The following is a 61,649-nucleotide window of genomic DNA, read 5'->3' as shown; positions in this document are numbered from 1 at the left end:
TAAATCGAAAATAAACTGACAATGTCATGGCTAAAAAAGGAAAAAAACAAACAGACAAACAATAGTTCACGAGACACAACATAGAAAACTAAAGACTAAGCAACACGAACCACACCAAAAAATGGGGGTAAACTCAGGTGCTCCGGAAGGGTAAGCAGATCCTGATACACCTGTGGCACCTGTCTTGTTGCTCATGTTATTACAAACCCGGTATTAAAACAGTTTAAATCGGTAGGTCACATTCGTGAAAAGGGAACGGGATAGTAGTTACGACTATAGGAACATATCGGATATCATTTGTGAAACGGGTATTCCATAACGATCAAACGACTCGTGATGGCGTACGTAAAATTTACGAAAGAATGATTCCAACATCAACGCATGTGTATATAGCTTCCTTGTGAGCAGCAACCCTTTAACAAGAAAATCATGATAGGAAAAAAGAAAGATACCAAAGGGACGATCAAACTCCGATATAAAAAATATACCTACAACGCTACGGTTAAAAAAAGAAAAAGACAAACAGACAAACAATAGTACACAAAACACAACATAGAAAACTGAAGACTGAGCAACACGTACCTCACCAAAAACAGGGGGCGGTGAGTATCAGGTAATTCGATTCGGCAATGTGTGGCAACCGTCGCATTGCTTCTGTTATATAATACCGGTAATAAGTCTCATTCAGTAGGTCATATTTTGGGAAAAGGGGACGGGATTATTGTTACGACATTTGGAACATATCTGCATCCATATGTGAAACAGATATTTTGTTACGATCAACTAACTAAAATTTACAAAGGGATGGTTTTAATTTCACCACTTGGAACCATTGGCTTACAAGCAATGGTCCAACTATATTTGCAGTATTAAATGATTGAAGGATGTTAAAGTCTCGATTGATTTATTAATTGTGGGTGTTGAACACCGTTTTAAGCACTTTTGGCTAAATCATGGCTACATTTTATTATGAATTGCTGAAGCAGATCAGTGGTTGTATACGGAGCTAGAGCTTCCTCCACCAATAAAAACCGACCAGAAAGCCAATTGTGCTGAAAGAGGGACGAAAGGTACCAAAGGGACAATGAAACTCATAAATCGAAAATAAACCGACAACTCCTGGCTAAAAATGAAAAAGACACATTAGAACACAAGACAAAACATAGAAAACTTAAGAATAAATAAAGGCAACAGTAGTATACCGATGTTAAAAACTCATAAATCGATAGAAAAAACAAATCCGGGTCACAAACCAAAACCGAGGGAAACGCATAAAATACAAGAGGAGAATGACGACACAACATTAAAATATAACACACACAGAAACGAACTAAGCATTAGACAAAATTCGATGAGAATAACAAATATAACATCAAAACTAAATACATAAATTTGGGATAGAAAAGTGACACGTGATGTGAATTCACACTCAAATATAAGAGGAAACAAACGACGCAAAAGAAACACAACGTTAAAATGTAACACACACAGAAACGAACTATAGTATAACAATGACCATAGTCCTGACTTGGTACAGGACATTAAAAAAAAAAAAAAGAAGAAAAAAATGGTGGGTTGAACCTGGTTTTGTGGCATGCCAAACCTCCAGCTTTAATGGTCATGTTAAATATAACATTAAAATGACAACACAACATTACAGGACTACAATACAAATAAATAGGAGAACATATTTGACAAAGAAACACACGAATAATAGTTAACAAAAGGCACCAGGTTTAAAATTTAATACGCCAGATGTGCGTTTCGTCCACAAAAGACTTACTAGTGACGTCCAGATACAAAAGTTTGAAAGCCAAAACAAGAAAAAAGTTGAACAGCATCGAGAACCAAAAGTTTAAAAAAGTTATGCCAAAAAAACGGCTAGAGTTTTTTGTTTTTCTGTTTTCTATAGAATAATTTATACTATTGCAAACAGTGAATTTTTATAAAATAACTATATAAAAGATATACATGATAAAACTGAAGTAAAAACTAATTACAGAAGACAACCGGATACATTACATAAACCGACAAAATCCAACACAAAAAATAGACACACCAGAATTAGTCAAGGCCTCAACGCAACGTGACGTCACATTTGAAATTGTAAAAAAGGATAAAAAATGACGTCACATATGAATTTGTAAAACAGCACACAAAATGACGTCACATTTAAATGAATAAAAATATCTATCAAAAATAACATAGAATTAGGATTGATTAGATTATATTTGTACTAAATACTGATAATTATTATATATACATTATATATATAATATAATTAGACATTTAACTATATTCCATGTCCGGTTAATTTTGAATCAAACTTCAAACGAAATACATCGTACAAATTACGTTGAACTAAATCAAATCTTAACAAGAATGTGTCCTCAGTACACGAATGCCCCACTCGCACTATCATTTTCCATGTTCAGTGGACCGTGAAATTGGGATAAAAACTCTAATTTGGCATTAAAATTAGAAAGATCATATCATAGGGGACATGTGTACTAAACGGAATATAATTGAATTAAATTGGATTAAAAAATTTACCCTCTCGGTCTAAATGATAATATCATGGGAATTGGTAATATATCTAGAACCAATTCCGTTAACATTTTGGATATAGTTTCTAAAACTGTTCGTAAAAAACGTTCTCACGGTCGTAGAACAAATCGCAATCAAAGAAGATTTCGGGCCAATCATACCAATATTTCGGACCTAATTTCTATTTCAAAAAACAACGGCAGACATTATCTGTTAACAAAACTCTGTTCGTTACCGGTTAATAAGTTAAATAAAATTTTGGAGGATTGCAACACAATTTCATATAGCAGTCCTAAGTATGAAATTGTTCAAATTATTATGGCATATTGTTATTCTAAATTATTTCCCAAAATTGATCGCCCTGAAGATCATAAAAAACATTTTATTAAAATTAAGTATGTCAATAAAGGCTTTGATTTTGTAAATATTGCCGGTATATTTAACGACCATTCTGTTAAAGAACAAATTCCTGGATATTTTGACAATACTGAGCTACCTCTTATTTGTTATATTTACAAGAAATCTACCCGGAAATTTGTGTTTAATTATAGTCAATTGTGTAAAGATGTTAATATCAGTGAAAATACACCTACTTCATGTAATTGCAGTAATTCCGAATATATTTATGGCCCCATTTCCCATGTTATAACAGGAGATCTTAACATCGTTCAAGACCGAGAGTTAAAATCATTCCTCAGTAAAGGACCTAAATATCGTCCCCCGTCAATTATTAATTGGAATGAGTGTCGTAATATCATCCACGACTCACTCCATACTTACTGTATGAAATGGATAAAACGGGAAAAAGCTGACAAAAAATCTTTGGACTCTTTTTTTAATTCAGTAATGAAGATAGTTGATATACGTATTCAACATTTTAAAGAACATTTTACTATAAACAATAACAACAATAAACCTATTTCTCGTATCAAACATAAACTAAAAGAACTAGCCAAGGAATTTGTTTTTGTCCCGGCAGATAAAGCTGCTAATAATATTATTATTGTTTGACGTAAATTTTACATTGAGGTTCTGAAAAAGGAAATCACCAATTCACCAACATTCCAACTGACTCCATTTTCAGAAAACGAAATCTGTAACAAACATAAACTTTTAGGCACCGCTTTACAAGCAGAGCCAAATACAATGAAAGTCCCAACTATGTATTGGCTTCCGAAGCTACACAAAACCCCTTACAAATATAGATTTATTTCGTCTTCAAGCCATTGTTCAACTACTAAATTGTCTATTCTTCTTACCAGCACACTTGGTACAATTAAAAACCTGATAATAAATTGTTCAAATAAGGCCTTCGAAAATAGTGGAATAAATTACTTTTGGAGTGTCAAGAACTCGTTGGAAGTACTTGATAAATTGCATGCTTATATTGGTGATTTTGAATCTGTTCAAAGTTTTGATTTTTCTACCCTGTATACCACATTGCCTCACATTCTCATTAAGAAAAAATTCACACACCTAATTAAATGGGCATTCAAAAAATCAGAATGTGAATATATATGTTCAAACTCTTTTAGGTCATTTTTTAGTAGCAATAAACAAAAAAACTATGTTAATTGGACATGCTTTGATACTATATATGCCCTTGAATTTTTACTAGATAACATTTTTGTTCGCTTTGGGGATTCCGTATATCGTCAGATTATCGGAATTCCAATGGGGACTAACTGTGCACCACTTATTGCGGACCTGTTTTTGTATTGTTATGAGTTACAATTTATGACAAAAATAAGCAAAGACCCATCGAAACAACATCTGATAAACAAATTTAATAATACTTTTAGATATTTGGATGATATTTTGGCTCTCAATAATGACGACTTCAGTATGTATATTAATGAAATTTATCCTGTTGAACTTACTTTAAATAAAGCTAATACTAACAATGACCACTGCCCTTTTCTCGATCTTGATATCTATATCACTAATGGAAAGCTGAATACTAAAATTTATGATAAAAGGGATGATTTTTCATTTCCTATCGTTAATTATCCGTTTTTAGATGGTGACGTTCCCTTGTCACCATCTTACGGTGTTTATATATCTCAACTTGTACGATTCGCTTGTGTATGTAACAATGTTTTAGATTTTAACGAGAGAAATTTATGTATTACTGAAAAATTATTACACCAGGGTTTTCGATATCACAAACTAGTCAAAACATTTACTAAATTTTATCATCGGTATAAAGACATTATTCGTAAATATAGCTCAACATGCAGACTTTTAATACGTTCAGGTATTTCACATCCAATTTTTTATGGTAATATTCTTTATAAAGCACAAAGGTGTCAGTATTCACCTCAGAAACTTACAAAACCTTTGAATAGACTTATTATGATGGTATGATACTAAACCCCTAACGGGAAGGATTGTGCCTGATGTTCATATGATGAAATCATAATCTTTCAGTCAGTTTAATTGAAGTCTGGAGCTGGCATGTCAGTTAACTGCTAGTAGTCTGTTGTTATTTATGTATTATTGTCATTTTGTTTATTTTCTTTGGTTACATCTTCTGACATCAGACTCGGATTTCTCTTGAACTGAATTTTAATGTGCGTATTGTTATGCGTTTACTTTACTACATTGGTTAGAGGTATAGGGGGAGGGTTGAGATCTCACAAACATGTTTAACCCCGCCGCATTTTTGCGCCTGTCCCAAGTCAGGAGCCTCCGGCCTTTGTTAGTCTTGTATTATTTTAATTTTAGTTTCTTGTGTACAATTTGGAAATTAGTATGGCGTTCATTATCACTGGACTAGTATATATTTATTTAGGGGCCAGCTGAAGGACGCCTCCGGGTGCGGGAATTTCTCGCTACATTGAAGACCTGTTGGTGACCCTCTGCTGTTGTTTTTTATTTGGGCGGGTTGTTGTCTCTTTGACACATTCCCCATTTCCATTCTCAATTTTATAAGTTTGAAGTCGATTGGACTTAAACTTCATCAAAAACTACCTTGACCAAAAACTTTAACCTGAAGCGGGACAGACGAACGGACGGACGAACGGACGGACCAGAAAACATAATGCCCCTCTACTACCGTAGGTGGGGCATAAAAATGAAGGCGGTGATTAATTTTCTTTACCATAACACATGAATATAACTGGAAAGATGTCAAGACATTTGACAAAATCCGATGAGAATTACAAATATAACATCAAAACTAAATACATGAATTTGGGATAAAAAAAAAAGTACCATAACACGTCTTATAGCAATGCGAATTCAAACTCGGCAAAACAGTTACAATCGAGAACAAGCCGAGTCATGTTCGGTCAATTTTAATCTGTCCTCCTCATAACTTTGTTGGAGCAGTTTCTGCGTAAGGAGCACACTCCTGTATATGAAGTCCGTATAGTGTAAACAAGCACGAGAATAACGTATCAATTGAGATATGTAAACACCATACGAATGTGCAGAGGGTATGTTACTGCTGAGAAATGGGAAATTGATAATTGGGAAGTTGAAATCGTCCCGTTTATCATAGATTTTCGTGTGGAGTCGTCCATCTGCATCAATATTGAGGAAAAGATCAAGGTATGAAGCAGTCCTTCTAGTATCAGTAGTATCCTTAATTTCAAGTTCAATGGGATATATGAGATGTGAGTATGGGCTGAAATATGGGTTATTCAATGATAGAACTTCATCAATATATCGAAAAGTAAAATTAAAGAATTTCGCAAGGTGCTTTTTCTTTTTGTCTTTTAGAAGGTTCTAATAAGAATAAGCAACACGAACCCCATCAAAAACTAGGGGTGATCTCAGGTGCTCCGGAAGGGAAAGCAGATCCTGCTCCACATGTGGCACCTGTCGCGTTGCTTATGTGATAACAAATCCGGTAAAAAGTATAATTCGGTAGGTCACATTCATGAAAGGGAAGGGATTGTAGTTACGACGTAAGGAACATATCCGATATCATTTGTGAAACGGTTATTCCATAACGGTCAACTAACTCTCGATGGCGTCCGTAAAATTTACGAAGGGATGATTTCAACTTCACCATTTGGAACTGAAAGTGGTGTTTAACACATAAATCAATATATGTCTTCAAAATAAAGGCAATCATGATCAGTAAAGTAGGCAAGACATTTCAGTGTACAAGGAAAACATATCCACCTGACATCTAAAAGAGGAACGAAAGATACCACAGCGACAGTTAAACTCATAGATTGAAAATAATCTGACAACGCCATGGCTAAAAATAAAAAGACAAACAGACAAAAAATAGTACAGAAGACCTAGATCCCATTTTCAGGATTCATGTGTCGCCCTAAACATGTTAAAGTACCGCTCTAAATGAACTATTTGTCACTGCCCTGTGAACTAACTATCAAGTTTACCAGTACTTTGGTATTTGTATGATTTAAATGAAACGTTTTGCTTTTTATTTGTAAGCTATTGTGTTAACATGGTTAAAACATGAAAGATTGCAAATAGAGAGTAAGGGAAACTAATAACACCATGGACAAAAACACCAAACAAAACATTTAATGAGGCAACAGTCTTCAAGACACATCCTGGTAAACTTATTGCTCCTTTAAATAAACTTATTATAAAAAGGTAACCATTTTAACACTGTATTAAAATAATTGAATATTGTTTAGATTGGTATAAATATTGATTTTGTTATCAGTAAATTAAAAACAAACTAAATATTACAAGTATGTTGTATACATATACACATTCATTGATCTACAATCTGTCGATACCTGTATCTTGGCATTGCACAAGGTCATGTTTTTCTCCAACTGTTTATGAAGTCTTTACACTAAATCCATTGGATGTTGGATTTGTACGGATTGATATTTAGTCTAAGATACTTGATTTTTTTATTAGTTAGTGGCTTTGAACTAGCTGTCAGTTAACTGCAAGTACTCGCAGATCTGTACCTAGTGTTTTTTGTTGTTGTTGGGATGTACAAGTTCCCGGCCACGTCCACTTGTATTTTTGTCCATCTGATGAGTTAAGCCTTTTTCAACTGATTTGTATAGTTCGTTCTTATGTACTGTTATACCACTGTCACAGGTTAGGGGAGGGTTGGGATCATGCTAACATGTTTAACCCTGCAACATTATGTATGTGCCTCTCCCAAGTCAGGAGCCTGTAATTCAGTGGTTATCGTTTGTTTATGTGTTACCTTTTTGTTTTTTGTTCTTTTTTTGTACATAAATAAGGCTGTTAGTTTTCTCGTTTTAATTGTTTTACATTGTCATTAAGGGCCTTTTACAGCTGAATATGCGGTATGGGCTTTGCTCATTGTTGAAGGCCGTACAGTGACATATAATTGTTAAAGTGTTTGTCATTTTGGTCTCTTGTGGAGACTTGTCTCATTTGCAATCATGCCACATCTTCTTTTTTACATTATAGCAAACTGGAGAATGAGCCAAAAGAATGACACTGACTACTGTGTGTTATCTCACACATACTGGAAGGGACAGCAGATCCTCCTCTGCATGTGGCACCTTAAGTGCTGAATAGAATGCTAATTCAGTGTTAAGTCATTTACTGATGTCACAATTGCGGAAAAGAGAACTGGACCTTTGATGCGACAATCAGTCATGATGGCATCCATAAAACTTTATGAGGTATGATTTCAACTTTCTCTAAAATTGAAATAATTGCATCAGTGTTGAAAAATTCTCCATCTTGTTGCCATGTTTATTGATTAAGTGCACAAATTCTTTTATACATTAAACAAATAAAATTGTTATACGGACTGCTAAAAATAAGAACACTTTTTATAAGATATGGTATTATTGCAAACAGTGTCCAAAACTAAAATGAAACCCACTATAGGTCAGGGTACAGCCTTCAACAATGAGAACAACTCATCTTGTTTAATCAGTTGTAAAAGTCAAATTATCACAACATTAGACACAACTAAACTAGAGGCTCTCAAGAGCCTGTATCGCTCACCAGATTCTACTTGGAATTTTGAAATCATATAAAAAGATAAAATTTGGCTACAAAGTAACAACACTTGGCCAGCACCTCATTAAGTAAGGAACCTTTATGCTAAGTTTGCTTTCATTCAATTCAGTGGTTCTCTAAAAGAAGTCATGTGTATGCATTTCCCGTAGTGTCCTATGTTAAACTAAGTCCCCCTCTGGCGGTCATCTTGGATGATGGATCAGCTACAAAGTAACAACACTTGGTCAGCACCTTCTAAGCAACATTCATGCCATGTTTGGTTATATTCCATTCAGTGGTTCTCTATAAGAAGTCATTTGTATGCATTTTCCATAGGGTCCTATGTTAAACTAAGTCCCCCGCTGGCGGCATCTTGAATGATGGATCGGCTACAAAGTAACAACACTTGGTCAGCACCTCATAAGGAACATTCATGCCATGTTTGGTTTTATTCCATTAAGTGGTTCTCTAGAAGAAGTTCAAAATGTAAAAAGTTAACGACGATGTCGACGTCGGACAACAGATGACGCCGGACGACGCCGGACAACGGACGCCGAGTGATGAGAAAAGCTCACTCGGCCCTTCGGGCCAGGTGAGCTAAAAATGTGTAAAGGTTCTATGGAACCCAGTATCATACCTACTTTATGAATCTAATAAATGCTTTAAAAACATTAACTGCAGACTGTATGTAATGTTAACTGGTACTAAAACTAAGTCCATATAAAAGTAACATACGGAAAAACTGGACATATATTTTTACATTTCCTTCTTGATAATAGATTTTGATTTTGGTAGAATCTAGGATAGTTTATGAAAGTTATTAAAATTTTAAAAACTTTAACCACAGAGTGAATGTAATGTTAACTGGCAGAAAAACTAAGTCCATTAAGAAGTAATATACGGAAAAAACAGATTTTTATTTTACAAAATTTATATCTGGATACTATCTTATGATCATAAACAAGCTTCTGTCTTAGTTTGGAAGAAATCAAGGATATTTTAAGAAAGTTATTAAAACTTCAAGAACTTTAACCACAGAGTGAATAATTGTGGACCTTGATGCTGTCTCTAACAGAATGTAGGATCGCTATGTCTCGCTTTTTCCACAAAAGTCGAAGGCTCGACAAAAATCAACAATCTGATCTTTTAAAATTCAATAAACGAAATAGTAATATGAAAGCCAACCAATAAATTACATACTCCTAATTTTGGACAGACACATTAAGCATGCAGCAGCTTATAAAGATGTGTATATGAGTGTTCAACCCTTCTTGTAGCATGGAACTGCATTGTTACACCAGTCTCAATTTGCAAATTAGATTTTTTTTTCTGGTTGTAGCCGGAGATTAAGTTATCTTTGTTCCACTCTATGCCAGATGTTTTTGCAAGTTTAATTTGCAGTCTCAGATTAAAATGATAAAGTTTACACCTAAATGCATTAAGTATCACTTGTTTTACTTCCAGGCTGTTTTGGCAAGTTTTATTTGCAGTCTCATAATAAAAGTTCTCATCTAAATATGATTAATTATCCTGGTATTTACTTTCTAGCTGTTTTTGCGAGCTTAATTTGCAGTCTCAGATTAAGTTCTCATCTAAATATGATTAATTATCCTGGTATTTACTTTCTAGCTGTTTTTGCCAGTTTAATTTGCAGTCTTAGGTTAAGTTCACATCTAAAAGTATTTAGTAATCCTTGTTTTGCTTCTTGTGATATATTCCTGATGTTTACGCCTTCTTTACCAAGTAACAAACGCTGAAAAATAAATAAATATTTCATTATGAGCCTTCTTCCTATTCTGTGGATTCCTTATTATTCATGTTATTTGTGGGGTTCTATATTTTGGGGAATTAATAGGAAAAGGTTATCCACACAAGAAAATTTGCTGACATGTCGAATAACTAAATACTCCAAAGTTAAGCAATCACAAATATACATTTTTCTTTATTCATTAAATATGTTTACCTTAGTTAAATCAATAAATATACAAACTCAAATCTTTTTTCAAGAAGTTTTTCAAGACCTTAAGCATAAATTGAGAATATTACCAAGGCATGACCTAAACAAATCAACAAAAGACAGTCTCCAAGGGATAAATTACAAAGCAATGTGTAAATTTATAACGTTGGTTTCCCCATTTGAATAGTTTCACACTAGTAATTTTTGGGGTGCATTATAGTTTGCTGTTCATTGTGGGTCTAGGCTCTGTGTTGAAGACCGTTCCTTGACCTATAATAGCTTACTTTTATAAATTGTGACTTGGATGGAGAGTTGTCTCATTGGCACTCATACCACATCTTCCTATATTTATCAAAACTTACAACTTCAGCCACCTTGGGAGTTTCTATGTCCATTATTATAGACAGTGTACCAGTTTCATCAACTTCCCATAATACTATTTCCTGTTAAAATAAAATCATAGATTCCTTTAGGGCTGTTCCAGAAAATACTATGTCCCCCCTCCCCCGGGTAAGGCAATTTTTAAAATTTTATTTTGGTGGTTGTTTTTAAAAAAAACAAAATGCAAAACGAGTGTTGTTCTAATTTATCTTATTTCTGAGGTTGTTGGGTGTTAAAAAATGTGCAGTCCTTGTGAATGTTGGGGGGGCATAGTATTTTTTAGAACAGTCCTCATTGTAATTGTATTGACAGGAAAAATATAGGTCTTCAGGGTCTCATCAGCACTCATACCACATCTTCCTATATCTCTTCAGGGCCGACCATGCAAATCATCCCATAAGACATTTTCAACATTTACACATGTTAATCCTAATCAACATCATGAACATATTAAACATGTTTAAGTAAACAAATTTTGCTTGTCCATTTAACTATGTATATATTTATTCATAAACTTTCTACAGAAAATTTTCAATTCTATGTGTTTCCATATAAATGTAATTGTGTAAATCAAGAAATTTTTAATGTGTATTTCATAATTGCAATTTTTGAAGAAGTGTGACATGTGTGACATTGATTTACAATGTATACTGCAAACCTAAAAAAAAATAATTATACAATTAATATTAAAGCTTGAAGAATTTTAACATTTTTACTTTTGCGAACAGTATACTGTCACAATTTTGTGCAATAATAAAATAAACCACTGTGCCATGAGCCCACTTTTTCAAAAAAATTAAGTTCCTGAACTCCTCAATATCATATCTTAAATTTATAAAAAAAAACTAAAGGGAGCTCACCTCAATAGATATAAGCAATTCATTAAAGTTTCATGCAAATTGGTTAAAGCATTTTTGAGTTAGTGAACGAATGTTGGTTGTTTTTTAAAGTCTTTATGTCCCTCCAAACTCCCATATCCATTTTATAGGTAATTTATAGTTCCATATTGAAACACTCAAATTAATAAATTGTGGGTGGCAGCAATATATACATGTATTTAGAATTTTGTAAGATTTATAAGATAAGGTATGAAGTGAAAAATTTATATTTTCCTGGTTGGGGTCTTAAAAAAGTGCTCACCCCACACCAAGCCCCATAAAATTCAAATATTGAACAGCCCCTACACAGATGCTGTTTCCTCTGCTAGGGTGTGTTATGTTTAAAATCTGGTTATCACTTACAGGGTGTAATTGATAAGGCATATTTTTTGGTAAATACTCCAACAATTTTTCCCATACAATCTGTTTTGCAATATCAAATGGATTCTGGTCCACCAGTACACTGCTGTGGTACATCCAATCACCAGTTTTTGCTTGTTTTACCAGATAATCCTAAAATATAATTAAACTGTATTATCTCTTTGGTAAAAGTGAGGTAAAAAAGTATATTTCATAAACCATGTAAACTAATTGCATTTTTCATTCCTCATTCATATGCTAACAAAACCTTTGAATAGACTTATTAAGAAGGGATATAGTTACTAGACTGTTGTCAGGTCATTAAAGATTGCATATTTTGGCGTTAATATTCTTATAGGGTCTTTGCATCGCAACTAAACACATTTATTCAAAAACCAGTTGTTGGCATGACACGGGTTATGTTCTTCTCATATATGTTATGATGGTATGATACTAAACCCCTAACGGGAAGGACTGTGCCTGATGTTCATATGCGTTTACTTTTCTACATTGGCTAGAGGTATAGGGGAGGGTTGAGATCTAACAAACATGTTTAACCCCGCCGCATTTTTGCGCCTGTCCCAAGTCAGGAGCCTCTGGCCTTTGTAAGTCTTGTATTATTTTAATTTTAGTTTCTTGTGTACAATTTGGAAATTAGTATGGCGTTCATTATCACTGAACTAGTATATATTTGTTTAGGGGCCAGTTGAAGGACGCCTCCGGGTGCGGGAATTTCTCGCTACATTGAAGACCTGTTGGTGACCTTCTGCTGTTGTTTTTTTCTATGGTCGGGTTGTTGTCTCTTTGGCACATTCCCCATTTCCATTCTCAATTTTATATATAAGAAAACTATAAGGAAATACATGAAAACTATATACATTGTACATGATATATGGAAATACATATTTCAAACTTTACCTTTAAACTGAAAAGGGGCTTGTCTTTTATTATATATGTAGCACCAATTTTAAGAATAATATATACAACTTATGGGAAAACATTAGGTACAATTTTGTTCTGTGTGAATATGAAATGTTTTCTAAAAATGTGTGTGTTATCTTTAACTAATATATAAAAGGCCTTTAAACAAAATCAAAAGGTCATAAATAATTTATGAACAAAACACTTGTAACTAAAGCTGCATAATAATAATATCTAAAATTCTGAACCAGTATTTTTAAACATCACATATTTCTACTAGGATTGGCTAAACAGAGTTGGAATTTAAAGGATAAAGCTTGTAGAGAGTATAGTTTTTTTTTTTAAATCTATCATTAAATAATGCATGAACCACTATGTAAAAACACTGCAAACCAATAATAGATTATAAAAATGTATCCTTTTGCTTAGATTTTACAACATTGGAATGCAGCAATTGTCAAATCTCATACTAAAACTATTTCATTAAGAGAAGTGTGTATCTTTAATTTTACCTTTAACTCTTCCACCCCATCATTCTCCAATGCTGAAATCATAAACACTCTACTGAAATATGGCCAGCCCTCAACATCCCTTACTTCTTTAGCAACACTTTCAATTCTCTTTATATATTCTGTATACAGACGCTGATTTTTGTCTTTATTTTTTTCAGGTTTTGATTTAGTATTGTCTGAAACTATCTCTTTAACTTCATTATTTTGAATAGTGACAACTTTTGTATTATCAGTGTCTTGATTTAATTGAGGCATGTCAGATGTTGGATTACTGTCTAAAGAACTTTGAATGTTTTCAGAAGCGTCTTTTTGGTTTTCAGCTATAACTGTTTGGTTTTTAGATGCCTCCTTCTTTCTCTGTTGGAGTGAAATAACTGGTGTTTTATAACCAGAACTTTCCCATGGAAAAGCTTCCTCTTCCTTTTCAACAACTTTCTTTTTATCTTCAAGATAAGCAGAAATGTCAAGGTTTCCATCAGATGCCACAACTTTGTCTTGTATTTTTTGGAAAAAGTTTTTAGCATCAAATTCTTGTTGCCTTTCCCTTTTAAGTTGTGATCCTGTTATTTGAATATTTGTTCCACCTACTACTCCTCGTGTTAACTGTCTTGTTATTGGAATCAACATAACTTTCTTTTTCATTGCGTCTACCTATCGATACAAAAAAATAATAATGATAAAACAACCGTGACTCTATAGCCGCCGTCACTTAAGATTGGCACAATGATTTATGTAAAAAAAATTTGATTATCAGTCGCTTTTACTCAAGATGATGTTTTTCAATTAGCGGAAAAAAATCCTTTCTAATTCAACTATCCACTACTGTCCTACCTTTTATTGTGTTTGCACTGTATAATCCTGACCTTCTAATTTTTCCAGATTATTTACATTGTAAAACCGCCATCTTGGTTTCAATGAGGATCTCTTATTTCATAATATAATCGTCTCTCTCCGGTAATATCGTTGTCATTGATGATACATTTTCCCATGCTTTTTTGCGTAAAGATTTTTGGAATGGAATTTTTCTTCTGCTATTTGAAAAACATCATCTCTAGTGAATGTGACTGATATTAAAAGAAAATTCAACTAAACTCATAGTGTCAATTTTACATGACGGCGACTATAATGTACTTTTTACTTGTTTGTCTGCCATCGACAGATAAAAACGTTTCTTTTTTTTATTAGCTCTACAAGAGAAATCAATAGGTGAAACATTGAGGTCAGCCATAGAAGTCCTGGTTAGTATAGAGTATAGAGGTGAAGTGAAATGTTAATCAATATAAATGTATAATTGTTATCGAAGGTACCAGGATTGTAATTTAGTACGCCAGACGCGCGTTTTATCTACATAAGACTCATCAGTGACACTCATATCAAAATAGTTATAAAGAAAAACAAGTACAAAGTCCTGGTTTAGAGTGAATGACTGAAAATTGATTGAACCATTATTTGCCATAAACAGCAATATGCAATATTCAATGATTTCAATCAACTGTGAATAGATCATCCAGTCTTACATGACAGTGGTGGTAAAGCATCTACCTCTATTCTTCTGCCTATTTTTTTCTTATTTGGTGGCAAGTAACTGATACTCAAACTTATTGTCTTCGCCTTGGCCCATATCACCATGTTCGGTCCCTTGTAATTCTCATATCACAGCTTTAGGGAAGTGGGGCTTATTAGCTTTGTCACAATGGCTGAGAAGTTATTACTGTCCAAGAGAGTGGTCCAAGACAAGAAATAACAGAGTATCAGATTTTCTAAACAAATATATTGCAAAATACTATCTACTCAACACAACATGAAGCTTTTGGCTTGATTAATGGTCTCATTCACCGGCTTGATTAATGGTCTCATTCACCAAAAATTTAATTTATTAATGGACAATTATCATAACGTTTTGTAAGTGTTAAAAGAGGTCTTTCTTTTAAAACTTTCCTATTCAATTCTCTGTGTTGTGTCTGTAATTACAAAACAATAGCAAATATATCATTTATAGAATAAATTGCCAAAAAAACTTTTTATTTTTTCTATTTTAACTTCATCAGCAGGAATATCAAATTGCCCTAGCAGACTCACATGATAACCATGTTGATTAAGCCAATATCAAAAACAAATCATTAAGTTTTATCATAATTTTAGAAAATCGAAAATACACTCATCAAATCTTCTAGATAATTGAAATACAGTCACAATTTACAACCCAACCCCTCATTTACAGTCTCAATTTTACTATACTCTTACAATACCGGGAATCTAGTGCAGTATTAATAATACTTACTTTATTCAAAACAAGTATTGATGGTGTATTTTTGTGTAACTGTAAAACTTTTAAGACTTTCTGATCTAATGCATCTCTGGTCCATTTGTCAGCTGAATCAACAATAACTGCAACTATAGTAAATATTTACATCATCAGATTACTGTCAGAGTAGCAATGGACAACACATGATCATAAAATTAATGCTAAGCACACACTGGAATAAGGTACTGTAACTTCAGAAACTTTTGTGTGTATTTAGTATTGCGAATTTTAATTATTTTTTTCGATACAAGGAAAATCTGCATACAGACATATGTATCTTCAGACATCAGAATGCGAGTTCTTATTATTGGGATATTCACCCAGTCACATTATTTGCATTAATAAAAAAACTCACAATAATTTTAATTCACAGTAACATAATTAAATTTTTTATCCTATATCTTTGGAAAGTTATATCATGAAATGTATTATTTTCATAGCACATTTAAATGGATAATTCAAGAAAGTGGCAAATGAAATACCAAGTGCTTTTTCAAAGAGTCAATTTGGCATATGTCATCACTTCATCAAATTTTAACAAAATGCTTTTGAAATAGCTCTTCTATTTTCATCATATAATATATTGATTTGTAAATATAGTAAGCTTTTAACTGAAACTTTCAAACCTCTGTGAATCACAGCACATTGCATTTTTTTGATACAATATATACAAGCTTCAAGAATCAACTGGTAAATTATGTTGTATAGAGTTGACAGAGACAAAAACATGTTAATGAGCCTATCCTACACCAGGAGTTATCAATATCCAGATATTAAGATTGATTGATTCATGTTTAATACCATCACTTTAAGCACTATGATGATATTGGTGGCAGTCATTTTTAGTTCTCAGAGTAAGGTGTAGTGGCTTGTGGTAACTGTCCACCTTAAGTACTTAAGAAAACTGACAATGCTAGTCAATAAAGATAGTTTGACCACAGAGACCATTGACCAGCAAGGCCCCACTAGAAATTAAGAAGTGGGTGAAAACATTGAGCTTCAGTTGGCTCCTCATCAATGATGTATCCTAGTTCAACAAAAATGCATTTCAACCTTAACTCTGAAACATCATTAACTAAGAATTATGAACAAATAAAAATTAAAAAAAACGTCCAAGAATTACAAAGGCCAGAGGTTCCAAATGTGGTGGGGTTAAACACGTTTTGTGAGATCTTAACACTTGCTGTATGAGTATATTTTTTATAATAGTGATGTGTGAATGCAACCATACACACATCAATCATTATTCAAAAAAGGAGGATGTAAAAAAAAAACTTGTATTGTCTGAATCTTACTCAAATCAGCTGATTGTACTCCAAGTTCAGGTCCATACACCATCTCTTTCTCTGTGTTGTGTCTGTAGTTACAAAAGAATAGCAACTTAATTTAAGAAAACAAACTCACTTTATCAAATTCTAAAACATGTGTACTATGCAATAGTATGTTTCCATCAGGTCACATATTTTCAATGAAAAACTCAATCTTTGAGATACAAGAATGTTATAACTTTGACTTTTGATCTAGCAATAAGTATGTAAGTACATTGGCTAGAGGTATAGGGGGAGGGTTGAGATCTCACAAACTTTACTACATTGGCTAGAGGTATAGGGGGAGGGTTGAGATCTCACAAACATGTTTAACCCTGCCGCATTTTTGCGCCTGTCCCAAGTCAGGAGCCTCTTGCCTTTGTTAGTCTTGTATTATTTTAATTTTAGTTTCTTGTGTACAATTTGGAAATTAGTATGGCGTTCATTATCACTGAACTAGTATATATTTGTTTAGGGGCCAGTTGAAGGACGCCTCCGGGTGTGGGAATTTCTCGCTACATTGAAGACCTGTTGGTGACCTTCTGCTGTTGTTTTTTTCTATGGTCGGGTTGTTGTCTCTTTGGAACATTCCCCATTTCCATTCTCAATTTTATTAAGTACAGTATTTGGTAATCAGGAAGTTGATGAGAATCAGAAAATACATGCCACAGCAAAATATGTTCACACAAAGCCTGATAATAATTTAAGAAAGCTCTTATGCGTAGTTCCACAAACAGACAGAGATAAAACAGTATACCCAACCTCCTTCAGATTGGAAGGAAATAAAATTGACATAAAAGAATAAAAAATCTAAACATAAAGATAATGATACATTTGAGAAAAAGAGATTGAAGTTTAGTAAAGTAATTTATACATGCTTTTGTTTTCAAACACTGTAGAAGACAATCCATTATACATTATTATTTCATGTTCACTTTTACGTCTTTCTTAGTTTTCTGAATTGCCTTTAATTTTAACAAAAAACCTTTTCTATTATTGCTGTACCTACTTTTTCATTTTTGATGCTGTCATTAAACCAGGTGTGTCTACAAAGATCTGTAAAATGAATGTAAACAATTGTTAGTATATTTTAAGATGTTTGGTAATGCTTTCTTCCCTCACATTTCATGGTATCTGTGGTCAGTTTAGCATCAGATGGGTAATTATAAGTCATGCTAACCCCGCCACATTCTGTATCACTATGTGCCTGTCCCCAGTCAAGAACCTGCAATTAAGTAATTGTCATTTTTTCACTGTGTAACATGATTTTATTCATTTTTGTACACAAATCAGGCCATTATTTTTCTCGTTTGACATGTTTTACCTTATTAATTTAGGGGCTTTTAAAACTGACTCAGCAGTATTTTTTTTTACTCTATGCATGTTGAAGGCCTTTTGTAGCCTACTATGTGGAATGGGTGCTTTGCTAATTGTTGAAGGGCCTATGGTGATCTATAGTTGTTAATTTCTGTGTCATATGGTATCTTGTGGAGAGTTGTCTCATTGCCAATCATAACACATCTTCTTGTTTTTATATTAACATGTCATTGTACGTTTTTTATGTAAAGTGAGGATTTATTTGCATCCTTTTAAATTGGTAGTTTGCACCTTTAGCTATGTTAGCCATTAGTCTGATGCCTTAGACTAGTAAAATGTTATTCAGAATAGTAATTTTATGCAACACTTTGTTTACACACATAAGGAATATAATTGAATATTCAGTTTGTCTTCAGACTAGTAGATGGAAAGGATTTGGTGCAGATTGCCACTAAACAATATATAGAATTAAAATGTTAACCTGCAATTTTTGAATCATAAAGAGAAGAAGATATTGTTTTGTAAAACTTTGAAAAAGTAATCCTTAATGCAGTATGAAATCATCAAACAGAATTAATTAAATGTACAACATACTATCTGTGTATTGTCTTCTGTTAAAACTGCATTAGTGTTTTTCCTTGTGGTGTGAACTTTACTGGACACAGATGATACCTGAAAAACAATACAGAAATCATATTAGCTAAAATATATAGATATAAACTGTTGACACAGAGATATGTCTTGCCTGTCAGCATAAAATACAGAAAACCATGTCAGCTAAAATATACCGTATACATGGTATACAGGGTTATTTCCGCGTCTCTCATTGAATAATGTATACAAAATATTTTGGCAGTTATTATTTTGGGCAGATTCAAAACTTTTATCAATACCTTTGCATGAGCCTTTTAAATTGGCGTAATTTATTTGGGCCATTTTGTTTAATCTGTGAAAAATAAGCGAAAATTTGCACCCCACGAAAATAACCTGCTATACGGTATATAGAGATCAAAAACAAGATCTTTTAAGAGGAAACACACACTGATATCTTTATAAAAATTTAGACTTACACCTTAGTATGTCAATCAAGAGTAATATACTTATATGATCATTTTTATTAACTTCAAGATTCAAGTAGTAATTACTTGTTCAAGTAAATTGTAAGAAGTCTATTTTATTTTCCCTGATTAAATTATCTCCCCTTAATCTTCTCCAAAAATTACCTCTGGTTTGCTAATCAACTTTTGATTCCAGTTAAACCTTTTATCTCATTAACTAAGCAAAGAAACCCATTGCACAAAGTTTTTAAGTAACTGCACAAGGCCTTACAAATGTGTTCCCTGGAGGCCTGTAAATGAGCAGCATTTTGAAATAACAGGCAAATGAGATTTACATTTTCATTTTCATTGAAATTACACTTTTATGAATAGTAAATACAACCATAATAAGTGGCGGACAATTAAATACTTTATAAGAGTAATTATATATATTGTAGTCAAGAGAAATCTAAAAGTAGAAGAAAAAAATACTTTTTTACTTGTGTAAGTAAAAAAAATGTAAATATCTAAGGGACATAACTCTACTTCTAAAATTATTTACCTGTACACGTACCAGTATATAAAATAAACTTGTATAAGTATAACCCCTGACTGGATGTTATACTGGTAATTTAAATAGGAGAATTTAAATCAGTGATTATGAATTTGACAGATAATGCCTCTTTATGTATCAATGTGTTATAATATTGTGAATTCTTACTTTCCATCCCATAAGCCTGTTGACAAGGGTAGATTTCCCTGCATTAGGTATACCAATAACAGCAAGTTTCAGAACTCTGGCATCTAAAGGCTGATCAGGATTTCTTCTCAAGTTTTCATAGTGTGCCTCTGTAAAAAATATAAAATTCATATTGTTCGTGTCCACACAGAGTAAACCATTCTTCTTTAAAAAACATATTATCATGTTTATGTGTATGTCAGGGTAATACTTATACAATATATATAATGCCCTTTCAAGTACTAGTAGGAATTTCATTTTCTTGATTTACAAAAAAAATGTACTAACCTTAATGATGTTTTTTACAGGAGAGATAAATCTTGTATGATAAATTTGTAATGATTTCTATTGGCTTTTGTGAAAGTTATTGGAAAAAACATCGATAAAAAAATTAGCTTGTTTAAAAATTGAAATAGTACAACCCATCATGTGTTTGTTTTACTTTTTGTTAGTATATATTTTCAATGTTTAAAGTTTACATTATACTAGCTAAATACATACAATTTCTATTTGTAATCACATGATGGTAAATAGAAATATTATAACAATGCTACCTCTTTAATCATACCCCTGTTCTTTTTTTTATACTTTGTGTATAATGTTCATGCGATGATGTACATAATTCATACTTGGTGTTTTTTCAATAGTCTTTTCATCCATGATGTCATCAAAGCTATCTCCATCACTGTTAGCTACACTGTTTGACTGGTCTGGTGCTGCTAATGATATCTGACATTTCTGTATGAAGTATGAAATCCTACACCAAGTTGGTGCTACAATGTAAAGAAAGTATTCTATGAATATGCCAGGGGATCAAATATACACACATATACACACATGGAAAAATTCTCCTATATTTTTAGTGGTACAAGGGTAACTTTTTCATGCCCTGCTGGTTAGAACAGGGTAACTTTTTCATGCCCTGCTGGTTAGAACAGGGTAACTTTTTCATGCCCTGCTGGTTAGAACAGGGTAACTTTTTCATGCCCTGCTGGTTAGAACAGGGTCAATATTTTCATGCCCTGCTGATTAGAACAGGGTCAATATTTTATGCCCTGCTTGTGAGAACAGGGTCAATATTTTATGCCCTGCTGGTTAGAACAGGGTCAATATTTTCATGCCCTGCTGGATAGAACAGGGTCAATATTTTCATGCCCTGCTGATTAGAACAGGGTCAATATTTTATGCCCTGCTTGTGAGAACAGGGTCTTTTTTTAAACACAGTATAGTCAAGTCACATGTTTTCCTATGTCATATGTTTTTGTTTCAACCACATTTTGTCGAATTCAACTGTACATGTACACACGTACAAATGTACATTGTGGCGTCTTTTTCAGTTTCTATAGTTGGAACAACAACAGCGCTACAAGGTGACAAATGCAAGACATATTCAAAGTCGCTTTTAACAGTCAGGGGACTTACTTAAATGAGTGATTTTCTAAATTTATTAAAAAATAAATATGATATACAGCAACAATCACCACATTAGTGGGTCCTCACTATGGACAGGTACATACAGAATGTGGCAGCTTAAACATCGTAACTGGCACAAAAACTCTCCCCTAACATAGGACAGTGTATGTGTATAATCTCAGACATTGAATCTTTCTAAATATAAATTGGAAATAACTTTTGAAAGTGGTATGATTGCATAACATAAACATTACTGTACAAGCATTATTCATGTTATTTGTTATTAGAAATAGCTGAGAACAATGCCTGAGATAAATATTTTGACTAATTTTTTACACTATATTCATCTGAACTTGGCCAAGTATGCCTTTCGGTTTTTGAGTTTTTGATTACTGCATATAGCACCCTTTGGTGCTTTGATTTTTCATGTAACCTCTCAGAATTTTTCTCAATAACTATTCTAGTGATTTGTATTTTTAACATTAAATTAGAATGGCTGAACAAGTAAGTTTAATTTAATTTGTTCTTACGTCTTTAAACAGTCAGGGGACTTACTGAAATAAGTGATTTTTAAATCACTTATTTGAGTAGCAAAATTGAAGTTTTGTCACAAATTGTGATTTTGTAGTTTTACCAAAATTTTAAACACACAGGTTTAAAAAATATCTTTTCATTAATAAAATTGGAAAAAATTAACTTTTTGCTTCTTTTATGTAGCAAGGTTTATGCCTTTGATGCTATCATTTATCTGCAAATTCTATTTTAGTTGAAAAAAAAATGCTATAATAATGGCTTTACATAATAAACTCATACTTTCTTAACAGATTTTTCCCAGCAGTGGGAGTATTTTTCCTGTAAAGTTCAAGGTTTCATCTTTCAGATTATGTAATGAAATTCTACTGTTCGCGATAAAAATTTCACTGTTCGGGGGTGTTGAAATTAGTGGGGGTTATTAAAATAATGATACTTAAAGAAGTGATTTTTAGGAAGGAAATTGAGGTATGATACTTAAAGAAGTGATTTTTATGTCATTACTGTGGATTCATTTATTTTCGTGGGTACCAATTTTCGTGGATTCAGGAAAACTTACATGTTCGTGGATATTTGATTTCGTGGTTTTGTCGAAGTCTACAAACAAGCCATAAGAAAAGGAGTAGGTTCAGTAAGACCCCTTTTTGGCCCCAAAATATAGCAGTTTTACAAAATTGTTAAAATGTAAACCTTTAGTTATTTATTGGACAGTAGAATGCTTCTGCTACATAAATATGGGCTGTTTTTGACAATACAATGCACATATATCCGGTACTAGCACCATTAAGTCATGCTAAATTACTGAAATCCTCATAAGTCTAGCATTTTAGTTAAATTTTAGACGGTTTTCGTGTAAAACGAAAGTGGCCGCATTCGTGTTCATCCTTAATATTGAAATGTAAGTTGTATTTTATGATAATACATAACATATATATAAAGGTTGAGGATGAACACGGATGCGGCCACTTTCATTTTTACCAAAAACTATCTGAAAAGTGACATTTTTCGGCATATTAGGTAGATTTTTCATATTTGAGTTTGAATCGGATCGTTTTTAATGACTAAATCTGTTAAAATCTTTCACATAAACTAATTAATTCAAATAAAATAGACATTAAGTTTTTAAAAAGTGGTCAAAATCTTTCGTCAGATGAACCTGAAATTTGAGGCCAAAATCGGTCCTTACCGGACCTACTCCTTTGTCATTCGTTGAACATTTAATTTCGTGGTTCAACTGTTCCCACGAAATCCACGAAAATTGGTATCCAACAAATAATAATGAATCCACAGTATCCTAGATTTAGTACAAGGTAATCACCCGAAATGACCTGGTCATCCTAGACAACACAGATGTTGGTTCTGATAAGTTTAGAAACATAATTAGTCCCTGGATCATTAGTATTCTATATTTAAAGCTACAGTAAAATTAAATCACTTCTTCTAGTGATTACTTTGTACTACTTAAATAGGTGATTATTAAAGAAAGACAACTCTTACTTTCAACCTTTATGGAAATAATGTTACTTAAATCAGTGATTTAGAAAATCACTCATTTAAGTAAGTCCCCTGACTAATGAATAAATGTTACCTGATGATCACGTTTCTTTGTTTAAATTGAACATGACGTCATAACTTAAACAACATCACAAGTAAAATCCCTAACAACAGAACCAATATCGGAAACATTACGGTATAATATTTTTGTTTCTTTTTTAACAGATTTTGAAGAACTTTACAAAATAAAATAATTCATGCAGACTTCGTCCCCTTTCACAGGTAATGCCTGCCTCATATTATGCAGTCTGCAACCTGGGTCTAGAACAGCATCTATTATATACGGTCTAGAACAGGATAATTCCTGGCGCATATTTTCTGAGAATGTCTAAAACAGGGTAAGTTTTTCAAGGTTTTCTGGCTTAAAAAAGAATAGTATGATTTGGCAAATGCTGTCGGCAGATTTTTACCTAAAAGGATAGTCAGTAACCCACACAGGGTATAACACACAATTGATTATGATTTATATGTTTACCTAATGAATAATTAGAACTTTTATATGACAACTGAACGCCAAATCGTCTCCACATGGGCGCAGACATCTTGGAAATAGATGTAGTTTCGGCCCTAATATCTTTTCGCCACCATAACAGTTTCTTCACTTTATCTGATTGCCGAATAAGAAACAAGTAAGTTTTAAACTTTTAGTATATATTTATTTGGTCTTGAATGTATGTCAGCTGAGCCATTATAAAAGTTGGAAACACTGAGCCTATATATGTTTTGCAATGAATAAATGTGAAGAATGATTATAATCAAGTTCAATGTATGTAATAACAAATTGATTATAATCAAGTTTAATGTATTGTAACGTTTTTCGTTTATTACATGCATCATTGGGTTTTATTATCATGGTATAATTAGATTACTTATTCTCATTAACCGTTATAAAGTAATTCCTTACAATCTATGTGTTTCGCCTTCAATCAGATTTTAATGGGCTGGTGCCCTGTTGCTTTGTTTATACAGGTGCCTCGGTTGACCTCAGTTTCCCTTTGTTGACCTTAGCTCCGGGCTCCGGGCTCCGGGCTCCGGGCTCCTGTATTATAGCTCCTGTAGAATATTTCTTTGTTCAGAGACATTTAACCATATTGTAATCAGGTTACTAGAGTAGTATAAAAGAGAGAAATAGATAGTGCGAAGGGGGACGAGATACGATATACGAGAGGATAGACGATTTTGTGTACGAGAGGAGTGTACGTAGGAGATTTAGGATTATGTCACCGTATTGTTGAGCCTGCAGTTAAGATGTTGTAAACTTGTATTACTGTTACATGTACTTTGGATGTTGAATAATACAGTATTGAACTTGTAATCGACTTTGTGTTTATGTTAACTTGCAAGACATCGTTCCGACTACACCAGGATCCATTTATTTATTTATGTGACCAGGATTCCCTTAATCACGCTACCAGAGACTTTAGGGTTACCCTGTTAAAGAGTATACTTGGCATTTGTCGTCCGTGAACGTGTGAAACGTAGACACCAAACAACAAAGCACATACACAAGAATATGAGTTCAAGTTGCATCACGGCAAACTATATATAACCAACCAAACACTTTTTCGTCACAGTATGTAATAACAATGATAATTGTAATGATTTTATGGTTCTGATCCTGCCTGGAACTAAATGTATTTGATTGTTATAGAATGAAGATAATAACACCTGTCTGAACTTCTTTTTTTTTTAATGTTTCATGCATTTTATTATATAAAAATGTTTTTCTGTTACAAATCATGATGTATTGTTCTATGTGTACATGTTATGCTGCCCATCAAGGGCCCTTGATTGGAATAATAAAAAAAGTTCATCAATTTCTCTTCTTCTTCTTTAGTTACGGAATACCATCAAATTTTTTAGGATTACTGTCCGGCGCATGCCTGTATGAGGTCGTTTTAAGTTCATTTTTTTAAAAACTTTTATTTATTTATGAAATTTACAATTTTTTAAATTTCAATTTTTACATTTTTTATATAAGTTTTTATAACTATAAGATAAAAACAATAAGCACATTCAGTTTAGATGAGAGTATGTTTTAAGGAGCCCCCCATGAGTGAGTGCATCCTTAAAGTTGCCTGTAGAGGTTTGGTTTGAGATATCGGGTGGTAATTTGTAAGTTAATAGTATCAAATTCCCTCCCCCCAAAAAAAACATTAAAAAAAACAAACCGGCAGTGACTATTTTGCTGGCTCCAACAAAATAGAAAGTATGCTAATCTAATTTGCTGTCTATGATTAAAATGTCTTTATTTAAACCAGGAAATTGGCATATTTCTATAGCAATATAAAAAAGAAGATGTGGTATCATTGCCGCAATGAGACAACTCTCCACCCACAAAAGACCCAAAATGACACAGAAATTAACAATTATAGGTCACCATACGGCCTTCAACAATGAGCAAAACCTATACCGCATATATATAGATATAGTCATCTATAAAAGGCCCCGAAAGGACAATGTAAAACAATTCAAACGAGAAAACTAACGGCCTAATTTATGTACAAAAAAATAAACGAATAACAAATATGCAACACATTTAAACAAACGACAATTCCACTGAATACAGGCTCCTGACTTGGGACAGGCACATATATAGAGAATGTGGTGGGGTTAAACAAGTTAGCGGGATCCCCTCAAACATGGGACGGTGGTGTAACAGTACAACATAAGAACGAACTATAAAATTAACTTATTAGATGGATAAAAATACAAATAATACAAATACAAGTGGACGTGGTTATTTTGAATGATGGCAGATCTTTAAGGGTTTGTTCACATTTGTATTTAATATATCTTAACTATTTCTAGCTAGCAGGTCGAACAACAGGTGACTGTTATGGCGATTGCCAAATAAACGGATCACCAGATGTAACAAAATGAATCTTAATAATTAATTTAATACAAAACACAATAAACTTACCGATAAGAGATGGTATACCGCAAATATTAGGTGCAAAAATTGGAACACATGCATATCCGGATTTCTACAATAAATGTATCTTCAGGGATGTTAGGAATCGAAACGGTATTTGGAAGGCCATGTAATTTACCTAAATTTAAAATAGACTCTTGAATTTTGAAAGATTCAAATAGAATGAATGATCATATTAACCCAAATTCAAATACAATACAAGCCCAATAAAAAAAACACCCGAAGAAGTCTAAATTGAAAACAACTTTCAAACCTTAATTTAGTTTGTTCTTAAAATGTCCGCGACGATCAGAGAGTTCAAAAATCCGTTACACAAAATAACCTAATATATGTACATGTAGATATTATACTTCGGTCTCTAGAGATGACAAGACTAACACTATGCCTATATTTGGAACTATCACGTACAAACACACGGCATTGGATATCAGATATTTACAAATGAAAAATAGTAGGCTGCATTGATTAATTACATATTTACGTTGAAACAGACTTGTAGATGGCTAGGCTGGTCAGAAAAGCGACTGGGTGTTGAATGGAGTGCTGTTGCCCCAAAGAGGTCAAGGACCGCGAAATTGTAAGAGACATGGGACACTGTTACAAAACTAAAAATCAGTACATGTATATTTGTTCCGCCTAACAGAAGTTCCACTGGAAACTTTGTTATAAACATTGTCATAATATCTGTTCCTGTTGGAACAAACATTCTGTACTATTTATTCTGTTAGGAACATATACTGTAATATTTATTCCTGTGGAAATAATATTCCAGAATATTTTTTCCTTTTGGAACTTATATTATGAAGGAAATCATATTCCGTAACATTCTTTCTTTTTTATTTCATCTTAGTGGAATAAGCTAGTGTCTATTCCTTTTTTTCTTCGTGTATTTCTAAATTAGCTGATCTAGATGGTAAAAAGAAAAAAATATATCACTGTGACAGCAGATTGAATTCAAACAGTAAAACAAGATAAAATGTGTGTCAATATAAGATTCTCATATGAAGACGTGCTTCTTTCGCTTTGTGAATAAACCCATGCTCTAAATCCAATAACATTAGTTTGCACATGCGTATATTGACTACTGCAGAATAATGAATTTATCAAATTGGCTTGCATTTGATATATTTCATTAACTTAAAACACTTCCGAACTCCTAAATGAGGCTCATGGTGTTACTACAAAATTTAATGCATTTATTGTGACTGTATAAATGTGTTGCAACTCGAAATTGACATATATTTGACCTAGATCACTAGTAGTACTGGCTATCGCTCGGGCAAAAATAATCACGAATATAATGCCTACCCATGTTAAAACTAAAATAAAGTATAGCTTGCATCAATTATTTTTTAAACATATTATCTTTAATGCCACTTGATTAGTCTAGAATACAAACGATGTTTGAATGTATCGCTATATATATATAGATCAACAAACGATCTTCCTCAATTAAGGTCTTGATAGGGGTCTCTCATTTCTGTATTCTATCTTTTCTAGTCATTTTCTTTCTATTCTATACATTTTGTGCCCATTATTCTATATTCTTGATATTTAAGAACCTTACCCAATCCGCCAGAATTCATATGAGATCTCAGGGCTGAGTTTTATTAAGAAAATAATACAATGATGAAACACATAAATTAAAGAATAGATCACAAAATACCAGTATGCCATCTGTTTATAAATGCAAATGTATGTTTACATGGTTAAGCAAACAACAGGAAATCTATCAAAAATTAACCTAGACCACAAATGCCACTGAAAAGTCGAGATTGAGTAAGCAAAAATTTCCGTCAGTCTAGTTTAAATCTACCGCATTATTCCCTAGATTAATGAATTTTATACAATTATTGACTTTGATGAGGTTGATGCTACGATTTATAAACCCCAAAGATATAATATTCTGTGTAATTTTTCTCTTCCACTTGTTTTTTTTTTGTGTATTTGTTTTTTGTAAACTTTATTGAAAATTTCGACTTTATATGAAAATTAGCAACTGCAAAAGCACATGGTTATAATAAGTATTAAAACAGTATCTTGAGCAAAAAAATAGAAAGTCATATAATAAAGCAATTGTTGACTTCTGATTTCAGTTGATATAATGATTTTTCAACCCAGAAATATGAATTCGTTGGTGTCGGTGAATATCACATCTCTTGGGTTTATAAATAACTGCATCGACCTTATCAAAAGTCAATAACTGTATATTATCAAAAACGATTTCCTATGCTTTTAGCACAGGCACTTGTCTCAGAATTTTCCCCCTATATATTAAGGTATATAGGGGGGGGGGGGGAATTCCGAGACAAGCGCCTGGGTTTTTAGCAAATGAAAAAAAAAAAAACAAAAAAAAAAAAACCAGAAAATGTATAGTCGTATATAACGTGTTATAGATGTTGAAATCTCAAAAAATCATAGCAGAACATAAAAATCAAGACAAACAACAAATTACAGCCCAGGGAATTGGATGAATTAATATAGTCTAAGAATATGGTCATCGATATGGAAACATGTGTTAGTGACTTAAGATCTTCTGTACATTATTCAACATACTGTAACTGGTTTAGTATCATTCCATTTAAAGACATTACTAGTATTTGACCTGCTATGACTGGTATTAGTAACTACAAATGTAGTATCATTCCATTTAAAGACATTACTAGTATTTGACCTGCTATAACTAGTATTAGTAACTAGTAGCATTCCATTTAAAGACATTACTAGTATTTGACCTGCTATAACTAGTATCATTCCATTTAAAGACATTATACTAGTATTTGAACTGCTATGACTGGTATTAGTAACTAGTATCATTTCATTTAAAGACATTACTAGTATTGACCTGCTATATGACTGGTATTAGTAACTAGTATCATTCCATTTAAAGACATTACTGGTATTGACCTGCTATGACTGGTATTAGTAACTAGTATCATTCCATTTAAAGACATTACTGGTATTGACCTGCTATGACTGGTATTAGTAACTAGTATCATTCCATTTAAAGACATTACTGGTATTGACCTGCTATGACTGGTATTAGTAACTAGTATCATTCCATTTAAAGACATTACTGGTATTGACCTGCTATGACTGGTATTAGTAACTAGTATCATTCCATTTAAAGACATTACTGGTATTTGACCTGCTATGACTGGTATTAGTAACTAGTATCATGATCGTATCATTTAACCCCATCCAAACCCTCATTCCATTTAAAAACAAACGACCTTTATTTTACACTTAGGTTGTCTGCTATATCATCATGAACTCCGCTCCTTGGAATTAACTTAGATTTAATCAAGATAAGTCACTGGGACAACATATATATATATGTGACACGACAGATCTAAAGATCACAGAGATTAATTGGCGATCATGGCAAGTGTTTACATAACGTCTGCAGTTATTTTGTGTAAGTAGATTTTACGTTAGCATGTTAAAATGGAGATCGACTGCGATTCACTGATGTTTGAATGAGGAACCAAGCATTTGATACCATGAAGCTTCTTATTCCTTCCTCGTGTTTGAAATGAATATTTAGAGAGCAAACAAATCATTTGAACAGAGAAAAAAAACCAACAAAAAACAACAAAAAATCTTAGAGACAAACATGTCTGTCTATTTTCGACAGTTCACACTTTTAATTTTTGAAAATGATGTAGATAGTTTATAACTCCCATAAAACCACGCAAGTACAAAGGTTACAGAGAAGTTAAAAAAATAATATACATAAAGATAAAAAAGGCATTAAAAATGCATAAAATTCAAAATTACGGATGAGATAACATATAAGAGAATATATATATAGACTAATATAGTCAAATGTCAAAGCTAAAATTGTATAAAGAAATACTTTCTATAAGTATGGTAAATAAATTATGGTTGTTAAGATATGTATATGCTGTTCGTTGTGACCCAAGGGTCCGTTTTGAAGTGTCAAAGTGACCTTTTATATTTTGTGAATTGGATGGAGAGTTGTCTCATTGGCACTCAAACTACTTCTTTTTATATCTGAGACAATATCTGAAAAAGTCGAATGTCCATGTCCCGCACTTCACCAGCAATTATTTTTTTATCCAACCATCTTTTTTGAAACTTTTAAGTTTCAGTATAAACTAAATTATATAATGCACCAACTCCTTCTAATTAAACACTCATTCTTATATTTCTTCCAATAAAATATTGTAATTTAAATGTTCAACCCCCCTAAAATCATGTTGTCCCCTGTGTTTTTTTTAGAACTAAATCATTCAAATGTATCCAAATTAATTAAACAGGCGCCCGATTCTCACATATTTGATATATTATATAATAAACATGCCCCTAATTTTACTTTTTATATTATAACTATAGCATGTAATAAAATTTTGCAAATTTTAAGAGAAAAAAAAATTGTCCCCAGGGGTGATTTCCTTCCTGTTACCACTGGATTTTTTTCCTGTGGAAACGTTTACAAGACCAAGAGTTATTTTCCCATTACGTATTGTGAATAGCATCATTTCCTGAATGCATTAGTACAAAGAAATAGTTGGAAAGGCGGCTAGATTCAAGCCCATCCAAGGTAGGAATTTATAGAAAAAATACTTATTGGTGTTCTATCCTGTTACAGCCTTTTCTTACACTTTCTAAGAATATTTTTAAGTGTGCACCACAACTTTAAGTGTGTTTTTTTTATCATCTTTTAAAAAGTTATATGTCACAGGAAATACACTTACATTTAATGTGATAAAAAGGACAAAAACTATCTCGTAATTCCTTTCTGTTACGTTCTGTCATGTTACCTGATAAAAAGTAACAGCATAACCATCATCAGTAACAGGAATGATGTTCAAGACAATTTCACTGAAGAATCGAAAAGTTAATCTACTATATGCCAGCCATTTCATTTAATATAAGTTATCACCACCATATCAAATAAATTTAAAAATAATATACAGTATTTTGAATGAAAAATAGGTTTTTTTGCTTTTGATAACAGCAGAGAACATTGTGCAATTCTAGTACTGTAGATAGTAACAGAAAGGAATTTATTTTAGAATTTTTCATTACCTAGGCAGATTTGTCATCTTGCAAATACAGTTTCAAAGGATAAATGACATTGTTTGCTGTTATCTTCCAATTGTGACCAATCTAAAAGGATGTATTTTTCTTAAACTTTAAAATAAAACAGAAAAATCCTTTCTGTTACCAACTCTGTCCTGTTACCGTTGTCCTGTTACTCAAGATTCTTTCATGTTACCGACGTATTTGACTATATTTAAGTATATTTCTAAACCTTTCGTATTGCAAATGCTAAAATCAATAATTTGCATTTGATAAACTATTGCAGGATATACTAGTAAACCACAAAATTAATAGTGTCTTAAACTTATTTCTTATTCCCATTAGAAACTTTTTAAAATTGATTCACTTTGGTAACAGGAAAGAACTGGATTTCTTTTTTGTACCATTTTTAAAATTGCCATTGTTTCCTTATTAAACAATTGTTTGAATTACAGACAACAGTTCCTAGATCCCAAATGTGTGTTCTTCGATTTGTGCTATTAAAATACCGGGTTTAAAGAATTTTTTTTTTGTTGTTTTTTTTCTTATTGCCAAAAATTTGACTTTTTCAGATATTGTCTCATCTATTATATATGGTCATGGTGACAGATACGAAATCATACATTGCAATTGTATCAAAATATCAAATATGAATACTGCGCACCACGTGCACGCAATGTTCATTTCAATAAAACACTATGCTCAGTGGGTTAACTAACTGTATGTGTTTATCTATTTTGTTATTTTAGCACTGGTAGGAGTTGTAATAAGTACATGTCCTTCTGGTGACTTGAGTTTTGGAGGAAAATGTTACTTTTTTGGAAGAGATATTGAGAATGAGAGAAGAGGACATGTAAGATATCTGACGCAGAATTTATAACACTAAACATTATGGAGGCTAATGTAAATGAGGGTGGAGGGGTGTCTTTCATTTCTCTATTCTTTATATATAGGTCATTTTTCTCTATCCCTTATATTTTGTGTACATTATTCCATATTCTTTAAATTTTAGCAACCCATAATTCTCTATTCATGCAACTCAAATTTATATAGAATGCCTTACATTTTTTATGTAACACAGTTATGATTACATACCGTATAGGTGTATAAATCCATGTAGTCCTAACAAAATATAATATGTTCAATATTCAATTTCATATCGTCACAGTTAGAAAACATATATAGTTTTATTTACCTAAACAGTTTATGTAAGAATATTAAAGTATAACTGGTATTATCATTCTTTCTTGCAATGTTTACCAGTTTTATGACATTTTCGTCACATCATTACCCTATCATATTGCTCCGAATGATCTGCCCCAATTGACTGGATTCTAGATCGACCGTTTTGTCACATAACCCTGTTTTGTTTGACAAAAAACAGAACTGTTGGCCAATATGGCTAAAACAACAAGTAATTTCCAAAATCCGTATACGGCGCTATGTTGATTCTTTCTTAAAAGAAGGACGAAAGATACCAAATTGACTGGATTCTAGATCGACAGTTTTGTCGTATAACCCTGTTTTGTTTGACCAAAATACTGTTGACCAGCATGGCCAAAGCAACAAGTATTTTACAAAATCCGTCTACGACGCAATGTTCCTTCTTAAAATGTCGCTATCAAAGAGATACATTTTGATAATAATAATAACAACAGTCAACCCGGTGATTACAAAAGCACTGCAAGTAAAATAGCAGAAGTTTATAATACACCAAATTCTGCCCATACACCTACTCATACACCCAGAAAACAACGTTTGTCCGAGTCCGATGAGACAGCAAGTGAAAATAAGAAAATGAAAATTCAGAGCACCCCCAGTAGCCTTATCTGACACTGTCACGTTCAGCGCTCTTGCAAACATGGTAACAAATTTGACCGAAAGGATGAATAATCTTGTTAGTCGACTAGAGAAAAGAATCAGTGAAATAGAAGGAAATGTAGAAAAACGTCTGACAGTCAAATTTAATACAGCTATAAATGATAGAGTGAAAGGCGAAGTTGCCAAATTGAAATAGGAAATAACGAGTGAAGTAAGTGAATATAAAGAGAAAGTTGAAACCCTTGAAAAGGCATATGCTGAGATAGTTACATCAAAGTGTGATAAAACAGATCAAAAACAGAATCTAAATATTATTGTTAAAAATCTTTCTGTAGAACAACGTGAAAATACAGATAAAACCTTCTTGAAATCAAAAGTTGCAGCTTTAATAAAAGATGGTTTGAAGCTTGCTAATGTTTCTGTTAAGGATGTTGTCAGAAAAAAAACTTATTCAGGCAGTAATAAACCAGGTATCGTAGTCATTGGAATTGAAAGCCTTGAGTTACAAAAGAAATTGGTTTTAAAATCAAAAAAGGTGTTGATGAATTCTGGTAAGTATTCTAGAGTGTACATTGAAAACGATATCCCTTATGAGCAAAGAATCAATAACATTAACAACCGTACAATTTTGAGAGCCCTGGGCGAAGATAATGATTTTGTTGTAAATTGGGTCGTATTGTTAAAAAACAGTTTAATAACACGTCAATCAACGATGTAAACATTCCACAACGGACAGATGATCAAACGAAAGCCCGTAAGCAGAATAGAAACGATAAGGATTCATACTCGAAAAACGGCAAAGCCTACGAAAATTCTTCTGATGGATGACAAAGATACTCCGGAAGTAATAGGCGTGGTAGAGACAGAGGAGATGCCGGCAAACCACGTAACGGATAGGTCAAATGTCGGTTTTGGAACATAAACGGCTGGAGTAAAAATCCGAATAGTGACAAAAATAGTTTACTAGCTTCGTGCTTAACGAATCGAGGTCTGCATATAATTGGTCTTGCGGAAACCCATCTTGTGGGGGAAAATACTATAAATATTGATGGTTATAAATGGTACGGAAATAACCAAAAACTTATCCATGTACGTGCTCGAGCTGGATCTGGTGGTGTAGGACTATTAGTGAAAAACGATATTCATTCACAGTTTAGTGTAGTGAAAGTGGACCAATTAACAGACGGAATTTTATGGGTACAATTTTCTGAAATTAACAACCAAGATAATTGCTTTTTTGTGTGTGTGGTATATCTACCGACAGAACACTCCGCACGTTCGGTCAACATCCATGATTTCTTTGATACGCTTATGTCTAAAATATATACAATTCCAAATAGTAATCCGTTTTATTTATGCGGTGATTGGAATAGTCGAGTCTCCGACATTGAAGATTATATACAAGGAATTGACTTTTTACCAGAACGTAATGTCGTAGATTTTACACCTAATAGTTACGGCGACTTGTTTTGTGAATTTCTGAACAATATAAATTGTTGTATTTTAAATGGCCAAAATTTTATTAACAATGACTTTACGTTTGTGTCGACCAGAGGATCACCAGTCGTTGACTATTGCGTAGTACCTTATGAGAAACTGTCATTTTTTCAAAACTTTGAAGTCATTCGAGCAAGAACATTAATTGAAGAAAATGCAGCTGTATAGTAGGCTCTTATGACCCGAAACATATACCGGATCATTCTTTGTTATGCTGGACATTTGTCACACCTGGTTATGATGTTCAACAATCCGTGTCCAATCAATTAACAGATAACGGTAATGTAAAATCAGTTAAATACGACACACGGAGTATTCCGAACGATTGGATGTCCGACAGTGAAACAATTTCCAAACTTAACACATTTATCACTGAATTAGAAGAATCAGAAATAAACCAGTTAAATTTAGACAATAAATATGAAGATTTTGTTAAAATTGTACATACAGAAATGGATTTAAAGCTAATTAAACGTAAAACTAATATATATGATGGTAAAAGTAACAAAAGGAGACGTATGAAAAAATCGTGGTGGAACGACAACTTAACACTACTTTGGAACGATGTATATAAAGCCGAGTGTGCGTGGCACAAGTGTCATAGCGGATGCAAGAAGGATTTACGCCATATATTTGTGGAAAAACGGAAATTGTTCGACAAAAGCAGTCAGAAAGCTAAACGTCAGTTTTGGTACCACAGTCAGGAACAACTTTTAGATGACCAAAGATGGGATCCTCGAGAGTTCTAGAAGAAGATTGGTAAAGTTGAAGTTAAGAATGAACGACAGAAATCTATACCGATGGAAGTCACACTAGACGATGGGACAACTAGTTCAGATACAAACACTGTCTTAAATAAATGGAAAAACTGTTTTGATAAATTGTTAAATTGTAATAATCAGACTATTGACACAAATGTTAATATTAATATTCCAGATGATTTTTTAGATAGGGAAATATTGTATGAAGAGGTAGTAAATGCTATTATTAAAAGTAAAAATGGCAAGTTACCAGGTATTGATCAGTTGTCAGTAGAATTATTTAGAAATAATGCATTAATGTTAATTTTGCATAAGTTATTTATATATGTTTCAAGTATGGAAAAATTCCTTCTGTATGGGGTAAAAGTATTATAACCCCAATTCCTAAGTCTTCAACTTCAGATCCACGAGATCCTTTAGCATACAGGGGCATAACCTTAGCACTATGTGCATATAAATTATATTGCAGAATATTGAATGATAGATTAGTGTATTGGTTAGAAGAAATAGATATTATTCATGACGAGCAAAATGGCTTCCGTAAAGGTAGAAGTACCATTGACCATCTAAGTACATTAACTTCAATTATTGAAACTAGAAAACTGAAAAAGTTATCAACATTCGCAGCTTTCATAGATTTAAAAAAAAGCGTATGATACTGTTAGTAGAAAATTATTATTTACTAAATTGGATGATGTAGGAATTAGTACACATTTTTTATGTACATTGAAAGCTATATATTCACATGTAGAATGTTGTATCAAACTTAATGGCAATATGACAGATTGGTTAAGCGTTAATTCAGGTTTAAAACAAGGATGTGTATTATCGCCTGTTATGTTCAATATTTTTATTAATAGTTTAATTGATGTAATAAAAACACTAGATATTGGTGTAGACATTGATGGTGAAAATATTCGTATACTATTATATGCTGATGACATTGTATTTATTGCTGAAAATGAAAATAATTTACAAACTCTATTAGATGTATTAAGTAATTGGTGTGTTACCAACTGTATGAATGTGAACTTAGATAAAACTAAAGTTGTTCATTTTAGGAACCCTTCGGTTCAACAAACATCTAAATCGTTTTTGTTATCTAATAATACAGTACAAATAGTATCTGGTTACCAAGATCTTGGTCTACTGCTGACAGAATATCTCGATTATAATGAAATGGCTAAAGCTGTAGCATGTGTAGCAAGGTCTGCAAGTCGAGCTCTAAGTTTATTTATTGTAAAATGTAAAGCACATGGTGGTTTCCAGCACAGTACCTTTACAACATTATTTGATACTGTGGTCTGATCAGTAATAAGCTACGGTGCATCCATTTGGGGTACTCGTTCTTTTTCTTGTATCAACGCTGTCCAGAACAGAGCTATCAGGTTTTTTATGGGTGTGGGCAAGTATACGCCAAATGATGCAATTAACGGGGACATGGGCTGGAGACCACCTAGTGTGTAGCAATGGACATGTGTCTTCAGGCACTGGGCAAGATGTAGTGTCATGACCAATGACAGAATAAATTATAAAGTGTTCAAATGGTCACATAAAAATGCTGTAAACAATAAGAAAAACTGGTGTTATAGAGCCATGAAAAAACTTAAAGATTGTAATTTTGATTTGTATACTAATATTGATTGTGTGCTGCACAAGAATATTGTTCGAGAAATTGAAAATGTTTTATTTAATGAATATATTGTAGAATGGCAAACAAAAATATTGTCACAGAGTAATGGTAACAAGCTTCGTACTTATAAGCTATATAAATCTCAATATTGTACAGAGTTATATTTAAAACAAAATATGTCTAATAAATTTAGAAGTGCTTATGCAAAATTTAGATGTGGTGTTGCTCCACTTAAAATAGAAACAGGTCGTTATGAGAACAAACCAATATATGAAAGATGTTGTTTTATGTGCAAAAATGAAATTGAAGACGAAAAACATGTATTTACTTTATGTCCTTTATATGCAGACCTTCGAAATATATTGTATAGTGAAGCAGTAAAACATAACGATCAATTTTTTAACTTGTCTATTGACGAAAAGTTTATATTTTTATTCAGAAACGAATAACTATGTCAGGTAGTTGCTAAAACCTGCTATAATATTTTATGTAGAAGAACACATTTTTTATTTGTATATAGCTGATGATATATTTTAAATCTTAGATATGTGTAGTTTTAAAATTGTATAAATTTTGTATACAATTAATCCTTTAATGTTAGTCTCTAATAATTCTTAATAGAATGGCACTTGTATATGTTTTAGTATCTAAGCTAATGATATTTTACTGTTAGTTTTAATATACAATATGTTTTATAAATGTTATCCAATATTTCATGTTATACGCAATGTTTTATATGTTTATTGGAATGTATAATGTTATACAAGTGGTGAGACTTTAATAAAATATTGAATCTGAATCTGAATCTAATAAAATAAAACAATTTTAGGAGATTTGTAAGGCAAGAGGAGGCCAATTAGCCAGCATTAATTCTAAAGCAGAAGATGATGCTATCATCCAACACATTGAAAGCATGAACTTGCCTTATAGCATAGGTACGTACTTATATGTGTATTTTCATATTATATATGGAGGACCTTCTATTTGAAGTCACAAAGCAAATGTTTAATAACAGAAATATTAAAGATCATAAAGTTTTAACTTCAAAAGATAAAATTGACCTAGGTAGTCGTTTTAGGTCTTTTTTGGTCAGAAATAATAAAGATAAAGAAGTTCCAACTCCCCAAGATAAAATTGACCTATCATGATTCTAGGTATTCTTTTTTTTTTTGGTAATACAGAAATAATAAAGACAATGAATTTATAACTCAAGATAGAATTAATCTAGCATGAGTTTAGATATTTTTTTAAGGTATTTGTTGGTCATGTAGCTCCGTCGTATTAAAGTGTTTATACATATTTGGATTTCAAATCGTGTTGTTTTGTAACAGCGTTTCTGGCTAAAATACTGGTATATAAGAGCCTCGAACTGATATTTTTTTTGCAATTAAATTTTCATTAAAAACAATGTTATTTTCATTGCACAGCATGGTTACAATAAGTGGAACCCTAACTAATCTCTATGATAAACACCTGATGCAACTTTAACCTACCTTCATGTTCATAATTATGAACTAAGTTGAACTGTTAACTAAACTTTGAATTTTTGAAATACTAAGGCTTTTCTACCTCAGGAATAGATTACATTAGCTGTATTTGGCAAAACGTTTAGATACTTTTGGTCCTTAAATGCTCTTTAACTTCGTACTTTATCTGGCCTTTTTAACATTTTTTGATTCGAGCGTCACTTATGAGTCTTTTGTAGACGAAACGCGCGTCTGGCGTAAATATAAAATTTCAATCCTGGTATCAATGATGAGTTTATATCAGAAGATTCTATTTGATTTCAACTGTTACACCAAATAAACTTATCTATATTTTTCTCCATATTGTTTTTTTTTGTCACAGTGTTTGTTTTTCTTCTCATGAATTTTGAACTCGTTTTTAGCCGGCTATTTAATTGGAGCTCAAGATGAGATATCCGAGGGTACATTTGCATGGGAGGACGGGACTTCATTGGCATACAGTAACTGGGGACCAGGACAGCCTGACAACTATGTATCGGCTGAGGATTGTGTCACCCTTTACCGTCCTTTGGGTCTATTGAGTCACTATAAGTGGGCCGATGTAAACTGTGATGTGGCCGTAGAGTTTTACATTTGTGAAGCAAGGTAAGATTTATTATAAACGTTATACAAAGAGAGTAAAATATAACAAGGATATTTGAACTCATAAGTGGAAAATAAACTTTCAACGGCATGGTTAAAAATGAAAATGACCTTCAGACAAACGATGGTACACTAGACAAAACGTAGAAAACTAAAGACTGATCACCACAAACCCTTCTAAAAACTGGGATGATCGCAGGTGGTCCAGAAGAGTAAGCAGATCCTGCTTCAAATGTGGCACTCGACGTGTTGCTCATCTTATTACACATCCAGTAATAAGTATACATAAATGTACTTCAGTAGGTCACATTCGTGAAAACGGAATTGTTGTTAAGATAATTGGAATATATTCTCTGTCAACTTTGAAATATTTCATAACGATCAACTAATTCATGATAGCTTCCGTAAACTTTACCTAGCGATAATTTCACCATTTGAAACTCGTCAACATAAGAAAATGCATGTACCAAGACAGGATAGTTGTTATCCGTTCGTTTGATGTGTTTAATAAGCTTTGATTTTGCCATTTGATTAGGGGAAATCCGTTTTGAATTTTCCTCGGAGCTCTTTTTTTTGGGGGTGATTTTCCTTTTTAATCGCTTTCTTTGTGAGCAGCAACCCCCAATCAAGGAAATCATGATAAGAAATGCAAGCCCTGCAATATGTACGTTCTCTTGAGAAACAATCACAAAATTTCTAATTCAATGAATCAAGGTTCAGTCTGATAAATTAAATTGACTTATTTTCACAAATTCTATTTGTTTTCATCTAATGCACGGTCGTTATCAATATTCTGATCTCTTATGTTGATACTTATTATTTACTGCTCTTCACAGTTATTACTATTGTATTAATGCTCGGCAAGGTTATTACTATTGTTTAATAATTTAATTTTGGATGTAACGCGTCTTCTGATTGCCTGACGTAATTTTGTTATCAGCCCATAGACATAATTTAGTCGTGTGACCGTTACGTCATCAACGTTTTTTCATGGTTTTCTCCGGTTTAAAATGGAATTTAGAATTAAATTATAAGAAATGACTGTAATCTTTTTTTCTGTCTGTTCGAAATAACATAAAAAATGTGGTGCACACTGTTAAATAAACCGCTACGCGCGTTATTCAGTGCGCACCACATTTTTTATGTAATTTCGAATGGACAGAAAAAATATTACAGTCATTCCTTAAATGATTTAATTTTGGATGTAACACATCCTCAGTCTGATTGGTTGACGTCGTTTTGTTTATCAGCTCATAGACATCATTAAGGCATGTGACCATGACGTCATCAACGTTTTTTAATGCTTTACTCCGGTTAAAATAAAGTCAACAGTAGTATACCGCTGTTTGAAATTCATAAATCGATGGAGAAAAAACAAATCCGGGTTACAAACTAAAACTGAGGGAAATGTATCAAATATAAGAGAACTACGACACAACAGAGACACAACACTGAAATGTAAAACACACAGAAACGAACTATAATGTAACAATGGCCATTTTCCTGATATGGTACAGGGCATTTTATGAAAACATGGTGGGTTGAACCTGGTTTTGTGGCATGCCAAACCTCCCGCTTTAATTGCAGTGTTAATTATAACATTAAAATGACAACATTACACGACAGGGCTACAATACGGAATGGAATTTAGAATTAAATTATAAGAAATAACTATAATATTTTATCTAAATCCCATTCCGTTTTGTAGCCCTGTAGCTTTTCAAAATACTAGTTTACATTGATAAAGGAATCAAAGGAACAAAACAAATATATAGGTTAATGTGCTTGTTTTCGAGATATTTGCCAATGAAATTTTGGCGGGAAAAATGTTCTCTCTTGCCTTTTCATAGCTTTTTCATTGACAAGTTCAAGTTCTCAAAAACTATTAAAAATAATTAAAATTTTATAAGACTTTTACAGATGGCTTATCATTATACATATAAAATTTATAAAAAGAAAATGGGGTCAATGGGCAAATTTGATTAAGGCATTCAAATGAATCAAACCTGAGGATTCCGAAAATCTGACAAAAATTCCAAAACATGACAAGCGAACATCATTTAACGATCATCAAGATTTATTTCTATTTGTGAATGATCTTCAAGGCTATTAATGTTGATTGACTTATCTTCGAGGTTGACAATATTGCTTGACCGCTCTATAATTTATATGAAGTTGGAATGACTGATCGACAACGCTTACTCTTTTGGCTGACTTTGCCTAAATGCTGATATCATTTGACTTGCATGATCTTCGATCCTGACAATTTGGCTTATCTGATCTTTGATGCTAAAACTATGGCTTGACTGATCTCCGATGCTTATAGTTTTGACTTGGCTAATTTTCATTTCTGACTCTTTGAATTGACTCATCTTAAATGCTGATACTTTAGCTTGATAAATCGTTCTTCAGTTCTGATAATTTTGGCTTGACTGATTTTCATTGCTTTTTATTTTAAAACTTATCCATGACTAATCGGTGCTCGAAGAGGATATTTTTGAGCTGACTGATATCTTGCGGATACCTTTGGCGCGTTTGAACTTCATTGTTATACTTTTTGATTTCCCAGATTTCATTGCATTGGATTAAAGCAAAATTATGTCAAATTGTTCAATAAGACCCCAAATGGTCTTACTTTATAGGTCAATTTGATTTGTCATCAAAATGAAAGCAAAAACAACAAAAACATTGGATAGGTAGAATAGAACCGGAAACAACAGCTGAGTCGATAGGTATTTTCTTACATAATGTTTATTGAAGTAATTAACATATTTGACTTCAATGTAGTTGATTTATCCATTCTATACAATCACGTGATAGAAATCAGAAAGAATATTTTGCAAAAGCTTGGACCGTTTACCCACCCGTTATTATATTCTATTAAACTGTTTTCGAAGTTTGAGAGGTATAGCGGTATAAAACCAGGTTCAATCCACCATTTTCTACATTTGAAAATGCCTGTACCAAGTCAGGAATATCCCAGTGGTTGTTCATTCGTATGATATGTTTTATCATTTGATTTTGACATTTGATTAGGGACTTTTCGTTTTGAACTTTCCTCGGAGTTCATTTTTTGGGGGATTTTACTTTTTTCAATGCATGTTTGAAATATTTGATGTACTGCTTTTGTGATTTCCTAAGTAAGTGTAATTGTTTTGAATCTTAAAAAGATAATTACTAATCGATTTACGAGATTTGAATATCGGTAAACTACTGTGATCTTAATTAGTCTTGAAATTATTTGGCACTAATACTAGTAATATGACTATTATATTTTCAGTGATGGAGGCGTTGATGTCGTCGGGTAAAAATGTCACTTGTCCAGATGATAAGATAAAGAGACGTATCGTTGTTGCTGGTAATTGATAGTAAATAAAATACAGCAGACTAAATAAAGATAAATCAGATGTGAATAAGACTTTTTTGTACTGCTAATAAAAAATATATCTAAATATGAATTGTCGTGAGCAAAACGTGTTGGATTAAAACATATAAAAAACATCAATCCATAAACATAAAACAACCAGAAGATGTTAAATGGCAGTTTGTCCCCGTCAATTTATGTTATAGACAGCCTTCTCTACAAAAGATGGCTTAATCTTCAAGGGGCAAAACTCTGGAATTACAAAAGCGTTATAGGTCAAACATGATCTGGATCCGTGTTTTGTGATCCCAAACAACAATTATTTGGACGATTCTCTCTGTATGAGATAAAGAGCATATGCACGTAATGAATGGAACACTTGACATACCGGTACTAAGATGTAAAACAAAACCTTGAGACAAGAAAAAACACAGAGAAAATAATATAATTTTACAAAACAAATCATCTGTAAAATATTCTTATATATACACCAAGAAAATGAAGAACTAGAAACTGCACAATGACAAAAAAAAAAAAATACTAACTAAGGTAAAAAGGTAAAGCGTTATATATGTTAATTGATAATTGCACACTGTGATTTAAGCACACATTATATTCGTAATTGACAATGATCATACGTAAGTTATGTTTAGAAATAAAGAAGTTCATGTCCAAGTTTCTAGAGTCCAAAGAGCTGTTACAGTTTTAAAATGCGCTGGCTAGTTATTGAATGAGCATATCATTCCATAATAAACTAACGTTCTAGCATAGCCATATAAGTAAACGACGATAAACATGATACATATGGACATTTCCAACCGAATGATTTTTTTTATCTTAAAATCACATGCATTACTCATATTCCAAAAAGTATGTTTTCTACTTTTAACTTGGCGTATTAAAAGGTGGTATTTCAGAAAATGTACAATTAAAGTAGTAAATGAATTTTGGTAATAAATGGTCATTTTGATCCTTACATAATCTGAAAAGTCTTATCAATAGATTAGCCAGTCGTGTTCAGTTTATTTCAATTATTCAATTCATGTAATATCAGCAAAAAAGAGAGTTGATCTTATTATTTTCTGTTGACATTTTGAAGGCATATTAGGAAAGCTATCTATAAGTATTTTATTAAAAAATTCAGTTCACCTTATGTTCACTGAAGGCCACCATTTCTATTTATAGTCTTCACATTATATTTGTTTTGTTTACATTCTTTACTTTAATATAAGACCGGTGAGCTATCATTTTTATTATTTAGCATTACCTATCTTACAACCTGTACTACAACTTGATCAAATGACTAAATTCTATCATATACTCTTATAATGCCTTTATATGTTAAGTGCTCTTCAAACAATACCATACATAGAAGAACATTGAGACAGTATCAATGTTAATATATATAAATACGAATATCAGATTTCTTTCTTCAAGCACATATTGCATCATTCTGCATTTAAATATTTATTAAAACAGATTGAACGTTTGTATTTTTGTTTTATATTTCAACTATCTTGACTATCTAACTGATATGATTCGAAGCGCCAATGAGAAGTTTGATGTAAACGAAATACGCGTTAACGGTTTGGCTTATCAAATTGTCAGCTTTGTATTTGTGACGAGTTTGACTAGACGAAACGCATATAGATATGTTGTATAGATAAACGATTTCGTTTACTGTTGATTCATTTATTTTCTTGGGTACTTTTATGGATCAAGGAAAACTCGTATGGTTTTTGAACTCTTAGTTTCCGGGTTATGACGAAATCCACGTAATTGGTATTCAAGAAATAATCATTATTCTACAGTATTAGATTCAATCCTGTCCTTCTTATTTCTTTCAGATACTTATTATACATAAAACGCAAATAATGAAATCATTACAATCCAGCATCAAATGGGAGTCAACACGTTTTCACCATGTTTGTGATTTTGAGATTTGTTGAACATCGATCAATTTATCCTTTGAAAAATCAGCTATCCACCAAATGTGTAATAAAGTGAATGCTAGCCATTATAACCACCCGTATGACCTTTAACAATGAGAAAGAATAATATAGTCGACTTTAAAAGACGTGAAAATTATGAATCAATTGAATTGAGTAAAATAACTACATTATCTATATCTAAACAATTTAAGAAAAACAAATATGAAAGACAACGACAACCACTGAACTACAGTCTCTGAGTTATGACAAGCAAATAAAGAATGTGACAGGGCTTAACATATTGTTTGTTTGCGCTAAGCCATTAATTAACCTTGACAATGGTGTCACAGAACAACGTAAGAACCAACTATAAATATGTTCCTTCAGCAAATTTCATAAATAGGTGGAAATAATGCACACAAAACATTTTTCAAAAGCACAATTCTAAAAGTATTGTGCAAAACAATTTAGTGTACACGGCAACAAGACAAACGACACGATCCAAATATTTAAACGGTATATAGGGGTTAACACCCTAATAAAGTACAACAATGACTATTTTTACAACTACGTCTTTTCCATTGTAAAACAGGTCTATTGGTTATTGTATAGTACAAACAGAAGATGTGGCATGATTGCCAATGAGACAACTCTCCAAAAGAGAACAAAAGACACAGAAGTTAACAACTTGAAATCACTGTACTGCCTTCAACAATGAGCAAAACCAATACCGCATAGTCAGCTATAAAAGGCCCAGGAATGAAGAATGTGAAACAATGCAAACGAGAAAACTAACGGCCCTATTTGTGTACGAAAAATGAACGAAAAACAAATATGTGGTACATCAACAAACTACAACCACTAAATTACAGGCTCCTGACCTGGAACAGGCACATACTCATACAAAATATGGCGGGGTTAAACATGTAAGCGAGATCCCAACCCTACCCCTAATCTGGGACAGTGATATAACACTACAACATAAGAACGAAAAAGAAATTGTAATTTCTTTGTCGATCTGTATAGTGTCAGTTTGAATATCGGTGTTCATCTAATTTTCTTCAGAACTGTGTATGTTTATATTCCTAGATTTGTTTATCTTTTTTAATTTTTATTAGGAATATTGTTCTGCTTCATGTAATAATACACATGTTGTAAGCCACAGTGAAAAATCCCTCACATTTAGCCTATAAATTACAGAAAAATAAAATACATTTAAAACGAAAGATTAAAAGCTTTTACCATCACCTTGGTACTGATAAAAGTGTTAAATAAAACTCAAAGAAAAACCAAGTTAAATTCAAAATGGGCCGGGAAAGTCAATAAAATCTGACAAAATGAAACATAAACGTTAACATACAACGAAACGAGTGAAACAATTGTCAACATTGTAAAAGGCTTATTTCATACAATGTTTTGTTATACTTGGTTTTATAGCTAGCGTAAACTCTCACTTGTATGACCTTAATATATTTAATTATATTAATGATCAAGTGATGATACACCCAAATGTTGTAAAGTTTAGAAATGATTCATGCAGTCAATAGATTTGTTTAAAATTGTCATGATAAGATAAGTCAAAATAATGGTATGTTGTCTTGAAAAATTATATATCCAAAGCTTTTCTTAAACTATTTCTTTATACTACAGACACAAATGCTTTTGGGGGATTATTCTATTTTAATAGTGATTATCTCTCTTCGTCTATGATTCGGAATGTCATTTATTTAAATGACGCTTAGTTCGGTCAGGAAGTATGTGTGAAGTTCAATAAAGAAAGTTTTCATTTTAAATTTCTCTTTAAATAACTCATATAACTTACAAAAATAGGTTAAATAATCAACTGTCCTCTGTGTTCGTTTATAATTTCTAGTTCAGATGTATATGCAATTAATATTATCATGATGATGTTCATTACAAAGTTTTTAATTTGTTGCAATTTATATCGAATCAAGGAAAAGAACTGCTCTGTTAAAGAATAATACGAAGAACGATAAAACTAGAATATTGAAATATCCTAACAGTTGCTATATCGTTTATAATTCAAAATGCAAAATATACAAACATGCTAGTTATTGTAACTTAGTACAATTTTCCATTCAAGCTGTAATCGGCCAAGTCTTTCTATCCTCTAAAAGCGGCACATCTGCATAGTTCGTATTGATAATGATTTTATTGATGCATACCCATTATTTAACATGTTTGAAAAAAGGAATATACAAAAAGGGAATGCAATAAAACAACACCAAAAACGATACGACCTCAAGTTCACATAACGCTTCATTAAAAGTCAATTGGCCAGTGTTTAAAATTGATATGCATTTCCAGTTTATCTAGATACGGCTGTCACAAGTGTTGAAAGGTTGCAAAATCAGAGTAGGCTGGTAGATTTGTATGAGATGACATCAACTTCAAGTTATTCCTTAACATCTTGATATTCATCGAACATCCAGTAAATAATCAGATTCTGATTCATATGAGGCTTCTTTTGAATATTCATGTTTTTCTGTATGAAACAATGAGATTACCCTAGTGCAGTTTTAACAGTTTGACCGTAAAACCCGATGTCTTCAATGTCATGAAGTCGTTTTGTTCTAGAGGTGTTTTATGACTAAACCCTGTATTTTGCTCTCCATAGTCCATCCCTTTCATTGTCATTATTCCTCAATTCCTCAATTTTGCAATGAATATGTTCATACCTATAAACCACAGTTTTACCTTATACCTTAAATAAAAATCAAACTAAACTAGAGCAAAGTAAAAGATGTACAAGTACCAAACAAGGAAAAAGCTAAATGATGAATACCAACCATCAATAATTCTATGCATTACCACATTCATTATTGCTGGCCTCGTATGTGGTTTATTGCCCATTTTAATCGCTTTATATTGATGAAAAGAAGAGGGGCGAATGATATCAGAGGGAGAGTCAAACTCATAGATCGAACATTAACTAACAACGCCATGGCTAAAAAAAAACAATTCAACAAACAAACAAACACAACTAAAGACTTAGCAAACTAACCCCACCCAAAACTGTGGGTTGATATCTGGTTGTCCGGAAGGGCAAATCTTTCACGTGATTATCTATTTGTATTAACCATAATTATGCTGTCATAAGAAAACGTAACAATGAATATCAAATATTAGATACATACATACACATAAATATTCCACGGTCTAAGGGAATGCGCTCTGATAATCGAATGTCTTTAAGTTTTTAGTTTATATAGATAAACTGAATGAAGGATAGTCTGTTCAATGATAAGTTTTACCCTGCCCCTCCCCAAAAACAAAATGGAACAAAAGCAAAAACAAAATCAATACGAACTAAAAATATACAGTAACGAGGTGGTACAACTCTAGGAAATATTTAGGAGACTTCATTTCCTTTTTTTTTCTTATCAAATTTATGCGTATTTGGCAATGACATTTTTCAACACATGGATTGTTAATAAAAATACAGGTGATACAATAAAGGCAATAATGATGTATCTATGTTCATATCTGATTATTCCGTTTAAAAATTACAAAACAAGATAAAAAAAAAACCCAAGAACTGAAGAAATCACGTGGACATTACAAGGACTTTACCGCATGTGTCTTAAGAATTGCTGTCTCCAAATTTGCAATCATTACCGATCATACGAATCCACACTTAGTTAAACTGTAGCGAAAGGGAAAACGAGATATTCAGAAAATATTTAGATCTAGTATGCACAGATATTAGACCGTTAGTCATGTAGTCCGAGACCACAGTTATTTCCTTTAGACAATAAATGAAAATTTAAAAAAAATTCCACCTGCGCTTTCTGAATAATATTTTCATATCGTGTTGTACTACTTTTGGGACAAATAATTAACATCAAAATTATAGAAAACTTCATCAGCTCTAACTCAAAATATGGACAATTTTATATTCAGGGGGTCTTGAAATCTTTTGACAGCTTCCGAAATTCTAATTTCTAGCCCTTCTTAGCTGGTCCAAATCACTTCTTGACTTTCAAATTCATGACCCCATTTTTTATAGTGTAATGTCATCCCCTTACTTGCTATTTGAGGCATAAAACATGAAGAAATAAATTTGGAAGGGTTTAAAAAAAAATTAGTAATAAAAAATAGTAACACACTGTCCTCACCATAATCTATATCGTGGACAACTAAAATCAAAGAACAATAACTGTGTAATCGGACCTATGTAGGGTATCACCAGTTTATGACCACTAACCACTACTTTGAAACTAGCATGCAAACACAGCGACTGTTAACCTAAATCCGCTAAAGTAAAATCATTCAATCATTTCAACTCTAATCTTGGATTTAGACGTAAACATATTATCGTCAAAGAGGGGCGAAAGATATCAGAGGAACAGTCAAACTAATAAAACGAAAATAAAACGACAACACCATGGATAAAAATAAAAAGTCTAACAGACAAATAATAGTACACAAGAAACAACATAGAAAACTAAAAACCGCGCAAGACGAAACCAGCCAAATATGGAGGCTATCTCGGGTGCTCCGGAAGAGTAAACAGTACCTGCTCCACATGTGGCACCCGTCGTGTTGCTCATGTTATTACAAACCCGGTTAATAATCTAATTCGGTAGGTAACATTCATGAAAAGGGAAGGGGATACAGCACCAACTTTTGACAATGTGTCTATTTATAACCTGCAGCCATTTATATGACAGTTTTTATACATTCGTTTGATGTTTTTGAGCTTCTGATTTTGGCTAATGCTTAATGTTCTTCAACTTTGTACTTGTTTGGCTTTATAAATATTTTGATATGAGCGTCACTGATGAGTCTTATGTAGACGAAACGCGCGTCTGGCGTACTAAATTATAATCCTGATACCTTTGATAACTATTTACACCACTGGGTAGATGCCACTGCTGGTGAACGTTTCGTCCCCGAGGGTATCACCAGCCCAAGAGTCAATACTTCAGCGATTAAGTGTTGACATGAATATCAATAATGTAGTCATTTTTTTTTATATTTTCTGTTTACAAAACTATGAATTTTTCGAAAAAACTAAGGATTTTTTTATCCCAGGCATAGATTACCTTATCCGTATTTGGCACAACTTCTTGGACTTTTAGATCCTAAATGCTCTTCAACTTTGTACTTGTTCGGCTTTATAAATATTTTGATATGAGCGTCACTGATGAGTCTTATGTTGACGTAACGCGCGTCTGGCGTACTCAATTATAATCCTGGTACCTTTGATTAGGATTTACACCACTGGGTAGATGCCACTGCTGGTGAATGTTTCGTCCCCGAGGGTATCACCAGCCCAGTAGTCAATACGTCAGCGATCAAGTGTTGACATGAAGATCAATAATGTGGTCATTTTTTAAACAAATTCCTGTTTACAAAACTATGAATTTTTCCAAAAAAATAAGGATGATCTTATCTCAGGCATAGATTACCTTAGCCATATTTGGCACAACTTTTTGGAATTTTTGATCCTCAAAGCTCTTCAACGTTGTACTTGTTTGGCTTTATAAATATTTTGATATGAGCGTCACTGATAAGTCTGATGTAGACGCAACGCGCGTCTGGCATACTAAATTATAATCCTGGTACCTTTGATAACTACTTAGAAACTTTCCGTTTAGAATTTCTCTAGGAGTTTGTATTTTTGTTATTTTACTTTTTATACCAAAACCTTTAGGTATTCATCATATTCGCACGAGGCTTTATTTATTACTCTTATCAAAAGTTTATACAGTGTACAACTTATGTTTGCTAACCACTTTTACAAACCCCAATACAAACAAATAAAAAATTACAGCTTTCATCTAGTTATAGGATATTGAAAGTCACCGACCTTTTAAACCAGTTCGTATTGAAAAAGATGAAAAGGAGATAAGATGCTTAACACAACTTATTTTGCCAACAAACGTTTTGATGCCATCACTTTGTGCAATATCCTTCAACAAAAATCATTTCACTCAAAAATGCCTTCCAATATTAATTATCAGTCTGTACTTATTACCCATGCGACACCAATTACAACTATTTATTTGTTCAGTTATAAACACGTGTTGCAGGTTCTCATTATTGACGACTTCACGTCTAACTATCTCGAATGCACCTGTGCTAGTTCCCTATCGACATATAATCCGACAGGCCATGTGAATACTAGTGACCTAAGCATTGTCCATAACACTTAACACTCTGTGAAACGTGTTATCCAAAGGTCCATAATACAGTCAGCCTAAATCCATCAATACGAAAACTTCAAACTACTGATGGATTTAGACGAGGATTATGCAAAAAAAAAAAAAAAAAAAATTGGTTGAACACGTGAATTATAAAGGAATAGGGCAATGAGGTCTTGATACAAATCAGAATTAAAAAAAAATACTTAATGCGTTTCTATTTTTGCACCTGTTATAAGGTAGAAAGTTGTTATTCAGTGGTTGTCCTGTGTTGAAGTGGTTCATAAGAGTTTCGAGTATATAATTTGAATTTACATTTTTGATTTTACTGATTGAATGGTGTTATACTAGTCATTTTTGGGGCCTTTTATATGCTGTTCGGTGTGATCAAATGATTCATGTTGACGACCGTCTTTGACTTATAATGGTTTTGATTTACTATTTGAGTCTAAGATGAAGCGTTGTTTCATTGGCACTCATATCCCACCTTCTTATATCTACGAATACCCATGCTATAATCTCAATTCTCATAGACGTAATTGTTGCAAAATATTTGTCGTACTATGATGACAATTATATTATTGCCCCCAATGTTAAATTCATAAACAACATCGTTTTTGTGTGTATATTTTAAATTTAAACTGCCTGATAAATGAATAAGATATAGATAATTCACTGAGGACCTCAACATAAACTCCCACGTCACTTACCTAGAGTAACATAATGGATAATCATAGGTTCTATGTTCTATTCTATGTTCCATTGAAATTTCAACCAAAGATGAAGAACTTGATTTTCCAACACTGTATTGAATACATTCCAGATCAAACCATTGCTTTTTTGAATGTCTGTGTGCTTTGTTACCTGTGAGACCGAAAGTAGTTTCTGCCGATTTCAATAACATATTGCAAAGAACAAATACTACTTCATCTACTTCCGGTTTTCGTGCGTTTTCTTTTGCATTATGTAAAGATTGTATCTTAAAAATAATTTCTCAATCTTTCTCCATCCTTCTTATATTTGGGATGTACGTTGATAATTTACAGTCTGTAATTTATCGACAGTTTTATTTTTTAAACTTTTTTTCGGTTTGTTTACATTTTTATGTTTTGAACTATGAGTACTTCTTTGTTCTTTCTTACTTGGTTTCTCCGAGCTACTGTTTTCAGGTTTTGAATTCCTTTTTTTCTGACATTTCTTGCCATCCTTTTTACGATTCATGTAGTTGATAAACTATTTGGGTAATAAATTTCACATAAAATAACTTTCACAATAATAGTAAACTTCTAGTTATTGTCTTTTTTTGGGGATAGAAAACTGGTCGAGTGAGTCTTTAAAATGATGTTATATTGCAGGTATGTCAAGTGCTCCAGTAAACCTCTTTCTAAACAATTAACATCAGCAATCAAAGCAGGGCTTATAATTGTGAAACTACCTATTATAGTGGTGACGTGAATCAGATGTTGATAATAAAAACCTCCAAAAGATCTATTAGAGTACATACATTCTAAGACTCTCTCATTTTGCAATAGTTTTAAAATATTAACCTCTTCTACTCATTACACAAATATTCCCAATTCCATCATTAAAGACTAATTTAAAGATTTGGTCCTGTTTTGTTTCAGGAGTATGGATTTCTTGATTCACAACATATTTGTTATGTTTTGTCAACAAACAATTGGCATGTCCATAGGAACCAACTGTTCTCTTTTTCTTGCTACCTTGTTGCTTCATTTATAAGAGGTTGACTTCAAACAAAAACTTTTTAAAAAAAAGTAAAGAAGTTTTCAGTATCCTTCAACTTTATTTTTCGCAATATGGGCGATGTTCTTTCGCTAAATATTCAAAAATTTTGTTACTATTTTGTACGCATCTATCTCATCAATTTTGGGATAAAGGGTTCAATAAAGTCTTCCTCACATCTTGACTTACATCTAGAAATGAACAATTACGGTCGGTTGAAAACAAAAATGTATAACAAAAGAGCTGTTCTTACATTCAGCTTTCTGTTATCGTGAATCACAACATATTTTTTTTGAGTTTGATAAATTTATATTTTAGGAATGACTGTAATATGTTTCTGTCTATTTGAAATAGCATAAAAAAGGTGGTGCACACTTTTAAATAACCTGCGGCTTATTTAGATATAGGAAGATGTGGTGTGAGTGCCAATGAGAGAACTCTCCATCCAAACAACAATCTAAAAAAAAGCAAACCATTATAGGTCAATGTACGGCCTTCAACACGAAGCCTCGGCTCACACCGAACAACAAGCTATAAAGGGCCCCAAAATGACTAGTGTAAAACCGTTCAAACGGGAAAAACTACGGTCAAATCTATATAAAATAAAAAAACAAACAAAAAAAAACGAGAAACGAGAAACACGTATAAATTACATAAACAAACGACAACTACTGCACATCAGATTCCTGACTTAGGACAGGTGCAAACATTTGCAGCGAGATTAAACGTTTTCATATATCTTCAATATCTCAAGGGGCAAAGTAGTTCAGAGCGTATTCATGTGCAAGAATTTATAGCTTATAGCTTATTTCCAAAGTAGATCACAAGGCTTTTTCTAAATAAGCACAAAACAACTTTATTTTTAATGTTATATAAAAATATCCTGCATAAACATATTAAAGGTAATGCAATATGTATTCCTTTTAAGGTTTATTTTCTTAATATTACCTTATATAGGATGAAGTCAATTACTGACGTTTCCTTCTGTCACAGGCATTAACTATTGCGCATTAGATAGTTTCGATTTAAATTTACAGTGAATATTGTATAATTTGTTGAAGAGGTAAGATTCATTTAGTCAATTTAAGTTTTTTAACAATTATATTTGTCATTATCTTCTTTCTTTTCGCTTGATTTTGCATTTGCTGTTCTGTTATTTTCTTTAAAGTTCAGAAATAGAAACGCCATTTTGAATTATGGAATACCGGATGCTCATGTACAGATTAAATTAGCCCATCATTTCTGTTGTGTCTTTGGAAATTCTCTTATTAAGCCTGCACATTGATTGCCAAAATCCTCAAACCAACCCAGCTCCACGAAATCGATGTTTGATCAATGCTGATGTAACAGTTTGATGTTGACTCAAGGGACCCCACCCAAGATATCAAATCGTTTCAAATTTTCACACTACATTTCTAAAGAAAATGCATTGTTAACGATTTCAAATGTTCTTGCATGTACAATACACACTATGATATACCTGTTAAAATGCTTACAATAATACATTTTAACACCAGTCGTCCAGGGTGTAAGGAAAATTAAAAAAAAAAAAAAAAATATTTTGTCTTTCGTTGATTATCATACACATTTCCTATATTAATCAGCATATTATTCATATTCGTCTATCACTGTGGGAGTAATTTAGGTGTTACAGCAGTATAATCATTTAGAAATTAAGGTAAGCCTTTTGTGTACCCTTCTTGAGTTAACACTGAACACTGTGATTGGACAAATGGTAATTAGGTTTGCAAATTTTTTAACCCTCCAACCATTTTATGGAAAGGCATGAATTCACCTATTTCCACCCAATATAACCTGCCTAAATATCGTTTCAGTGTTGTAAATATAACATGTTCACTATATTCATTTCATTTTACACGAAAATAAACCAGTTTTTGAAAGAGGGACGAAAGATACCAGAGGGACAAACTCATAAATCGAAAATAAACTGACAACGCCATGTTTGTTTAGGTTTGACAACAAACATTCCTATTCGGAACAGTATTTCGTTGCATACCAAATGTAAATATTTACAAAATCATTGGAGTTCTAATTTTGTAAATATAGAATATAGAAAACGATAAAAAAGAAGATATTTCATCAGACATTTAAGAAGGTATTCAATTTTAAATACATTTTTTGGAGTAATTTAGGTGGTGCAGCAGTATAATCATTCCGGAATTAAGGTTATCATTTTGTGTACCCTTCTTGAATTAATGTATCTGAACACTGTGATTGGACACAAATATACAGTATCTACAGAACATACTTTCCCAAACTTTAGGAAGAATCAGGTGTAGAAAACTGGAAAAACATAATACATACAGATGAAAAATTATTTTTGAGGATCTGTTTTGATTTTACATTGATACATTGACATGTATAGATTAAAATGTAATGTAATTCTCTAAAAGCTGAACATTTCAATAAACCGAAATATATCAAAAGGACATTCAAATTTTGCTTTTGTAAAGAAAGGATATAGTTACAATAAATGTTGTCAAGTCATTAAAAATGACATATTTTGGTATTAATATTGATTCACTCATAGGGTTACTTAAATGGGAAATACAGACATCTATTCTAAAGCCAATCGCTGGCATGACACGGGCTATATTCTTTTCATATATTCTATGATGTTATGGTACTAAAGCTTTAACGGGAGATAAAGTGCTTGATTTTTGTATGATGTTTACATAATCTTTTAATCAGGTAATTGGCGACCATAAATGGAAAATGTCTGGATCTGGCATGTCAATAACTGCTAATATTCCTTTGTTAGTTTATTATCTTTATGTATCATTGTCATTTCGATTAGTTTTAAAGAAAGTAACTTTCATTTTAAAGAAGATGATTTTTGTTTTAAAGAAGATGATTTTCATTTTCAAAAAGTTGATTTTCATTTAAAAAAAAGTTTATTTCAGATGAAAATACAAACATATACTTACTTGAAAAGCATTTTACTAACCTTTCAATGGATATGGGGGAAAGTTGTGTAGAACGTGAAATATGTGAGGCCTCATGTATTTACACAAGTCTAAAGCTATCTACACACATTATTGCAGATTTGTTGATATCCAAGTTATTTTAAAGTTAATATAAAATATCTAATCGATAGCCTTTCACGTCAGGTAATAACGATCTATATTTTGTAATAATAATCTAAAAGGAGTGCGCTTAAATCCGTGACGTTTTTGTTGTTTGACAGTTATAACTAACTGCGCATTAGATCAGTTGTGATTTTACAGTGAATAAGGTAGAATTTGTTAAAACTTCAATGAGGTAAGGTGCATATACACAATTTAAAGTTTTGGTCACATGAATTTTCGTTATTTACTTTCTGTTTTTGCTTATATGTTTAATCTAAATAGTTAATTAATAAAAATAAAAAACGATAGCCATTTTGAAATTTTTGAAATAAGAGAGATATCACCCTTGTTTAAATCTCTAATTAACTCATGTCTTATTTTACGTTTTAAATACACTCTGTTTTACAAGGTGTACAAGTATATATGTACTCGAAATGAGGTTTACGGTGTAAATATTACAATATTTGCCATTTAAGAAGTTATCTGTTGTCTGCTCTTTGGTTGGTTTGTTGTCTGTTTGACACATTCCTCATTTCTATTTTCAATTTCATGATGAGCATTTTTCTTTGACATGGTTATTTATATGGGTCTGTACACAAACTTTGCTGCAAACAATTCTAACATAATGAATGGATTTTCTTTCTATTTTGTCTTGGGGGACAATTTGATACAAACTAGGTCATTATATTGATTTCAAAAATCCTCAAACCATCCCCTATCAAAGAAATCAATGGTTTATCAATGCTGATATTAAACTAACACGTTTAACCAAGATGCACTTTCCTTCAAATTATTTAGCAATAACTCCCACAACATTTTTGTGTGTTGTTTAGCTGACAGTTTTATTCACTCGTTGCAAATATATTTGCCTGTAAATAGTCCGTAAAATCACTTTGAAAGCTTTCAAAGGTAATTTCTAAGTTATTAACATCTATTTTATCAGCAATCAAAGACGGGCTTCAAAGTTATTGTGAAACTGCCTATTCTAGAGGTGGCGTGAATCAGATGTGGATACTTAAAAATTCCAAAGATCTTTTAGAGTACATACAATCTAACTCTCTTTCATCTTGTAACAGTATTAAAACATTTGACTTTTCTACTCTTTACACAAGTATTCCACATTCCGAACTAAAAGACAAATTGAAAGAGTTGGTATTACTTTGCTTCATAAAAAAGAATGGCCAACGTAGATACAAGTATCTTGTCTTAGGGAGGGAAAAATCATACTTTGTAAAGAATAACTGTGATTCAAACAAAAAATTCTCTGAAACCGATATTATCAAGATGCTTGATTTCTTGATTGACAACATATTTGTAACGTTCGGAGGACGTGTTTTTCAACAGACTGTCAGCATCCCAATGGGAACAAACTGTGCCCCTCTATTTGCCGACTTGTTTCTTTATAATTATGAGGCTGACTTCATGCAGGAACTTCTTAGAAAGAAAGATAAGAAGTTAGCAATATCCTTTAACTCTACTTTCCGCTATATAGATGACGTTCTTTCACTAAACAATTCAAAATTTGGTGACTATGTGGAACGCATCTATCCCATCGAATTGGAGATAAAGGATACTACAGATACAGTTAAGTCGGCTTCATATCTAGACTTACATCTAGAAATTGACAATGAGGGTCGGTTGAAAACAAAACTTTACGACAAAAGAGATGATTTCAGCTTTCCAATTGTGAACTTTCCATTTCTAAGTAGCAACATTCCAGCAGCACCTGCATACGAGGTATATATCTCCCAATTGATACGATATTCCCGTGCTTGCATTTCCTATCATGATTTTCTTGATAGAGGGTTACTGCTCACAAGGAAGCTATTAAACCAAGAGTTCCAAATGGTGAAGTTGAAATCATCCCTTCGTCAATTTTACGGACGCCATCACGAGTTGGTTGACCGTTATGGAATAACCGTTTCACAAATGATATCGGATATGTTCCTTACGTCGTAACTACAATCCCCTTCCCTTTCATGAATGTGACCTACCTAATTAGACTATTTACCGGATTTGTAATCACATAAGCAACACGACGGGTGCCACATGTGGAGCAGGATCTGCTTACCCTTCCGGAGCACCTGAGATCACCCCTAGTTTTTGGTGGGGTTCGTGTTGTTTATTCTTTAGTTTTCTATGTTGTGTCATGTGTACTATTGTTTTTCTGTTTGTCTTTTTCATTTTTAGCCATGGCGTTGTCAGTTTGTTTTAGATTTATGAGTTTGACTGTCCCTTTGGTATCTTTCGTCCCTCTTTTAATGTACAACCTACAGTGTACATAAATATTAAATTGTTCATAACAAGTACTCAATATGTATGTAATATAGGTGGCACGGCTGAATTTACATTCTAAAATTTAGAATTTTTGAAATACTAAGGCTTTTCTACCTCAGGCATAGATTACCTTAGCTGGATTTGGCAAAACGTTTAGGAAGTTTGGTCCTCAATGCTCTTCAACTTCGTACTTTATTAAGCCTTTTTAACTTTTTTGGATTCGAGCGTCACTGATGAGTCTTTTGTAGACGAAACGCGCGTCTGGCGTATATACAAAATTTAGTCCTGGTATCTGTGATGAGTTTATTTACATTTACTTGGTCGATGCCACTGCTGTTGGAGATTTATTTCCCCGAGGGTATCACAAGCCCAGTAGTCTGCACTTTTTGTGCTGACGTGAATTATCATTGATATGGTTATATTTATAAATTAACTGTTTACAAAATTTAGAATTTTTGAAATACTAAGGCTTTTCTACCTCAGGCATAGATTACCTTAGCTGGATTTGGCAAAACTTTTAGGAATGTTGGTCCTCAATGCTCTTCAACTTCGTACTTTATTTGGCCTTTTTAACTTTTTTGGATTCGAGTGTCACTGATGAGTCTTTTGTAGACGAAACGCGCGTCTGGCATATATACAAAATTTAGTCTTGGTATCTATGATGAGTTTATTTCATCCGCAATTTAGACTCTTTTGTGTACCCTACTTGGTCAATGATTTAAAACACCGAAATTGAAATAAAAATCCAGTCTTTTTTTAACATACATTTTCAAGCTTGGGGATAAATCAGGTGTTGAAAAAAATAAAAGAATTTTTATATAGATGAAAAATAATTTTGGGAGTTCTTCAGCTGATTGTATATGTAAGTAATTGGCAGTGTTCGGAAATGCTGCAAAAATCTAAAATGGCTTCCATAGGATATTCATAAGGCACAGGAAACACTACCGTGTCACTTAACATGCTTCGATTTTATCACATACCTTTCCGTAACGTTATCGCATGGCTTTCCGGTGATACTCGGCAAATTCCGGAAAATACACTTCAATGCTTCGTTTTCAATGAAACATTACAAAGTATTATTGTATACAAACCAATTATTTGGATACATGGATACTGGAAAGTATATTGTGTAAAATAATAAAAACAAGAAATTATAAAAGAAACAACAAAACAAATGATTAAATAAATGCCTTTTTTTAAAAGTTTCAAACATAATTTAGAAAGTTACTTTAAAAAAAGTTGACTTTTCCAAACAGTGTTCATTATATATATATATTGTTGGATTGTTTTTTTATTGTCGATTCGTCCTGATTAAAATGTTTTTTTTCTCTATGGAGGCATATGCTAAAAAGATTTCATATCGAATGTTCTAAATTTGGGGACCGACGTCCGTGAACTCTTCACTCTTTGAACTTCAGAAATCTATTTGGGAACAACGTAAAAGGATCAATATATGAATCTGTTATTTTCTCCTTTAACGACGCATATGATAAAAAGATCATCACATGTCATTTTTCATATCACATGTATTATCAGCCCTCGGTCAATATCAGCCCAAGAGCCGAATGGCTGATAATACATGCGATATGAAAAATGCCATGTAATAATCTGATAATAAACTCTTTATTTCCATTCCTTGTAATAAATAGGACTGACTCAGTAAATTTTGCATGATCTGAGGGTAAAAATATCAACATTTACCTACAAAGTAGAAATTTGTAGTTCTAATTGTAATTTCAAATACATATTTTTATTATAAATGCTAGCTTTAACTTTTCGCAGTGTCTGATACATGTGCAATTACTGGAATTTTTAAACACAATACATTTTAGTTACCTGTGCGTCCTATAAATTTTACCGAACGAGATAAAGTGCATGATTTTAAAATTTGTTTATGAAATAATTTTGTGTACAGGTGAAATTATTTTTTTAAATTTGTTTTAATTTTGTATATACTTCATGAACTTAGTCTTCTTTTTTTAAACCACACAATGATTCGTTGATTTAAATTATCTATAATATTGTGCGAACGACGATCTTAAACTGTTGTTTTCTTACATATTGGAAATACAATATACAGAAAACCCAATTTATTGTGTATGGGATTAACAGGAAACAGCATAACAGTCTCAGGATGTTGTAACGATACTGATATCACATAGTAGTACGGACAAGATGAATATACACTATATGTACGGTGTGATCCAAGGCTCCGTATTGAAGGCCGTACCTTGACCTATAATGGTTTACTTAAATTTATATATTGTCACGTGGATGGAGAGTTGTCTCAATGGCACTCATGTCACATCTTCCTATATCTATTGTCAAAGAATACAGATTTGTTTGTATTAACTTTAGAAACAGGATAAAAAGCGAGCTTCGCTGAACTTTTCTCCTGTTCCGCAGTAAGTACAAATCAACTGTATATTTTCTGACAATGTACATACATGTATATTGTTTTTATTCAGAATTTAACGCCAAACATTTTAATTGTCAAAATCAAAATCTTGTCTTTTTTTTTTAAATTATCGACAAAGTTTTAAACGCGAAACTTAAAACGATATATCCATATATTAGTATTTGCTCAACATGCAAGTTGGATAACAGCTAGGAGACTTTATTTGTACAAGTAAAGCAAACATTTATTTGTATATAACTGATTTTTATACAATAGTTTGCTGATCGCTAGATAAAGGAAAATCTTTGTTTGTTAAATGAGATTACAAATACAGGTAACTTTTAAATTATAATTTAACATTACTTTAAAAATCAAAACAGTATAGACGTATTGTATTATTTTGTTGTGACGGAAAAACTATTCGCACTAAACAACTTTTAGCCGAAATATTTATCAGAATAATTTTTTATTCGTCAAAAACTCGTATCTACTGAACAAATTATTAAGATGGCAACGAAAACTAACCATGGTATGGTGAAATGATTTTAAAATAAGGACAATTGTGTTTTTTTAATGTTAATAACAGAAGAACATGTTTACAATATTTCCGATCACAAAAAAACTTATATTTAATCCAGGATGGTATCATCACCCCAATACTCAGAGATTTGGTACCTACCTATGTTTTTTCTAGACCCCAGTGAAAATAAAAAAATGATAAGGATACTAATGTTCCAATTTAGTCCAAAAAAATGGCCTTAAATCAATTTGGATATACGTTTTTGTTACGGTTTTAGTTGTAAACGTGCTTATACACCCTTATATTTTAAATATATAATTCATAAATTCAATGTTATTGTAATCAAGGGAAAACAATGATTGGTAAGGTTTACTTTAACAATTTGTTTTAAAATTGTTTTAAAGGTAATTTTTATACCATAACATTCATTAATTTGCTAACACATTGTTGTCAATATGATTGAATTATGTTCGACAGTCATGCAACTGAGGGGTTTAGCTTTCTATAAAACCGGTTAAATCTACCATTTTCATTAAAGAAAATGCCCGTACCAAATCAGGAATATCACAATAGTTTTTTGTTGTGTATGATCTTACCATTTTGCCATTTAATAACGGATTTCTGTTGTGAATTATCCTTGGAGTTGGGTATTTTTGCTATTTTACT

The 61,649-nt window shown here is 32.3% G+C and overlaps 2 protein-coding genes across 2 annotated transcripts; one reads left to right on the top strand and one right to left on the bottom strand.

Moving 5' to 3' along the window:
• Positions 1-9,365: 9,365 nt before the first annotated feature.
• Positions 9,366-24,265, bottom strand: LOC139526984 (GTPase Era, mitochondrial-like). Its single transcript, XM_071322186.1, has 11 exons — positions 24,163-24,265; positions 20,819-20,962; positions 20,172-20,299; positions 19,008-19,085; positions 18,106-18,152; positions 17,085-17,146; positions 15,766-15,878; positions 13,485-14,135; positions 12,055-12,204; positions 10,795-10,875; positions 9,366-10,228 (listed from the first exon to the last, which is right to left on the bottom strand). Exons 1-11 carry the CDS (start codon positions 24,227-24,229, stop codon positions 10,094-10,096), a joined length of 1,656 nt encoding a protein of 551 aa, XP_071178287.1. The 5' UTR covers positions 24,230-24,265; the 3' UTR covers positions 9,366-10,093.
• Positions 24,266-29,873: 5,608 nt separating this feature from the next.
• On the top strand, positions 29,874-42,896 carry LOC139525958 (low affinity immunoglobulin epsilon Fc receptor-like). The gene is made up of 5 exons (XM_071321151.1): positions 29,874-30,040; positions 32,421-32,524; positions 38,213-38,318; positions 39,272-39,494; positions 42,772-42,896. The coding sequence occupies exons 1-5, from the start codon at positions 30,004-30,006 to the stop codon at positions 42,797-42,799; spliced, it is 498 nt and encodes a 165-aa protein (XP_071177252.1). The 5' UTR covers positions 29,874-30,003; the 3' UTR covers positions 42,800-42,896.
• The last annotated feature ends 18,753 nt before the right edge of the window (positions 42,897-61,649 follow it).

This window comes from Mytilus edulis, chromosome 6 (assembly GCF_963676685.1).
Source record: "Mytilus edulis chromosome 6, xbMytEdul2.2, whole genome shotgun sequence".
NCBI lineage: Eukaryota > Metazoa > Mollusca > Bivalvia > Mytilida > Mytilidae > Mytilus > Mytilus edulis.
Note: the sequence above shows the minus strand (reverse complement) of the source record. Positions and strands in the feature narration are given on the sequence as shown.

Coding starts and splice junctions, on each gene's coding strand:
- LOC139526984 (XM_071322186.1), bottom strand. CDS start 24,229: ATGTCTGCGCCCATGTGGAGACGATTTGGCGTTCAGTTGTCATATAAA. Junction 15,879..17,084: donor AGTACAATCAGCTGATTTGA/GTAAGATTCAGA, acceptor TATTTACTATAG/TTGCAGTTATTGTTGATTCA. Junction 14,136..15,765: donor CAATACTTGTTTTGAATAAA/GTAAGTATTATT, acceptor TTGTATCGATAG/GTAGACGCAATGAAAAAGAA.
- LOC139525958 (XM_071321151.1), top strand. CDS start 30,004: ATGGCAAGTGTTTACATAACGTCTGCAGTTATTTTGT. Junction 32,525..38,212: donor AGAATGAGAGAAGAGGACAT/GTAAGATATCTG, acceptor AAACAATTTTAG/GAGATTTGTAAGGCAAGAGG. Junction 39,495..42,771: donor TTTTACATTTGTGAAGCAAG/GTAAGATTTATT, acceptor TTATATTTTCAG/TGATGGAGGCGTTGATGTCG.